General features: G+C 36.8%; 2 protein-coding genes across 5 annotated transcripts; both read right to left on the bottom strand.

Moving 5' to 3' along the window:
* Positions 1–4,648: 4,648 nt before the first annotated feature.
* npm1b (nucleophosmin 1b) lies at positions 4,649–23,039 on the bottom strand. Of its 2 annotated transcripts, none has more exons than XM_030145469.1 (11): positions 22,966–23,039; positions 22,579–22,661; positions 21,458–21,577; positions 21,087–21,180; positions 20,666–20,757; positions 20,531–20,586; positions 20,335–20,407; positions 15,107–15,205; positions 9,282–9,377; positions 9,116–9,190; positions 4,649–7,472 (listed from the first exon to the last, which is right to left on the bottom strand). In XM_030145469.1, exons 1-11 carry the CDS (start codon positions 23,033–23,035, stop codon positions 7,419–7,421), a joined length of 912 nt encoding a protein of 303 aa, XP_030001329.1. In that variant the 5' UTR covers positions 23,036–23,039; the 3' UTR covers positions 4,649–7,418. The 2 variants fall into 2 exon arrangements, with proteins under 2 accessions (XP_030001329.1, XP_030001328.1); XM_030145468.1 differs by having other exon boundaries at positions 20,528–20,586.
* Positions 23,040–30,518: 7,479 nt separating this feature from the next.
* Positions 30,519–42,811, bottom strand: tlx2 (T cell leukemia homeobox 2). 3 transcript variants are annotated; one of them, XM_030144705.1, is made up of 5 exons: positions 41,634–42,811; positions 34,589–34,804; positions 33,597–33,834; positions 31,167–31,347; positions 30,519–30,660 (listed from the first exon to the last, which is right to left on the bottom strand). In XM_030144705.1, exons 1-5 carry the CDS (start codon positions 42,142–42,144, stop codon positions 30,649–30,651), a joined length of 1,158 nt encoding a protein of 385 aa, XP_030000565.1. In that variant the 5' UTR covers positions 42,145–42,811; the 3' UTR covers positions 30,519–30,648. The 3 variants fall into 3 exon arrangements, with proteins under 3 accessions (XP_030000565.1, XP_030000564.1, XP_030000567.1); XM_030144704.1 differs by having other exon boundaries at positions 30,519–31,347; XM_030144707.1 differs by lacking the exon at positions 34,589–34,804 and having other exon boundaries at positions 30,519–31,347.
* Positions 42,812–72,089: the final 29,278 nt, after the last annotated feature.

Genomic DNA, 72,089 nt, shown 5'->3' on the forward strand with positions numbered 1-72,089 from the left:
CCCATAAAGACCAAACCGCCACCAGAGGCCAAACGCATCTACTGGTTTAAAATGTTTTATACCTGTTGATCAATTAATCCTATCAAACTGTATTTCACACCAATTATTTACATGTATTGTCATCTTTTCATGGTCGTCAGATATAACCCATTTGGACGTTCAGAGGCTCTGTAGTGAACATGGAAACACCGTCATCTTCTACAACGTTGATTCACCAATAAAACCTGTATAGTTTGATCAATGCTGGTGGATGGACACACTTGGTTTACGTTCAATTATTGATATCTTTGCTGAAAAAGTAAGTTTTTCTTCAGTGTTCTCGGTTTCTGATATAGTAACCCTCAACGTTAATCTGAGCTTTCATGGACATCTAAATGATTAGTAAATCCAATATAGGGAAACACCTGATTTTTACTGAAAAACACAAAAAATATAGAGGATAATAATAACAATAATAAACAGTGAAAAATCACTTAAAAATGGTTAAATAGTGAGAAAAATTTATTTGGAAACTGCCACAAAAGTAGCACTGGGCCTTTATGGGTTAAGGTAAAAACCCAGAGTGGTCACCTACAGGATGTGAGACCCCATCTATCCATCCACAGGTAAGAGGGGCTCAGTGAAAGTTTTGATGAAAATGAAGTGATATGGCCATCAATATCAATCCCAGACCACAGTGTCCACCACCATTATCTCGACAGTTGTCAGGAGTATCTTCTGGCCTCCAGAATCAGCTGTTCTACAGTGGCCCAACACCTAAGACACATTGTTGGTTTTTCCTTTAATTTGTCACCCGCCCGTATGTCTGTGTGTGTGCCCTTAGATTCGGTGTGTGTGTCTGTGTCAATACCTCCAGGCTGGTTCAGTCAAACCCTGGACTGGAATTCAAGTCAACCACAAAGGGGGGATTTCCACGTGCCTCTCAGTCGTCTTGTTTGGAACATAAAATTGTGCGTCATTGCATGGCTGCATCCGCTAGTGCGCCTCACTTCCTTGTGGCCACAGGGCAAAAACTCCTTTGACTTTTCAGCTGGCAGTGAAGTAATGCCTGACTCACACTTCAGGTAAGGCTTAATCAATTTATATCATTATAGAGGCTTGTTTTGAAGTTAACGCTTTGCTTTCAGTGCCACCCAGTGGTGGCAGCCATAACAAATGGTCATTACATACACTATTAGAAGAAATAAATGACATTATTGATAAGGATATTAATGAAGAAACAGCATTCCTTCTTTTTCCTTCTTCTGGCTCCACATGGTGTCATTCTGTGAACATAGTCTATGTTAATTTAAAACTGAGCATCAACAAATGTCAATGTCCAACCCAAACAATTAACACTATTTTCAGTTAACTGTGCTGAAGTTTGGTTTTTAGACATCAGTGTTGATTCAGGTGAGATTTGAGGTCAACATTGTGAAAGAATTTGCATTTAAATATGTAGAAAAACTCAAAATACACTGTCCCACCAAAAAATGTCCCTTACCTGGATTTATACAGATATAGAGCATAAAGATTGGACATAATTCATCAGGCTCAAACTATTGAGTGGTTCAGAATCATGAGACATCATTTCACACATGGGTTGGACGCCACAGAGTCCAGACCTGAACCTAAACATAACGCAGCGGTTCAACTCTGCATCCTCAATACATTTGGGCGAAAAAATAATAGAGCTGTGGATGAAATAAATGCAACAGTTAATGCATCCTGTAATCACAGCAAAAGTCAGTCCACGAAAATGTTGCACATACGCCTCTTTTTTTGTGGCCAGACTGCGTAAAAGCATGTTCTGTGTCTACTACTGTTTCTACTGTCTAAACAGACTTCAACAAAACATTAAATCCAGTCACTTTTTAAGCACAGTCAAAACTGTACTTATGAAATGTATGGATAAAACTCTTACCTTTTCAGATTTGGCTTCTTAACCATTAGGCAAGGCAAGGCAAGGCAAGTTTATTTGTATAGCACATTTCAGCAACAAGGCAATTCAAGGTGCTTCACACAGGACATTGAAATAAAAGAAACAAAAAGAAACACATTTAAAACATTATAAAAGAAACACATAAAAGGTGATTAAAAACAGCGAGTAAGAAAACAACACATAAAATCAAAATAAAATAAAATAAAATAAAATAAAAATAAAAACACACACATATTAAAGTAAAAGTTGCAGTGCAGAGTTTCAAAGAGAATATAAAATTTAAAAAGTCAAAAGCCTTTTAGTCAAAGGCAGCAGTGAACAGGTGAGTCTTTAACCTGGACTTAAAAGAACTCAGACTCTCAGCAGACCTGATATTGTCTGGTAGATTGTTCCAGATATACGGAGCATAGAAACTGAACGCTGATTCTCCATGTTTAGTTATGACTTTCGGAACACAGAGCAGACCTGCACCAGATGACCTGAGTGGTCTGGATGGTTCATACTGGACTAGAAGGTCTCTGATGTATTTTGGGCCTAAACCATTCAGTGCTTTATATGCTAGTAAGAGAATTTTGAAGTCTATTCTCTGAGAGACAGGGAGCCAGTGTAGAGACCTCAGAACTGGGCTAATGTGGTCCACTCTCTTGGTCTTAGTGAGGACTCGAGCAGCAGCATTCTGGATCAGTTGCAGTTGTTGAATAGACTTTTTAGGCAGACCAGAGAAGATACTGTTACAGTAGTCAACTCGACTAAAGATGAAGGCATGGACAAGTTTTTCAAGGTCTTGCTGCGACATCAGTCCTTTAATCCTAGAAATGTTCTTGAGGTGATAGTAAGCTGACTTTGTAATTGTTTGTATGTGGTTTTTAAAATTCAGGTCTGAATCCATGACAACACCCAAATTCCTGGCCTGGTCTGAAGTTTTTAACTGAAGTGACTGGAGCTGCATGCTGATTTTAAGACGTTCCTCCTTGGGTCCAAAAATGACTACCTCAGTTTTTTCTCTGTTTAACTGAAGAAAGTTATGGCCCATCCATTCAGATATTTGCTCCATGCATTTACCGAGTGCTTGTATGGGGCTATGGTCACCTGGGGACATTGAAATGTAGAGCTGTGTGTCATCTGCATAGTTATGGTAATCTATTTTGTTTTTTTCTATGATCTGAGCCAGTGGAAGCATGTAGATGTTGAACAGAAGGGGCCCCAGGATGGAGCCTTGGGGGACTCCACATGTAATTTTGGTCTGCTCAGATTTAAAGTTACCTATTGACACAAAATAATCCCTGCCCTTTAAGTAGGATGCAAACCAATCAAGAACTGTGCCAGATAGTCCCACCCAATTTTCCAGTCGGTCAAGTAATATATCATGGTCGACTGTGTCGAATGCAGCACTAAGGTCCAGTAACACTAAAACTGAAGATCTGCCATGATCTGTGTTTAAGCGAATGTCATTAAATACTTTGAGCAGAGCTCTCTCAGTGCTGTGATGCGGTCATTAAAAACCAAAGCTTCTGGCAACTAAAAGCATCTACTGATCTGAATGTTTTAATAACTTTAGTACCACTAATCACATCAATACATGTAAATAATTCAGGTAAAATGCAGTTTCTCATCTTTTCACGGTCATCAGATATGACCCATTTGGACGTTTAGAGGCTCCATTGTGAATGCGGAAACACCATCATCTTCTGCAACACTCATTAATGTAGTTTGACAAATGACAGGAGTTGTAGACACTTGTTTTTATGTTCAGTTAATTACATTTCACTGAAAATATCACGTTTTCTTCAGTTCCCTCTTGAATTTACTTGGACACCAACATGATCAATCAGTTGAACATAAGAAAATACCAGATTTTCGCTAAAAAAAAAAAAAGGGAAAATGCACACAATAATATTATAGTAAATGGTGATTAATAACTTAGGAAAGGTTAAATGTTGACAAAAATTCATTTCGAAGTCACCACAAAAGTAGTTTAAGTCTTTAAGGCAATGTTTTTCAACCTTGGGGTCAGAACCCCATGTGGGGTCGGCTGGAATTCAAATAGGGTTACCTGAAATTTCTAGTACTTGATAAAAAATTAAGAAAAGCTAATAAAAAATATATGGTGAGTTGACAGAGACAATCCCAATACATAGAAGACATGACAAACTCTGAAGCACTGTGGTTCTGTTTATCTTTCAAATGTTCATTGTGGTCGGTTTCAGATGCTGCAGCTCTTTCATAATTCATAGTTTGAGTTCTTGTTTGTTCAGTATTAATTGTCAGCCTTGTAAATATAAGTTGGACTGACTGTACATATCCTGATCAAGGAAAATAAAATTCTCCCTTTGTGCAGTAATCTACACCTGGTTTTTCTGCCTCTGTCCATAATAATATATATTATATAGACTAAATGTTGTCTAAAATTAATGTTTATTTGCAACATAGTGTAGCAAACTATTACATGATCAAAAACAAATTAATTTTAACAAAAAAAAAAGTCTCAGTTCTGGGGTCGCCAGAAATTTGTGATGTTAAAATGGGGTCACAAGCCAAAAGAGGTAGGGAACCACTGCTTTAAGGGTTAACAGTCTAGGGAAAAACTGTCATATTTACTCATTATTCATTTTTGCTAGTAGCACTGCATGCATTTACATACGACTGAAAATCCTGATAATAAAGGTATCAATGTTACTAACGATAATTCTGCTTTCATTTGGAGACAACACCACCAGAATTTAAGACTTTAAACCAGCTGGCATTGACTTTATTAATGTAAATATTACAGGATGGTAAATGAAAAAGGATGGATAAGTTCATCTTAAGTCACACATGAAAATCCAATCATCTGCAGTCATGCATAAAGCAAATAATAACTTGATTGAATTAATGTTTTCTTGAAACACATTAGCCACCATTAACTGATTCAGACAATACAGTGTTTAACGGTTTCCTTTGTATTAACACATGAGCCTCGCTTCCTGTAAATTCAATACTTTGATTATGAAATTGTTAAAAATGACAGAAAAGGCATTATTGGATCAGTGAGTGAATACAGTACAATTTATACATCCATTTTAACAACTTCACTCTGATACAATGGGAAATCTTTGCAATTTCTGAAAGTAAAAACAGGATCAGATTAGAAACAAAGCTCATGAGTAAAGATAAAAAACAGCCCGTCCGCTCAGACAGTTGGGATCAGAACAGGTCGTAATGGCTTTAAATGGAACGCATTCAGGTTCTGCTTTAAAGGAATCAGTAGAAAGTACTTGACAGAGAAGACGTAAAACTAAACATTAACAACAGCAGGTTTTAAACACATTCAAACAGAATTCACACTAATCATAAAACAGTATAATGGAAAAAGCAAAAAGCAACACGGTCACATTTTCGATTAAAATAACAGATTTAAGCTGCAAAACCAGCTTTTAGCGAAGGGCGGATTAACAAAAGGTACTGTTCAGCTGCCATAACTGCAAATACTACATACCAAGGGAGCTATTTACAAAGGTAGTGTATTAAGATCAACTCGCATGGAAGCCAAATATAAACCTGTCTCTCCTATTAAGCAACCAAGTGGGCATTAGAGATATTTCATTTGTAATTTTCAGAAATTGGTTTAATTATCATGGCTACTACATTGGCTCAAATTAGCACGAGTAGCAAGGTTAACAGCCAAGACACAGACACCAGAAAAACTAAAAGACGCTATTTGATTGGTTAAAAACGCCATCCGACTGCTAACATTTGGCTCATAAAGGCATTATACGGGATCATAAACACATTAGGACTGCAGAGAGAGCGCACGCTTATGTTTATCGGAGCACTGATATGCTGATTTAAGAGTGCAAACAATTATGGGTTTCAGTACTTTATGGGGTATCTGGAAAGGTGACATCATGTTACTCTGATGTAATTTTCTAATGTATCCTTATTATTATGCTGTAATAAATAACATCTTTTGTGTAAATCATAGGCTTGTGATCTGGTTTCAGTGCATCATAAAAGGGTTAAACGCACTGCTGGAGCTTGTAAACAACCTATTTTTTTTAATTCCCTATGTAATGTATATTACTTTAAAGACAAGTAACACACGTCGGGACATCTGGGGTGGTTTTATTAGAACTCATAATACTAATAAAGTTTTGTGTACTGCATTAAAGCATTTTGCTACAGATGATTTTTGGCTGTAATTGCTGTAATAAATGCTCTCTCTGTTCATAATGGATATATTAATGGGACTGATATGAATTTACTTAAACCCACGTGTACTGGCTCTAGTTAGCAGATCCGATATATTTGCCTTTTTTTTCTTGTTTATATACGCTATTCTAAACTAAACTACATTTGTATTAAAAGCATAAAAACACGGAGAATACCACAGCTCTCACCCAGAAATGTCAACACGAGGCAAAACCGTTTCTGGAAAACCAACTTAACTTTTTTTGAAGTAGCCATATCATTTACTTCTCAGCTTCATCACATTAACAAACAATAAAGTAATGGTGTTTTTGTTGTGGAGCAAGTTGTAAAAAACATAGCTATGTTAAGCTGCTGAAGCTGGTATCATCAAACTTCCAAAAACAGTTTAAAACAATGTAATTATGACGCACATTACCAGGACATACTCCTTGTACAACCTCTAAACTTGTTTCTGTAAAACTGCTTTGTGACACCAGACAGAACCCAAATTACCAGGTTATCGATGGAAAATGATCACACGCTGCCTCCCAGTATCAGCTGTAAAGTTCCAAAAAGTAGAGCAATTCTGACGGTTGAAATTCACACAAAAATGTGAGCTTGATTCTTATCGGTTTACTGTAGAGATGTTTAAAGGCACATTCTGCAATATCTCCTATTGCATTGTTGTCAGAGAATCTTTCGTCAAGCTCTGTCAGTGGCAACCTAATGCAGAGCTTCACAACCAGGAAGTCCAATTCTATTAAAAGTAACAGCAGCAGCAGTTTGACCTGCAAGGAGGACTGAATCTGCACCATGTACTAAAGAGGAAAGAAGCACTGTGTGTAATTTGACAAGTAAACCACATCATGTTCCATAGGTCTTTGTCAAATTTGTTCCTTTAAATATGAAGAGGACAAGAAAAAAACATACAGCAATGACAAAACTGTTTATAGTTGCAATTAATACTTTAACTGTAGCTGTCAAGTATACAGTAAGTATTAGTTTAGATAAAAAAAAAGGGTGGGTGCCAGGTTTAAAAGATGAGAAGCTGTAACTATGGTTTCATTCTGCCGGTGTAGATCGTTCCCATGGCGTTGAACCTGTAGTCACCAATAATGAGTTGTTCTGCAGATAAAATACATAATAACTCTACAAAGTCCTACTGAGATGACACCTGAATTTATGGGTTCATGGCTTTACCTAATCTTATCACTCTGTTCTTCTGTATGCAACGCCGACAGGACAAGGGTGAGGTGTAGGAAACTTTGCCGACTGTGCCTTTAAACATCAAGAAGAATGCAAAACATACAAATGATTCAATAAACAAAGGTTACTTCTTCTCAGTCTTCAGTGTCTGTACATAACTCCACAGGTCCTTGACCACCTGAGGAAGGTAAGTAGTAACAGAAAAAGAAAAAGACAGAAAGAAAAAGAGAGAGAGAGGGAGAGAGAGAAACTGTAAATCATCCAAATGAAGTGCTATACAGCATGAGACACATGACTCAGTTTCTCTACTACATGCTTTTGTGCATCTCGCCTGTGGGAACGTTGAGTTTAGATGAGACTGCTGGGGAACGACACGGGGTTGGGCGGGGGCAGCAGTACATACCAGAGTATATGACTAGGTGCTCCAGGTCTGACAGATCTCAGCTTTGGCTGATGAAACTAAAGCACTTCCACAGATGTTTCTACACACTGGGATCAACAAGTGCTCCCCAACCCAACCCCACCCCCGCTCCTTTTCTTGTCCACCCAGTTCTCATTTTGTTCTGAGGCACTTTCGTCAACTGTACAGTTAACACCAAAGTGTGGACTGGACACTGCAGTTCGATCACACCTTGTTTACACGTTTTCATATAACTGCTAGAAACTGAAGCAAACTTCTGATATGTTGCAAAAAAGTTGCATTTCCATCAGCTGGTTTTGATCAATAAACTGTGTAGTACCTTCAGAAAGTGGCGTTGGAGGCTATGTAATGTATGATAGCAATAAACAGAGAACATCCTGTGATTCTGTTTCCTGTTTTCATCACAGATGAGACATCAGAATAATTTGCTGTCCTCATCAGTCGATGTTACCTGTTTTTAACCACCTGCCATGTGTTCATGTTTTATGAAAATGTATCAGAAAATGCTGATCGGTCATATCTATTTCAGTTGTCACACCTTGAATAATAACCTGGACTTTTAATGAGTTTGAGCGTGAGAAACTTGCGTATGTTGCGTTACCCCGTGTTCAGTGGCTCAGTTTTTGACTCAATATACTCGTAATGTTAAATTCAGTAGTTTATAATTTCTAATAAAGTCAAAAATTGTTCATTTCTGACAGTTGATATTTGCCCCTGGGGTTTATATGCACTGTTTAATTAGTTTGTTTGCTGCATGAAGATTTCTACTATATTATTAAGTAGAAATCTACTATCAGTTAATGACTGTTTAATAAAGCAATTTTCCAGATACAGAAAATGCAGGAAATATCGGATACATTTCGTGCAATTTGTCCATTTAGTTTATGGGGATAACAGTGGTTTTGGTGGATTCATTCATTTTCTGCATAACAAAGTACAGGAGTTGTTGTTTTTCCACTGAAATGACAAGCAGCATTAGAAAAGATTTAAGTGCTGCATTTTGGGAAAACCCTCTTTTGGGTTGGTAAAAGGCCTTGAATGTGAAAGAGACTGGTACCATCCACATACCACCAGTCCCTTCATTAGGGATACAAAAGACACACTCTGTAGTAAATCACTGAGAAAGAGTTCGCCTTGACAGGTGTACTCCCATTCCATCTCGAAAAAGAGCCCGCTGACACAAAATGAATGTAATTTAAAAAGAGCACACTGTGCTGGAGAGACGTTTGAGGCTTACTGGACACTGTGAGGTATGAGGACAGTGGAAGGAACAATAATGCATTCCTAGGTATCTATCATGGTAAAAAGCTCTTAAAGCCAAAAGTAAAGATTGATGAAAACACACACCCATTGCTACTAATACGCAGAATATTTCCATATATCTTAAAATGATGACTTACTTTTTTATCTGAGATTTTAAATGAACTCCTGACAAAATTCTCGAACTTCTGCTCTGTCTTCGGTAGGTTTCTTCCCTGATGAAAAAGACCGTTCAATCATGAGCTTAACCATGCGTCAGACATTCAATTAAGAGCGGTAATTTGCAAAAGAGGATGACAGTCTTACCTCTTTGGCTGCCGTTGACAACTTGTTCTTAATGTCGGTCAGAGAGGGAGATTTCGATGGCCCAGCCTGGGGTTTGTCTTTCCCTGGGGCAGGTGCCTTTATAAAAATAAATCAGCTAGATAAGAAACACTGATTGATATGTCAAATCGCAGAGATTTACATTTATAGATAACATGATAAGTGTATGTTCTGTCACAATATTTCTCTTTTTATTCACAACTACAACACTGCAAGGTTGTTATCCAAGCTTTAACTTGGTTATGATTTCTGGAACACCACATTGCTAATTGCTCTAGAAAGAGAAATTCTGGCACATCATCGACTTCCAAAGCAATACTGACATCAGGACAAAACTATATCGCACTGATGATGCAGCTGCTCCACACATTATGTTTAACTGATATTTATGTACAATGAAGCTTCCCAGGAAAGAAGGTCTTGTTTTGTAAAATGTATAAAGAGTCACGACAACGACCAAAGGAGATCCAATTCGAGAACTGACAAAAGAGTTAAGTCCGCCCTGTCTCCTCTCATCATCATCCAAAAACACCTGAACTCTATAGCAAATTGCTGATATTTGTTCTCCTTTACAGTATCAGCCTGGCTCATCAGAAAACCAAACATAACACAGGGTGCTTGCTTTTTATCCAAATAACAATTCCAGACTTTTTTAAAGCTTTTACTTTTTCCCCCCAAGACCTTGACTTTATGTACTTCTATACTTGTGTGCCTACTTTTTTGGTTGACATTGTACCTGCAGTGTGTCATAGAAAAGTACCTTTTCATAAATGTATGAATGAATGAATGCATAATTCACAGTAAATTATGTTTTACTGACAGAAAGGTTTTCAAAACATAAAAATCACAAAAGTGCATAGATATCACATAAACAAGTTCACTAGAATCATTCCAGTACTGACCGGTTATTGAAATCCAATCAAGCTTTTTTAAATATATTTTATAAGTGCTATAAGTCATATTTCCTCCCACTCTTTTTTGAATATGCAAATTACGTCATATTTAATTTGTATGGATATATACATTTTTCATGTTTTCTCACAATTTGTTTCATTTCTAAAGACTAAAGTAGGATTACTTTGTTTTGTTGCATATTTGAAATTAACTAATACGCTTTCCCCATGTATCTATTATCCTACAACATTATGTGCCTTCGAGCATACTCTAAAATTCGACTATGAGGGAAACTTTTTTCCATGCTTTATTAAGACTTTCACACAAAATTCCGGACTTTTCCAGGTCTGGAAAACAGCGTTTCAAAATTACTTACTTTTTAAGACTTTCAAGACCTGCGCAAGCATCCTGAAATACTGTATTACGCCTTTCATCAAGTTATTAGGCAAGTTGTATTTAATGTTATGTTGCGGTCAGCACAGACTACTAATGTGGCACACTTTTTAATTTAGCAGAACCAGTACAGGTTCCTACTGCAGACTGGACAAAACAAACAAAACAGGAAATCAACTCAACTCTGCTAAATAAAATTACTTTGAATAATGTAGGTATAAAGCATAAAAACTACAGTCATGACTACCTCATTTAAATAATGCCGATAATGAGTTTTATTATGATGCTGATAAAGACCACGAGCCAAAATACGCTGGTCTAATGTTAATGAAGTATGAAGTTGCTCTATATAGTAAAGTGCTGCTGGAGTTTTGGTCTGCCACCAGATTTCATGAGTTCATGCGCTGACCAACTGGCCAGTCTGGGCTTCAGTCCGATTGTGACCCATTTAGTCTGGACCTGTGTTTACAAACTTGGCATGAGTAACCAGCTGGAAGAAGATTAAAGCAGAAGAAAAGACAACAAATTCTACCATAATTACACCATTTTTTCTTTTCTTTTTTTTTTTTTTTTTTTTTTTTTACAAATACATCAGGTACAAATTATGTTTTTATTGTTTCCAAGCAGAAGAGGGCAAATGCCAACTCCCCTATGTGCAGAAGAGTTTTTCTGTCCAGTTTTCCATTAATGACACAAAGGGAAGAAAAAGTCAAAGAGCAGGCAATGTTTTTGTACTTCTTTTTTGATACAGGCTACATCAACAAGTCCGTCAGATATTCCAACTTCCACAAATATGATGCCATTTTCAACACCAGAACTTGTGTTTCTGTGAAAAACACCGGAGCATGAATGCTGCAGTAGTGAGTCCAGCTCTGAGCAGCTGAGGTCCCAGAGGGTCCCAATGAGGAGGCATCTCAATTTGACACAACTACACACTAGCCAAATGCTGTGACTGCGCATTACACAAGCCACTGAGCTTGTCCCTACATGTAAAGCCAGTGTGGAATCCATTGAAATTGCAGGGTTTCATTGATAGCTAGAGACACATTTGAAAGAAGAGAGAAGCTTCTCTTAAAACAGCAACTGAAAAAGTTAGTTAAGTTGTACAGTGACTGTTGTGTGTTTGATCGACTAGTTTTTGTGGTTGAAAACACTACTGTTTTGCTCAACAGCGCAGTGGTTAAAGTGATCCGTTTTATATGTAAAAACATAGTAGACATGCATTATATAATGAAACCATGTGATGTGAACAATGTATCACCATTACTACATGACTCGGGATTCACAAAAAAAAAGTATGCACATTATTTATACAGATTTCTAGGTATTGTGCTACAGACCCCAAATATTAAATAGCTTTGTCAACTGAATAAATGCATTTAATACCTTTTTAAATATGTTTTATCGAAAAAAAAAAAAAAAAAAAAGGAATGAATACCAAAGTAATACAACAGCACACTGATGTAAATATGTTAACTATACAAATGTTAGAGAAAGGTAGATATCTTGAAAATTTAAAAAACTGAAAGCAATTTAATTCAATAAATATAAATTATCATTGAAACTCAAGTATGAGTTCTGACTTCCATTCTTTCTCTGTAGTGTTTTGAGGTTTCAACGTAAGGATTCACATTAACAAAAAAATTTTAGGTGCCTGTAAATGAACTTATTTTACATATTAGCTGCATTTTACATGCATTAGGCCATACATGTAAAAATTACAGACAGACAATTTAATTAGGTTGGGCAATTAATGGGCACCGATAGCATGTTTTAGAAACTATCAATATTAGTACAAAGTGACTCTGACAGTAATAAACAGAAGTGTGAATCTTCACTTGTCTCATGAGTTGATTCAATACCAATTTATTCTTATTCACTCCTGTCTGGACTGTTTTACAGTTGGTCTGATGTTCAGCCCCACATTTATAGATTAATTACTCCGATGTGCAATAATTCACAGTTATTTAGTCATGTATTTTTTACTTTGACTTTGATACTGATGATTAATAATTCACCTTTTCGACTCTAAACTGTTGTTACTGCGTTGGCCTTTAAAAATCCATTATGGATGATGATACTTTATCCATCATCACTACAGCCCGTTTTATCCCACCAACCTGCTGATAGTGATAGGCTTCCGCTCTCTGAATGAACTCCCTGCACTTGCAAAAACAGATTAAAAGCAAAGTTCCATGTATACAGGCCTGTAGTATCCAGCCAAGAAATCAAGTTGCTCTAATCCTCAACCCTGACTTCCAGTAAACAGGTTTCACGTGTACATTACATGTAAGAAATATGGTGCATGATAACCTACAGATGGCAAGAAAAAGCAATCAAGAAATGTTACAGCTTAACACCTCAAACCCCTTTGGCAATGTTTTACAAACCCCAGAAAGCCTGAAATAGTTAAAACTGGGCAGTTCAGTCTAAAGAAAATAATCACATGTCCCTGTCCCCAAGAAATCTGCATTTTATGGCAAACATCAAAAGGTATAAAAAGAAGAAAACCTTAAGTGCACATACCACACTTAAAAAAAGGAACATATGCTGCTGGCTCCCTGCCAGACAAATGCACTACGTATTTATTATTTACTGGCAGCTCTCTACTTCCAAAGGACAGCTGTGGACCTGAAGCAGCTGATAAACACAAAGAAAGCAAGCTTTTTCATCTGGGCCAGACACTGATTACAGATGCCATGAGACATGGAACTTAATCACAAGCACGCTATCATTTGATGCAGCCTCGTCTTCAATCCACAGCAAACACATGGTTGTGACACCTTTGCTCATCGAGTCTGGCCATGGATGGTGATCGTTATTGTGTTGGAATGAAAGCTTTAGGGGTAAAAAAGTCAGATCAGGGAACTGTCATTCTAATGTAATGAATTGTATATGCAATTAAAGGAATCTGGTTTTCAGACAAGTGTTGTTTTTTTTTTAAGTATTTAGAGTTATGGTCAGAAAAATCCCAACATTCAAAGAAAAATAATTATATATGCAAACATGAACCAGATAGACAGGTACCTGCTTCAACACATGTAAATCAGTCACTAAAACAATGACTCACACCCTTTTGTGACAACCTGACTGAAGTGGTTAACAAGTTTACGACTATGACGTGTGCCAGAAGGCATCAACTTCTCCAAACCCATCAATCAACAGACACCAGCTGCAACATAAAGTTACTTCAGATCAGCACAACTCAAGTTAGTTAGTTCTCATGTCAAGCCTGTTATGCAAGAAGGTGCAGTTACATGCTGGGCTATGAGAGGTGAGAACTGCGGTACTGGCAGCAGATCTGACAAGCCAATCTAATGACCAGTCACCTGCATTTAGGAAAGAAAAAACAGACATCCACGCCCGCTTCCTCGCTCCTCAGGGGCATCTGGAAGCACAAGCTGCACCAGACATCAAACACTAGTAATGAGAGCAATTGGGAGAAGGTGTGTCCAGGAAGTGAGGGGTGTGAAGAGGTTGTCAAGAGGGAACAGTTGTTGTGTAGAAGTAAAGAGGGAATGGGGGCAGTCGAAGTTCCACAGGACAGAAAGTTAAACTGGTGGGATGTTTCAGCAGTCACTGTCGGCTAATCCCTGGAGCATTTTGAGAGCCACTGTGTTATGTCTGGACAATAGTCACGCAGAACTGGCAACACTCTCCCACACAACATGAAAACAGGCCCTGAGGGATTCGCTTTCTGCCCTCAGAAGAAAAGTAATCCACTGGCTTAGTGTTTAACATGAAAAAAAATCACAGAGCTTTCCATCAAGATGTCAATGAAAATGAATACTGCTTTGTGCACCTGTGAGTACAGATGCACTTATCCATACTGACTTTCTGTCGAAGTCATTTTATCAGGGTGCCAAACTTGCAAATAATCTTGCCAGTTTGTAATTGCTAATGTGTAGCTGTGCCAAAGGGTGTTGGGATGCACCAAAGGTGGCTGCAACTCAAGAAAGTGGGATTAGGCCACAGGGTCACAGGTTTAAACCCTGCCCCAGGAGACCTGTTTAGAGGTCAGGTGTGTTTGTTTAAAGAAAGGCAGAGTTCACGCTTTGGGGTTTTCAATGGTGGTTGTTCAAGACATTCCAAGGAAGAAATTAACTATCACGCTGAACTAATTGCAATGTGCATTTATCACATTCCTTGGTGATGGAAAGACACAGCACACTTTTTCTTTTTTCGCTTTTAAGTATGTGATCATTAATGCAAATAATCCTTTTTGCAGATAACAGGTTTGTTCTCATGCTCACATTTATGCAAAAACTTTGCACAAGAATTTTGGCTTCTCTTATAATGTAAGCTCCCATCACATTCACAGTTTATGTAAAACTGCTTTATGAGGAGATCGTTAAACCACTAATATAAACAGAAAATTTGAATGAAGAACTGCCCGACTAACACCTTTTACTCCTCAGTCTGTCTCATTTTCCATTAATTTTCCAAATAAAGTTCAAATTAGTCTTTCTTATCCACTCTTACACACCATTCCACTAAAAAGTAATACAGATTTTACCTACCTTAAACTGAGCTTTCCCCGCTGATCCAGCTAATTTTCCTGCTGGGCCGTTCTGTTTCACTGGGGTCTTGTTGAGTTTTTTAGCTGAAGACTCTGGACTCTGTGGAAGTAAAGGAAAAAAAGCACAATTCATAAATAAGGTAATGAAAATACAGTATAACATAAGATATCAGATGTTGTATAGTTGTAAAAAAAGAAAAAAAAAAACTTCTTAAATCTATCATCTGTGTTAAAAAAATAGCATGGATAACGGTAAACATCAAAGTATCTACAAGCGTCGATATAAACCAGTTGCTTATTCAAATATTTACCAAATTTTGAATGATGTACTTGCTGGTACACTGTAAAATTAGAGCCAAACGAAATGCAGTAAAGTCAAAATGTGAATATTTTGGCAGATTAATGCAAAATGAGTCATGGTCTCTCCAGGAAGGATCATTATTACATTTAATTTTTACTGAAAAAAACAATGATGATAGTGCATGATCCCTTATGCTTGAACAACATGAGCCGCAGTCCATAACATCTTCCCACTGACTGGATAATAGACTCACCCATATTCCGCATTTGATAATATTTCAACTAATTGTTCAGGGCTACCTAAACTTGATATTTCCCTTTTGACCAGTTGTTCTCTAAACTGGAGGCCTTCCGTCAGGTTTCCACTGCTCTCATCTGTGTAATTAGCCTGTAAGAGCCAAGACAAGTACCTGCATTTCCTTAGCACCAAGCCTTAACTCACAATCACTGGTATTCACTTTGGAATGGGCGAGAGATGTAATTGCATGTGTTGACATAACTGCTACAAGGCAATTACACATACAATTTCCTCAATGCCTGGTAATAGAAGATGATGGAAGGCTGCTCCTGTGAGGTGGCAAAGCATTTCTTTCAATTACAACATTAGTGCGTAACTGACAACACTTGGTCAAGTACACTGATGTCAGTCATGTGTGACTTGTAAAACTCAGTTTAGTATCAGAGTTTGACATTTGAACTTATGTCTGGACAGTAGGTAGACTGGGGTGAGAGAGTATAAACAATTCAGCTTCTCTGTATAAACAATCACAATTCTTGTTTGCAGTATTTCTGTATTTTTTTGTGTGCTTGTTCATATTACACATTAAATGAGACTTCTATCAGTTTTTAGTATGAACTGAAAGCAACCCTGAAGTGACCCGCATGCGCAAAAGAGGTCCTGACATTATACGTGACCATGCAAGCCCGCACTGTATTTACAGAAGTCAGTATGTTTTTCCCACTGCATCTCCTCCTAGGATGCAGAATTGTGACATTTGTCACATTTCAATTATGTAAAGGTTAGATAAATGCAACCTGGCCGATCAAACTGAAGTCGCACTGCAAAATATCAGATTTAGGACCGCATGTGAAAGTGGCCTGTGTCGGATTTGAAAAAAATTGGATTTGTGCTGTTCAAACTGTCTTTAACAGATCGGATACAGGTCACATATGGGCAAAATAAATCTGATTTAGGCCACATTTGCCTGCAGTCTGAACATAGCCGAAGACAAAATGTGGTTTAACTGTGGACAATGTGAATAATATTGCATGTAACAGATGCACAATTCATCAAGATAAGCTCAAACAAGTTAGGTTAAAATTACAGTTACTTCTAATGTCGGTACATGATTGTTCTGTCTCCCACAGGAGTTCAGGCTGACGCTGATCTTCTGCAGGTCATACCATTAATAATATACCTATAGGGTTTGGCCTATATTTGATGTTTCAGGTGTAGATTCATTACACAAAGCTCTGAGATTCTCTCTTTGTTCCACACAGATAGACACAACCTGAAAATTTTGACAACCTTCACATTGGAAAGTGTAAATTCCCAGTTTTGCAACCTAAACACCATTTACATGTGGACAAAAGGCCCAAACATCATGGCCCCCACATCACATAGGGAAAACATTAGCTATGCAAAACAGCTGGATTAGTGTGGCGGGGACATTAGGAACATCAGAGTTTTCCCCAATCTGATCCTTGGGACGGAAATGTGAATACATTTTAGAAGGATTTCTAAACAGATGCTACAGTGCAAAAGCAGCCTTTATATACATGTTTGTACTACAAAGACATTTTTCCAGCATTTCTCGCTCTGAAAATACATTTTTGGTGGACATTCAATAACTAGATTTACATAAATACTATTCTCCACATTAAGATATTCTGATATTTGATACAGGTCATGTAAAAAGCATATTTTGTCTGGATGATGAGAATAAGACATTATTCCAAAAGTATTTTCTTATTAAGACATGTGATATACTGACATTATGCAGGTTTTAGGAGCATTCTGAGGACACATATACAGGCATTCAGTATATGTCTAAGTCTTCAAGTCTCAGTCATTTGTGGTTTTTACCACTGTTTGAGACACAGCCAAGACTGCATGCTCAAAAGAAAAGCCACATTTGTGGTCGGAAGGTGAAGCACACCTATTTTGAACCATTACGCAAGACTTGGATATCAACAGGTATTTGGATGAGCAAATATCACCGAAAACCTTTTCAGGAAGGTGATTTAAGGAATGAAAGAAGTAAGCTGTGTTAACAGGGTCAAACAAGTCTGCTACCAGGAGAAAACTCTGAAAAAAAGTCTATATTGATTCAAAGTAGAAAAACTTACACTAACATTTAGGTTTTCTTACTAAATACACAATTGATGCAAAAAAGTTAAGTTAAAGTAACTGCCAACATTTTTAGGTTATCAGTGTACAGGTAATTGGTCTCAGCCTCATTTTGTTGTTCTCTATGCTTTCATTACAAACAAATGACACGGGACAATTATGGTAAAGTACAAGTGTAAAGAAGATGAAGGTCATGGAGGAAGGGAGGAAGGAGAAGGAATTGAAGGAGAAGACAACAGAATAAATCAACAGGTGACAGAAATGCTCAGCTATCATCTGGCCCTGAGGCAAGAATCGGTGCTCATGTCGCAGGTATGCGCATCTGCCCCGCTTTGATCTTTTGCCTGGCACAGTTTGCACTTGGACAGCGTATTTAAGAAAAGAAAAGAAATCACAGACACCAACATAAAAATTGAGGCAGATACACACATGCACCCACACACTTGCAAGTGATTGTGGTAACACGCAAAGCAAGTGTTCAAAGGAAACGGCCAGGTGCACAGCTGAAATGGCATGAGAGACGATAAAAAGGAGCAATCATATTAACAGTGGGATGACAGAGGGACAAAGATATGCAAGAGCACTGAAAAATGGGGTAAGATGTTTCCCATAACTTTTGAGTGTGTGTGCATGAGAGGAAGAGAGAGAAAAACTATGCTTGTTATTGTTATTGGGTGTTGTTTGTGCAGCAGATATGTATGTATAGTTTTGCATGGATGTGAGTCAGCATGCACCCACATATTTAGGTGTACGTGTCAAACATGCATCAGTGTATCTACAAGTGTTTGTGCATACATGTCATGCATGCGTGTCTGTGTGTAGAACATAACATAGTGCTGTCTTGCTGGAGAGACGGTGAGAATTTAAGCAGATTACAGAGGAGAAATCCGATCATTACACCACACAGACCCTGTGTTTTACTCTCGGAAAACAGGTGGGTGAGCGAGCAAACAGCATTAAAAAAAAGTTCCATGTTTTGTCTCACACAAAAAGGTGGACGGTCAGTGAGTGCAGGAATGGGAAGGGCTTGTTGAAATGAAATACGGCTATTGGACACAATCTGTGACTACAACCAGAAAAGGAAGATAGGAACTTGAAGTAGATCACATACCTCTACCAAGGCCCCGCAGGTCTACAATTTGATCCAAAACTCTATATTGTAATGTTAGAAAAGTGAAAAACAATTCCAGCCTCAATCCCTTTATTATGGACCTGCTCCAATATTATTTCATCCTCAGCCCACACCTTACCTTTCCATCAGGTTTCATGAAAATTGTGCTTGTACACTTTACTTTCTCTCATGACTGACAAACAAGTCAACCAGCCAACAAACAGACATAGGCGCAAACAAAACCTCTTTTGAAGAGGTACTAATAATCATATACAAAACTAGGACAAAGTTCTTGACTACCCTGACATCTGGTGGGCATAAAAGGGACTGGAAACTCTCCAAACATATACAGATCACTGTACAGCTCTGGAAAAAACAATCAGACAAGCACTCCAAATTTCAAGACTTAATCCCCTTTAACAACTTATGGACTCTGATCAAATAGAAGGTGAATGGTCATCGCACAAAGCTGCGCTGCCAGGGATGGCAAAAACCAGCCCAAAGTGATGTGAAAGATTTGTGGTGAAGAGCATGAAAGCTGTGATGGGAATCTGGGTATTCCACAACAAATGCTAATTTATGAAACATTTGTATTGTGTCATTTATCAACAGGGTTCCGACAGGGTTCTGCAAGTTAAATTTAAGACTTAAGACCTTTTTAAGACTACTTAGAACAGAATTTAATGCCTATTTCACGGCCATACTGGCAAAACTTTGTGACACCTTAATTTCCACCGTTCCAAGTAATTTCTAACTGGGGGCTGCAAAGTTAGAGATACCTGGTTCCTAATTTCAGTATAAATTGTCAGGTTTGAATGCGTGGAACTGAGTTGACAAACATTACTTTCTTTGCAATTTGGACATTTAACAGACAAATTTAAACACATTTATGGCAGTTTAAGGAAACATAACTTAAGACCTACATATCAAATTTAATACCTTTTAAAGACTTTTTTAAGACATTAAATGCACAATTGTAAATTCAAGACTTTTAAGACTTTTTAAGACCCTCCTGGGAACCCCATAAAAATGATGTGAACTGCATAATACTTCATCTGAAAAGAAAGTGGGAGGATAGCCATCAGCAGTTGCTGAAACAAACAAGAAAGTTCATTTTACCAATAAATAGTAAAACTGTTCATTTATACAGGTTCATTTTTACCCTCAGCCATCGCCACAGGGTATTGTCATCGGTTCATCGTCCGTCCGTCTGTCCGGATGTCCAAAAACTTTGGTGGGCACTGATAAGTCAGGCCACTGGGTGGCAGCAGCGTGACTGATAAGTCAGGCTGAGGGTTTTCAAGTGCGCATGTTATGTTTTCTGTATATATTGGTACATTTTGACCTAGATGTCCATTCATTTTTATTCTCTACCATATCTTGCAAACATTGTTAGAAGTCTAACTTCTACTTGCATGTAAAATGTTTTTGGACATTTAGAAAAAAAAAGAAGACAGGCCAGGCTTACTTTTTTTAGCTCTTTTTGTAAGTTCTTCGGAGCCTTGGCATCATTGTCATCACTGTCATCATCTTCATCATCACTATAAAAAGAAAGAAAAGTTGTAAGCAGCCTGCATAAAATACTAGAGAAAAAAATTTGTAATACAATTATATTGTTTTTAGGTACCGTACGATAAGACATTAACATAAATGAAACATACTCGTCATCATCCTCGTCGCTGTCTTCTTCATCATCATCAGAATCCATCTTTAGTTTTTTCTACAAGAAAAAAAAAGTGTTTTTATTTTGCAAGGACCACTGCATTTCAAACAAATGAAGAAAAAACAGTGGCAAGTACCTGAGGAGGCTTTTTTCCCAACATCAAGCCTGCAGGACGTTTAACGGGTGAGGTGTTGTTCTCCTCCTCTTCATCCTCTGAATCTTTTACACCTCCAAAGAAAAATTTACATGTAACATAGAACTTCCAAAGTAGATTCAAATCAAAATAATAAATCTTACAATAAAAGCCATTTTGTAAAAGCAGTTATATTCCTCCTCATTAAACTTTTTAGAGGCAGAAACATTAGTAGACTTACAGAAGGTGTACAGATTTTACTTTATTTCCTTTAAGTGTCAAATTGTATAACTGGACTGATTTGACACCCAGTTGTTAATTTTGGGATGAAAATTTGTCATATTACACACGTAAATGTATGTATGCAGTTAAAGTTATCAGTAGTAATAGTTTCCATTTACTAAATTTACATTGTTATACTCACTGACAAAATGTTGTCCACTGATGTGAACTGGTCCGGAGCCTGACTGAAGTCGAAAGGTAACTGGAGGCGTGATCTCAAATCCTCCTAAATTCATCTAAACAACATGAAGTTTGCAGTTACATGACTGAAATAAGTAAAGCTTTGCATCTCTTAAAGATGAAGTGCTTGAATTATATTTCGTAAATGTATTTATTCAAATGGAGGCTCTAAAATATGGATTTAACTGTGAGCCAAATGTATACAGTGTGTAGAAAAACAAAGGTCATTTCGATGTATAATTATTGAAAGTAATTAAAAATGGTAAAAGAGGGAGAAATGCGGTGATACAGTCAAAAGACTTTGCAATTCTGTCACCAATGGTCTTAACTCACAGAGGGCAAAACAGACGGCTTCAGAACAGCCAGTGGCACTTTGGTCGTCTTTCCATCATAGGTGAGACCCTCCACTTCCACCATGTGGAACTTATCCTCAGCCTCAGCTCCTAAACACACCTGGAAGCACAGCACACTCAGAAACATTCCAAATCATGTCCTGGTATCATCAGCAAGATAATGTCTCTCTTATGTCTCTAAAGAGAGAAACAAACAACTCACTGAAAACAAGTGTCATGTTCAAACTATGATGTCTCCTGTAGCTTCACTATTTTTATCTAATCAGGTTTTCTTCATTGTCTCCAGTCAGCGTAAAGATTTCTAAAACACTGATACTGTTTTGATCATGGCAAGCTTTTTGAAAATACAGTTGGTATAATGTAAAACTTTGCTTGTTGCTTTCAATTTCAAAATCATTACTGTGGAATGGCTCACTTCAATTGTTATATCAACAAATTACTTAACTACCAGTAAAATAACAATGAACATTTGATATTAAAAGCCATTAAGTCATCAACAAGGTTTCAGTTTTTCAAAATATTGAGAGAAGGAAAAACTCACACATTTCCTTACAATACAAATATGACAGTGTAGAAATTTTCCAATAAAAGACTTGTAGCCAAAATGTTTTTTAAAACAATTATAAACATAATGTACTTCAAATGTTAAAGTATGAGAACTCATAGTGCACAATGGTTCTTTCCTAAATGTTACACTGTTATATTAGAGTATTATCATGTTATGTTCATTCATGAAAACATGTAAGAGCATTTAATGTTGCAGGTCCTATTAGTGAACCCCATATCAGATATCCTGCACACTATTAGGTAGAATAGTAAGTAATATTCCACAATATTATAGTTAGTACGTTTATATGTAAAAAGAACAAGGAGTAAAAAGTACAATATGTAAAAGGATAAAGTAGTATTGTGTGGAAATATTAAAGAGTATCAAAATTATACTTCAGAACACTACTTGAACAAACTTAAGATTTCACCACTGCATACACCTAGTATTATGTATATTAATTTATAAACACACCGTTAATAATAAGTTTACAAACGCACTGTTGCATCATGTTAAACAGATTTATGTCATGTCAGACCTCATGCTGAACTTACTGCTTTGAGTGACAGCTGCTGCTCCGTATCATCATCGTCTACGTCAACTTTGAACTCCCGTTTGTCGGATTTCAGGGTACAACCTAGGGCAGAAAACGACAATACGCCGTGTATAACTAATGTTGTTTATGTAGCATTGTTTCTAGCATACAACAGTAAATCCTACAGTTCCAGACACGGGGTTCGCTCTCGGTGTGTGTGGATGTCACTCCGCTAGCTAACAATAGAGCTGAATTGGCGCGAGAGGGAGCTTGCAGATTAGCCTTCTATTTAGCTCCCTTCCCCTGGCTAAAATATTGGAAGTTGCTATGTGTGCATGATTGCATGGCAATAAAGCTGGTTGTGCAAACTAATGCTTCTAAGTTTTGTCAGAATAAACGAGCTCACCAAACAAGTACATTTGTGGTCTGCTCATATCTGAGATATCGTCCTCCATCTTTGAAGTAGGCGGTTGCATTTCCGTCAACTTCTTTGACGGGCATTTGAGGAGCCAATGATGAAGCAGAAGTGGTTGACGGGAAATCGACACATGAGCCAACGGAAATGAAGAAAATGCGGGGCATGTACAACCGGATGTTCTGTTGAGTGTACACTAGATGGAGGTGTCGGAATATAAATAATAATATAGACTGCGTTAAACTATTACAAATCCTTTCAATATAACCTCAATAAACGTTTAACGGTTATAAATATTGCCCAGGGTGCCCAACATAGATAGTGCATAAATATTGTTATGAGGAGCAATAGTAATATTAGGTAATATTTCCATCCCAGTTTCCTGTCAATATTAAAAGCAGTAGGGTAAATGTTTTACTATCCATAAATGGTATGAGTAGCTTGTTATTCTTATTAATATGTCTCTCAAATAAGCATTACAGCTTTTAAATTAACATGGGATACTTTCCCTTAGGTCTATAATGTAATGGGTTGTTTGGACTAAATAAAATAGGCATTTGGCCGATGATATTAAAAGTCTAGCCCTGGGGGCAGCTGCCACATCTGAAACAGGAGAAATTAACTGATACTTTCCAAACTCACTGCTCTGCTCACCACGTTCCTCCTCCTGGTGTTTATTTCATCCATGGCCATATATTCTCTGTTTTACTTAATCACTTACATTTATTTTACTGTAATGTTTTGTAAGCTTTATTGTGCAACCTGACACCTTTAATTCCTTGATATATTGAGACAGTTTATTAAGAAAATTGTGAACATTTTTTGTCTTTTTTTCATAAGAGACAACGTGATTTATGACACATGATTTAACATGATATGATCTTAAGGTGCAGTGACATGTAAAACAAACTGTTTAAAATCCAGTTGGGAAACAGCAGCTGAGTCATTTTTGTGAGATATTTTTCTGTTCATGTAATTATTTGCACAGCAGCAACCCATATCAAGCTAGTACTGAGTCACTAAGCCACAGTACCTGTATTACCCAAAAGGAATGAGCTGTCTTCATGCATGCCTGAAAGCTTTAATGTGTAAAAGACTGCCAGAACATGTCTGCAGATCTGCTCTCATGGCTCATATGAGGTAACTTACATTTGCTTTGCACTACATTGTTGAAGGTGAAACAAATATATTTATTTATTTGACGGGTTTACAATTAATTTACTTTAATTGCTTACTGTTAATTCTAGTGCTTGTACTGTATATATTTTAATTAAGTTAAAATTGAACTCTGACAATTTTTCACTTGTGTGTGAGGAATTGCTGCACACCTACATACAAAAGCATGTGCATGCTTGCTTTCTTGTCACTGCACGTACTCTTTTGACTTATGTAAACATGCATTGGTAACCAAGTGCATATGTGAGTGCATGCAAATGTTTATTTGAAAGTGTGAGAAAACCTGAGAGAATGAAAGTGAGAAAGGAAAACAGTCATTATATTGTGTTTAGTTAGCTCTGACGTCTCTGTCATGTCGTCAGTCTGCCTAGACAGCTTGTCATTCTTTACTTGACTCAGCTGGAACTGAATCGATGCTCCTATTTTGTGGCTACAGCGTTCAGTTGTTTAACAATAATCATGTGATATATGTAAAATAGAAAACACATATATTTATTTTTGCATGTATATTAATTACTCAGATTTTAACAGTATCCTCTCTTTTTGGTGTTTTAATTAATTAATTTTTTTTTTGTATGCAGAGCTGGTACTTATTACCCTATTTATGGGGGAAAAGGCAGAGCCAATTACTTAAAACAGCCCCCACTCATATACATTAAAAGAAACAGGGCATCATAAAGATCATTTCCATCTTGAGACATAATACACTAAAGGACGACAGAGCAAATCTGACTGTTGGCATCCATGTTTTTGATCAATTACCAGGTTTTAACTTAAATGTAATATACAGGGTGGGGAAGCAAAATTTACAATATTTTGAGGCAGGGATTGAAAGACAGTGTATGACCAATTAGTTTATTGAAAGTCATGAGAATTTATTTGCCACAAGAAAATTTACATAATAGAAAATGTTTTTATTCTATGTGTCCTCCTTCTTTCTCAATAACTGCCTTCACACGCTTCCTGAAACTTGCGCAAGTGTTCCTCAAATATTCGGGTGACAACTTCTCCCATTCTTCTTTAATAGTATCTTCCAGACTTTCTCCTAATAGTTTTGCTCATAGTCATTCTCTTCTTTCCATTATAAACAGTCTTTATGGACACTCCAACTATTTTTGAAATCTCCTTTGGTGTGACGAGTGCATTCAGTAAATCACACACTCTTTGACGTTTGCTTTCCTGATTACTCATATGGGCAAAAGTTTCTGAAAAGGTATGGATAATAGTGTTAGGTATGATTATGACATCAATATATGTTTGATTTCAAAACAATTGACGTAGTGCCTGCTGAGAAAAAACAACTAAATGTTCATTGTAAATTTTGCTTCCCCACCCTGTATGTGTCACAGTCAAGGACAAATGACTGTGATGTCAAAGGCTATTCAGTCTTCACTCTATCAACATGAAATATTAGAAACTTCAACTTCATTTGTTTTGTCCCTTAGTTATATTTAATAGATTTTGATTTATTAATTTTCTTGAGAGTTGCTTACACATCAATTAGACTTCAGATCATCATTTATCTCACATGTAAAGTCTTGCATATAAAAATATTACACGGAAATACTAAATTTTTTTGACCAAACATCAGAAGACAAAGTGCATTATAATGGAGACAGAATATTGCGAAAGTAGAGGGCTCTGGAAACAAAAGCAAAACTTCTCCACCATACACAATCAATATTTTCCAATGAATTAGCGCACTGTACATATATCTCAAACTAACAGACCATAGCAGTATTTAAAAGTCAAGAACCATAAAAGCCTTTTGTCAACAAAGCCTGACATGTCATCACATTAGCAATGATCTAATAGACTTTGGCAGTGTGAGCCAGTGGTTGCTTTCCTCTAAAATGTGGCCACAGCAGCTGTTACATCCTGAAAAATGAGATAGGATTGAAATGATTACATCTGTTCAAGAGTTAAAATACATATTTTAATATAGTGTCTGCTAAAAATAACATAAAAGTATCTAGAAATTGCAAAATAAATATACCGTTGGCCATAAAGTTGGATTTTTTTTTCAGCCATAATCCACTTTTTATTCCCATTTATAAACATACACACAGTAACACTATCTATCAAGATTAAATCATATTGTCACAATCATGTCATAAGAAGAGGTAAATAAAAAAAATACTCCAACTTTATGGGCATCAATGTATGATAAAAGAGAACATAATTTATCAAAAGCAGTCTTTTTGTGTTATTTTGAGCAACATAATAGCACATTAAGCTATTATTGGTGGTAAAACACATTATCTGCATGAAGTAAAAAGATTGAACACCTGCTTTTATAACATAACTAAGGGATTTTTCATAATTAAAGATTGTAATCATAAAAATAAGGCCCAGAATGTAGCAGGTGTGATCTAAAATGCATCTGATTTCACTATTATTAACAAAAGCACACACAAAATGACAAATAATCAAGAATGTTTGTTGCAGCCTTCTGAAAAACAAGCCTAGAAAATAAGTCTAGATCTGAAAATCTTGCAAGTAACTGTGACCTTTCTGAGTTTTCAAAGTTCTGACGTGCCTGATTATGACTTAAATGTTTACAGCGTTTCTCAAGAATAGCAACAACTGTCAGGAGCAGACAACGCGTGACACAGAGCGTACGTGGTGAATAGTTTTTTCAGTGGCTCTGTTTAAAACAGACTTCTTGATAGGAAGTCTGATATACCCTGAGCCTCTTGCTCTTGCTCATCTTGTGTGGTGACATTTTATTGGATGAGGACAGGGCTCTACGGTGGCGACAGAGACAGGGTGAGAACAAAAATACAGAGCCATGACAAGGGAGGAGGGAAAAAAAATCTTTAAGCACCTGTAGGAAAGCACAATGCATAGTTTTGAAAACAGTAAGGGGAGGAATTTTTGTAAAATGGGCCAAGTCACGTCTTCAAGGCATCTGAGACAGAGAGATGAAAGCAGCAGGGAGCAGAGGAAATGGGGGTTGAGTAGGCGTCACCTGGAAAACTGCCCGCTATTGACAGGATCCCAACCAGGCAAGACGTCCTAAAAATTGACTTAACACAGTGCGTATGTTTTCAAGAGTAAGAGGGGGTTGTTGGGGGTGGCTGCAGCGTTAGACAGCTGTTTCGAACCAGATCATCTACCTGTTTTAACCCATAAAGACCCAGTGCTACTTTTGTGGCAATTACAGAAATGAATTTTTCTGTCTATTTACCCTTTCTTAAGTGTTTTATAATTATTTATTACAATATTATCCTCTGCATATTGCAATTTAAAACCTGTTTTACTTTTTTAAGTTCCATAACAGTTCATTGAGCATGTTTGTGGTTTTTATTTTAGATTCAGATTTGATGATTTTGATAATTTTTTTAACCCATAAAGACCCAGTGCTACTTTTGTGGCTGTTCTAAAATATTTTTTTCTCTAAATTTAACTTTTCTTCAGTGATTTATCAGCTTTTATTATTATATCATCATCTGTATTTTGTAGTTTTTCAGTGAAAATCACATATTTTCCTATATTTAATTCATAATTAATTAATTCATAAAAGCTCAGATTAAAGTTGAGGGTTATTATATCAGAAACAGAGAAAAATGAAGCAAAAGTGACTTTTTCAGCAAATCTATCGTCAACTGAACATAAACCATGTTTCCATCCACTGTCTTTGATCCAACTCCATGAGTTTTACTGGTGAATCAATGTTGTAGAAGATGACAGTGTTTCCATGTTCACTACGGAGCCTCTGAACGTCCAATTGGGTCATAACTGATGAACATGAAAAGAGGAAAAACTATATTTTACACCAATTATTTACATGTATTGATAAGATTAGTGGATCGGTAGTTCTTAAATATTTTAGATCAGTGGATGATTTTGGTCACCAGTGGCTGTTTGGGTCTTTATGGGTTAAATGAATGATTTGTAGGCTTGAACAGGCAGATGTCATGGACATCCCAACAAAAGGTCGACAATGTTTATCCTGGAACTTGCAAAACTACTGTCGTATAAGACGTGCGATAAGTATTTGTCAGCAGCAGGCACAGCCAAGATTAACAAGAGGCTGACTTATTCTCACAGTCCAGTGAAATCCAGTGATTTCCTGTCAACGAGAGGAGGCGGGGCACAGAATAGTCTGATTCCTGTGGCGTTCGTGGTGTTGAAGGCTCATTTACGAGCAGGGAACCTGAATGATGTGTTTACTGTGATTCTAGATATATAGGCTGTTTTTGTTATGACTCGAGTGATAAGCATTTGTATGATGGAGAGTCTGTGGCGATAACGGATGTTTATGGCTGTCTGGTGTCTAGGTGGCCACGATTCACATACAATACAATGGATGTTAAAACTAAAAGTGGCTTTAAAAATGTACAAATGAATAGCTTTTAATGTCATTTAGGATTACATGTTTACACTGTGTGTACATTTTCCTTAAACATTTGTTAGCATCTGTGGCTTTTAAGGCTCATTTTACTGAACTCAAAAAAAAACAAAAAAAAAAAAAAAACACCTTAGACAGAGCAAAACATCACATTATACTCAAAATATAAAATTAGGATGATCTCAGTGATTTGGCACTCCAGGTAGGAGATTTCTGTTTTGTTAGCCTCATAGCATTATTGACTAAGTCATACATTATATGGACAAAAGTATTGGGACACAATTTCAGGTGTTTCTTTCCAAACAGGGGTCTGGGCTACAAAACAGTAATGACAAATATAATATAGTTTTGTTTTGGTTAGTTTTGCTTAAATCATTATCTTGGCTTCCAAAATGCCCCAGAGATAGTTTTTACTTAATTCGCCTCCACATTGATTGCGTTTTGTTTTTTTAATCCATGACTATGATATTAAATATTCTACTTCTAAATTTCTAAAATATTCTTCGTGCTCTGACTGTGAATAATAATTTTCTAACACAACTAACCATCTATTTCTTCACATCTCCCATTAAACTTAAAAAGGAAATACTGATGTTTATAAAATATATGGACAAAAACATTGGAATACATCATATCTACAGCTTTAAGATTTCCTGTTCTTGCTGATTTGAGATATAAACATCAATATTAATCATCAATATGATATTTATCACAATTTAACCTCCTGAGACCCAGGAAATGTCAGCGAACTACAAGCTTTTTTTGTTTTTATTAAATAAGTGCCTACATTGGAAACATCATAATGTAACAGTTTTTTCAGATGCAGTTTTTAAAATTTTTATGGAATGTCCTTTGTGGTGGACAATTTTATTTTCTTTCTTTCTTTTTTTTTATGTGTAAAGTTGTGAAACTCTTGTCCACAAATGTGGACAGAAAACCCATAGCTGGGTCTTTGGAAGTTAAACTATATTATGACATTTGACTCCTGTTAGAAAAGAAACACTTGAATCCAACATGTCCCAATACTTTTGTCTATATAGTGTATGACTTAGGCAATTATGCTATAAAGCTAACGATTTACGATGGATGTGTCAGGAATTGAGAAGAAGAGCATCACACAACACTAATACAAAAACAACAGATCACAGCAAAACAGTGGAAACCAAATGAGTCTAATCCTGTTATTGTGAATAAATGGCAACAAAAACAGAAATTCAGCCTTTATAACAGCCCTGGACATTTTCTAACGGTAAGAACATAAAGACTAGGGACACCTTTTTCCTGCCACAGCTGTTAAACAAATCTTCCGTTACGACGCTCCAACGAAAATCCAAACAAAAAACAGACCTCTGCATTTCATGTGTTCACTTGGCAGCGGCACAACTTGTACTTTGTGTCGTATCCTCATTCTAATTTGAGTTGGCATCAGTTTTCAAACCTTTATTTATCCAGGGAGGCTTTTGCTGAGCATGCTCGCTGTTTTTCACCAACACTCTGCTTCACATTCACACATGGGAGCTGTAGTCATCAGTTTTTATGGATAAAAAAAGGTATTGCACTGTCCTTCTGATACAATTCAATAGTATCTTACCTTTGGGTGGCTTGAAACTTTAATGTGTAATCAATCTAAATCCCATGAGGCTATCTATCTCTCAAAAGCATAAGGTATTATTGCATGGTTTTCTTAATGGTTAAAAATGACATGCAAAGAGGCACTGTGTGAAAGAATCCAATGAGACAAAAAGAGACAAGAAAAACAGAGAAGTTTGTCATCTTTTCAAAAAGTCACAATATTATTTAATATAAAACACCTTTAAATTGAACATAATGAGGAATCCGTGATCAGGAGTTCCACCAATCGTCTACCACTTGAAAGCTGCGTCCGGCGAGGAGCTCCGCCTCTACAGCAGCTGACTCCAGTGGTACGTCCAAGTGCACACAGAAAAGGCTTGAAACATGCATTTACTATATTGTACAAAGTCAAAAGCGAAAAACAGATGGTCTTTTTTTGCCGTTACTGGCATTAAGTCTCTATTGCCTCCTGAGGGTTCCAGAGGCAAAAGGGGGACAGTCTTGATAGTTGGGCATGTACAGAGGTGTCCATTTGTTTCCTGGCACTTTGGGATAAAGTGCCCTCCTCTCTTTTAGACCGACAGCTGAAGGGAAAGCGGAAACTTTGTGTAAGGCAGGAAAATTACTCAACATAGTTTAGATATTTCAGATAACAGTGACAGGCTTGCTTATATTTTGACAATCTGCAAAGTCAATGTCAGTGCGGCTCCTGTGCAGTTAAGTCGGCATACAGTGCTCTGTAGGTCTTGGCAGTAACAGATAGCTGTCTCACTCTACAAATGCTCCCCCAACATGTTGCTGGTAACGATCAATGAGGAAGCAAAATGTCCATTCATTTTTTTTTTTATTCCAAAGATAGCATCATTTTCCTGTGTCTATGACAATCCCATAATGGTGCTGCGTTTTTTAACAGACACGTCAGAAATAGACTGAAGAGATTCCTCCCTTTTGTCCATACACACTGATGACACTTTGATAAACACATTTCATTCCCAGCTCCGTCCCTCCCTCTGTCTCTCTCCCTCCCCCTTTTCTTTTTCACTCACACACACAATCACACTACAGATGCCACAGAGGTGACGGAGGTCACCTTATTGTCTTCTGCCCAGGGCTGCAGGTTCTGCAGAGCGTAGAGGGAGGAGTTGTGCAGGCAGAGTGGGTCTGGCTGCAGAGGCTGGCTCAACGTCTTCTGGAAAGCTTCCTGCTGAAGCTGCAGCATCAGCCGGTTGGCCTGCTGCCTCTCGGCCTCTCTCTCCTCAGCCGTCTGTCTCCTGCATGAATGGAGGAGACAGAAGAAGGAACACACGAGGATTTGAATGTGTATTTATAAAAAAATATATACAGTTTCAAACAATGCAACGTGTTACAGTGTTGGTAATCCATGCTAGTTTTCAGTATTTTCTCTTACTTTCTCATATATATTGAGGTAAAACACATCTTGCATTATTATTTCTTAAAAAGACATGATATAAAAGACATAGATCTCAGCCTTGTGTTCAGGATTAAAGGTCACAAAAAAAAAATGAGATGTTAAGTAATTTGCAGGAAAAGAACGCACAAAAAGTTATTTCAGCACAAAATGTTCTCTGAAGGCCTCTTGTACATTAAAACACTTCTGAAGGATTTCAATAAATGAAGCAACAAATGTATTTATGAATGAATAAATAATACATAAACAAAATGGATGGATGGGGGATGAAAAACGAACAAAAACAACTCAAATATTCACCCATAACACCCACACGTCTCCAAATCATGCGTATTTACTGTGTGTTTATTCAACACCTGTGTCAGTTAGTTGGGCCTCGGGCTGGAGGACAGCTGATCAACATGACTGACAGGTGTTGGCGTGGAAACGTGACTAAATGAGGGGGCAGAACACAAAATCCAAAGCCCCGAGGTGAAAAGTTACATCTTTTTTTGTTTCTCCTCAACACTACATATGTTTCCACTAACATACATCCTGTGTAGTGGGTTGGTAGTTGTCAATATTAACGTTTTTTTGTTAAAATCAGCACAGAAATAATTTTTTTTGAACACTTGATGATACATCCTTTGGACTTCTAATATTTATGCTTGAGAATATGCAGAGTGGACGTCATTAGAGCATTTTCTCCGGAGTCTGTGCACTAATTTTAGCAAAGAATCGGAGTCTTTCTTAGCAACAAAGACAATATGAAAAATAATTTATCACACTGATTTGAAGCCATTGGGGTGTTAATGTAATAACTTAAAATAAATGTGCAATTAATGTCAAAAATCACCAACCAAGTACGAATGGCAGGAATGAATCACAGGCGGAAACACACCTCTAAAACACTCTTTCATGCACACCAACCTCCATCCATTAGCCACACATTATTGTTAACAGCATTATCATAATCTGATTCTCTGGCTGTTGATTTGATCATCCTCTTGTTACTAGCGTAGTCGTCACGCAAAGACATCCCTCATGCTCATCCTATCAGGTGCACACTATAGGGAAATGGCATAAATCTCAGCAAAACTAGAATATCAGAAAAACGAGTTAAGCCCATTCCCTTGTTACTCAGCATATGCACCCTGTTTATTTCAAGCAAATGCATTTTTATTGCATCTTTTTATTATTTCCTCTGAATGCATCTTGTTTATTTATGTTTCAGTGCTATTGCTGCGATAGCGTATGCTAACATATATCCAGCTTTACGATCATTCCACATATACACATTTTACACATATACACACCTCTAGTTTCTATGTAAAAGGAATCAAAAGAATAAACTTTAATATTATGTTTACTTAACCCATTGGAGCTAATAGAGCCACTTTTTCACAGCCCAAAAGGACACTTTCAATGTCTTACACATGGATTAAATTATTAAAAACTAATTTTAAGAATCTTTAGGATCATTTACACATTAAAACCCTAAAAGGTAATTTAGCTCTTTGTAATTTGCTTATGAAATATGTGTCCTGTTCCTTTAACTAAGGGCAGGGCATCATAATTTGATTTCCTACTCATTTACTTCCAAATGGCTATAAACAACATTCAGAATGAAGTGAAGGAGTGTTTTTTTTTTTCAATGTACGGACTTGGCAGTCAATTCCTCCTGTGAGTGTTTCAGTATTGCTTCGGACAGCAAGTTTCTAAAAGGCCTTTCAGGAGGCTCGAGTAATTGTGCTTGGTCAAGTGAACTAGCCTCCGATGGCAGCTAAGCTAAGCAAAATAGGTGTTGTGTTGCACGATGCCTTTAATGCTTAAGCTGCGGGGCATTTTAGTTGTGTTTAAAGTAAAACACCAGTAAGCATTTTGGATCCAAGAGCAAAACACAGACACATTCGATGATGTTGATTTATCGCTACAGGAAAATGGTGGGAGTGGTTCTTCTGAGTACAGATTCTGCTGCTATAATGACAAACTGCCTTAGAAAAACACATCAAATTGCAACAAATTACATGTAAAAGAGACCTTCAAAATCATGTACTGTGGTATAGATGATATAAAGATGCAAAACGACACTCCTGTAGCTTGTGATCTTACCGCCATTTTGTTCGCCTATTCTGAAACCAGGTCTTGACTTGTGCATCTGTCATCTTCAAGGCCTTGGCCAAGGTGGCGCGCTCTGCCGACGCCAGATACTTTTGCCGGTGAAAACGTTTCTCCAGCTCACAGATCTGTACCCGACTGAAGGAGGTACGAGGCTTTTTCCTCTTGGGCGGCGTCCGATTCTGGTACGGGTGGCCGATGCGACGGGTCACTGAGAAGGGTGAGAGGGCGGCTGAAATGGGAAGGAAAGGACGAAAAAGATGATTTATCTGACTTTGTTTAGTGAAAAGCATTGCAGTGTTTTAAAAAAAGTAGAAACTATTTGTTGCAGGGCTTGGCTTTAAGGGGTTGAGATAAATGTCTGTTGTACCACATTTCCATTTCTGGAAATAGAAATATGCAGAAACACTGGAATGATCTGTGTTTCTGAATCACAGACTTATTTCCCTCGAGATTTGGTTCGTGTATCCCTGTTTTATAAACAGAAGTTGGTGTTCCAGACCTTAGTTAGATAAAATAATTGTCTATTTTGTCTTAACTCTGGAAAAACCCGTGTGTTTGGGGAGTGAAGGCCCAGAAGCTGCCAATTGATGAAGAAAAATGTAATTACCAGAACAATTCCCCTGCCAGATTTAGAAAACCAAGCATTACACTGCTTCATACAGGGATGAAGTCCAAAGAAAAGTAATGGAGGAACAATTGAAAGCAGAGATATGGAGTTATAGCTCCAATAACAATTAAAAATAACATATTGCTTGTGAATTGAATCTTGGGATTAAACTGACTTAAAGATAAATGCAAATCAAGACTTAAAATCATTTTTGTTTATTTGTTGTTCTTTTTTTATTGATTGATTTTTTTTATTTTTTTTTTCCAAAAATGACTTTTCGTTTGTGCTTCAGTTTTATGAATCAAATGCTTCAGTTGTGGAACATTGGGGTGGGTGGGGATGGGGAGGTACATTGTAGGGGGAGGGGGTGACTCACCTGGGCAAGCCCCCTTTGGGAAAGGATAGTCTGCTAGAAGGCCATTGCCGTCTCGCAGGTGAGCGAGCTCGGGGTAATAGCATTTGGCTAATGTCTCCACAGTGCTCCAGACTGGGACCCTGCCGATGTCTCCCTTGGGGAGAGGACAGAGGGACCCGGCGGTGGCCCCTGGCCCCCCAGTGGCCTCTCCTGCTTGGCTCTCCTCTGCCTGCTCCCCTAAAGGAAAGGGAGACACAGTGAGGTCCCACATCTGGAGCACGGCAGCAGCCGCCGGGCGGGCACCAACGCATAGCAGATAATCACATGAAGGAGGCCTGAATGATGAACAGAGTCTACTTTAACATCGTTTACCACTAGTGTCTCAAGTTAGCATTTGGAAAGGGTTTGGTACAAAATAGGATAACTGCCATTTAGAAAAACTGAGTGACAAATAACAGAGTTACAAACATGAATCAGACCTGTACTGTTCAGAAAATCAGTGTCGTCTCCTGTTTTTATGAATTTATACAATTAAAACCCTGTCATTAATCTGTTTCACCACATGTCAAACCACATCAGAGGCTTTTCTTTTCTTTAAATGTATATGTTGCACTATAATTCATATTAACATATACATTTTTCATGGCCTGTGATTCAGTGTTTTCTTTTATACCATGTTCCCAATATTTTTTTTTAAAATCCATCTCCTGTGTTAGAAATGTGCATAAAATAATCTTCACATGGTTTTGAAAACACATTTGCTTCTATTGCTTGTATTTTATGCCTGTACCAGTTCAAGGAGCTACATAACACTTTATGTTATATATATATATATATATATATATATATATATATATATATATATATATATATATATATATATATATATATATATATATATATGCACTGATTAATGGCAATTCACCTGAAAAAAACTGAAATGAATTAGTGTTTTCCTATTTTGTTTGCACATTTTATGTTTGTTTTTTCCTATTAGAAAATCCATATTAAAAGACATGAAGTAGCTACTCCACCAGATAAAGCAGTCATGCAAAAGTACATTATCACATTAGTATTATACATAATTACACATACATTCAATCATAATCTTAAGAATCAGTCACTGTTTTTCCAATCACTTGTACTTTACAGGTATTGAAAGCTATGTTGTATAAATAGATTTCTACTTTAGGGGAAAAAAAAAACGATAAATGTTGTTGCGTGTTATTTTAAAAATAGCTTCATCACTAATGTTGTAAAAAAAAAAAAAAAAAATGCTAATTGCACACTGTGAGCCTTTCTTTCTTCTGTGCCTTGTGGTTCTCTTTCACATATCATTGTATCTGGGTATTAATAACAACTTATCTTCTGCATCATAAAATATCTATGAATCCTGTCTATTTTGTCAGCCTTGGGTAAACAGAAGATCAATAAATGTAATGAGATCGTTTTTGGCCATAGATCCACTCCCCAGCCACATTCTCATTTTGAAGCCAAATGGAAATCAACAACAGAAAAAAAACACCGGATTCCGTCATCTTTTCTCTGCCTCTGTGTGTTTCTGTGTCATTCCTCCCCAGTATGCTGTTTTGCCTGCTGTCTTACAGGGTGTTTATTTGTTTTTGTTTTGTCAGAAAGCTCACCAGGAGCCAAAATGAATATGAAAACATCTGCATAGGTGTCCCCCGAGGGCGACGTGCTGCCGCAGCTCTCACAGTTCTTAGCGACCTGAAAATTCATTTGCCACGCAGACAATTTGGATGGAAAATGGAACACGAAGCTATTATACGCTCTGCAGTTATTTCCAGTGAGCCGCCGACATCCCCCTGATGGTGCTGAACACAAGTGGCAAATTGAGGAGTACATGAGCAAATGATCTGTGAAGTTGAGATGAATAGCTTCAGTGTGTGGGTCACATAAAGTTAACATTACCTGAGTGCTCATTATAAACCCAGCTTTTCAGTTTAAAATGAAAACTGGCTGCCTTTTATTATCTGTCATACTGGAATTACAGTGACCATAGCTTTCTTTCCTCTCTTCTCATTATTATTATTTTTTTTTATATCTCTGATAGTAATTTGCATTTATTATTATCATCAGGTTTAAGACTGTGTGTTGCATCGATGCTCAATAATAATAAAAACGTTAATTGTATGCCTTTAATGCTCCCTCGGGGACTTGCATCTGTGGTATTTAATCATGACTTTATAGTGACAATAATCCCACACTATTTCTTTAATATTCCTATGAGCTTTTATTGTGTAATGTAAAGCCTCTGTGGCTCTTAACGTGACATTATCTGAGTTCACATGTTCTCAAATCCCTTGTTATTTCCACTCAGCGTCTTGCAGTGACTTATAATGTATATTAGCGGAAAAAATTATTAGACCACCCTTATTTTCTTCCATTTCTTGTTCATTTTAATGCCTGGTGCAACTAAAGGTACATTTGTTTGGACAAATATAATGATAACAACAAAAATAGCTCATAATAGTTTAATTTCAGATCTGATATCTAGCACTTTTCCATAGTTTTCTTGATAAAAACCAAAATCACTTCAGTTCTTACATCAGTAGCTATGGCATTGTACTGACAAAAACAGTGCTTTTAGATATTCCATGTTTTCTTTTCTGTCTGTTTTAGTCACGCGTTACACACAGGAGTTAATACTTGATTGCATAACCATTGTTTTTGTGGACTTTTGATGCTCAAATATTTTTTTCCATGACTGTATATATTTAAACACAGGTTAGAAAGTTCATTTTCAGTCGGTTTCTGTCATACATGGTTGGGTACTGAGAGAAAAGCACGCCTGTTGTAGCTCCCAACAGCAGGTCTGGCTAAATAATACTGCATTAGATGGCTATTTCAGGCCATCTGTGGGCTAAGTAATGGACCAGGCACTCATGAGCACGTTCAGAGGCAACAAAAGTAGAACACAACATGCAGCATGAACCCTCTGGACCCGCAAACTGCAGGAGAACTGGGCCTCGCAGCGTGCAAAATGCTGATAAATATATGATACAGTGATGCTATGGATACTGCATCAGTCACATTTAATGTTTTGACTGACGGTGCGAGACCTTTCAGGAATCAGATGTTCTCAGATTTATCAGTGGCTATTATTACTTGTACTGTAAGTTAAAAATAGGACAGCATATACAGTAATGTTGGAGCTTCTCCCAGAAAACACAAGTGGATTTTTTTGCTAAATTAAAAACTATTAATGAAAATAACACCGTGGTAATACATTACAAATCTGTTTATACACATTAATGCATTATAATAACCAATTCTTTAAATATTAGTGCTTTTTTCCCGCAGCTTATTACATATTTATTGTTCTATAGTGGGTTTAAAATGACCTGTCCCTGTAGAATTATATAAAAGAACAAATAAAATATGAAAAATCTACAATTCATTATGCAGTTAAGTGTATATGGATGTTATATTAATGCAAACAGTCTGGATCCAATGACACTAAAAAGAAACTGCGTTAAATAATTCATATTTTAGATGCTCCAGCCTATGGAAAAAAAGTAGATTTTATTAGTTTTACTGTGAGAAGACTGAAGATTAAAAACACTTAAACATTTAATGCATCTGCACAAAGTCAGAACCATTAACATAAACACTCAACCATATAGTATTTATATTTATTTCTATTTATTATAGCTTATTTAAAGGGGAAAAAAACCCTGATATTTCTAGAAAAACTGCAAAAACATTCTGACATTCTTCCACCTTCTTCTGTAAAATGAAAAAGAAAATAGGAGAGAATACTAAATCTACAGGCTGGGTAATACAATTTAGCATAAGCATATCAAAAAATAAAATGCTGCCGTTGAGAACATGTTTCCCATAATAAAACCACTTATACTTAATAACACTTCTCGGTGACAGCGCCTCCCTTCCCCACTGCGGATATTACCTTTGTAGCAATCTAATAAATATATCCGTGAAGGATTCTAAAGGGGGATATTGAAATATAACATGAACATATATTGCTATTTATTACACTGTAAGGGACAAAAGGCAGGGCCACTGTGTTCTGTCACACCGGGAAAAAGGGCAACAGGAAAAACAGAAGGACGTCAGCGAGTTCAATAAATTCACATCTTTAAGTTTTAATGCCATTAAACGGTAAAAACAGAGATTTAGCAGGTAGAAATTGGTTAATTCTATTTTTATTGGCGCTACGTGGCCTATATATGGTGAAGCCGATAATAGCTCTGTTTATTTTAAGGATAATGCATTATTATTATTATTATTATTATTATTATTATTATTATTATTACAGGGATAAAAATATGTGGTTGTGTGTGAGTTTGTACTTGTCGTTTTTAATTTATTTGAGCTGTTTTATCTATTTTTATTAATTGATTTTATTTTTTTTTTAATTTAATATTACTATATTCTATTCTATTCTATTCTATTGCTCAATTTGTGCCCATTCATAATATTAATTTCTAATAACTAATATATTCTAATGTTCCGTCTTCTGTATATGATGGATTTGTTTTTCTAGGTTATTTTTCATGCTTTCCAAATCAATCCCTACAATTGAGTAGGAAAAAAAAAAAATTGATTACTACTACAACTAAATAATAATAATAATAATAATAATAATAGAAATTGTTATTAGGCTTACTAATGAAAAATGACTGTTTTTTTTTTTCCGATTCCGCTCAGTGCTGCAGCTTCCTTCCTTCCTCCGTTGGATAAAACGATAGAAATTAAATCCAGTAAAATCCATCGACTTCTTTCCCATAATTCCTCAGTAAAAAGGCCCTACAGATGGCTCCTGTTGATCCTTAAAGCCTACAGTTCTATAAACAAGTCTTATTTTTAGAGATGCATTAAGTGATGCTCTTAACAAAACCTTAACTTTGCATCAGTCTGATACAAAAGTAAGATTTATTATAGGCTGACTTGTATTTAGGCCATGAGGACGCATGCCATGGTGAAAAATGAGAATAATCTATGGTGCAATTAAAACAGGTTTCCTTTACATCCTTTCAAAAAAACAAACAAAACAAAAAAAAAGGCTCCGATGGCTGCCAAAATTACAAGCCCTTGGCAAATTGTTTTGTTTGGTTGTCCAAATCTGCACGGAGCCGTTTTCTGCTCCGGTTTCAACTTGGAAAAAAAAAACAAGAAAGGGAGAAGAAACTGAAACATTCACAGCAGTACACTCTGGCCATCAGGACAGATGATATTCTGTTTGATTTACGGCCTTTTATAGGAAGCAGAGCAGGCCAAATGTGGATAGTGTGTGCGCCTTGGTGTGTGTTTGTGTTACTGTTACTGCTGCTGCTCTTTGCCTGATCAATAAACTGGAAAGATATAAGCTGCGAAATAATTACAGCGACACAAAGCTGAGAGAAATTAAACGAGAGGCCCTCGGTGACTATGAGTAAAATTGATAAGCCTATTTACACTGTATCTTTTTGCAGTTGACATATCGTCCCCCAGTATTTAATAATTAATCAGGTAGAAAGAACGGAATGGTGAATATTTAATGCGTGGAGGGGGTGGAGGGCGCGCAAATCCATGATGTTCTTCATTTTCATCTTCATAACGATGAGGTCATGTGAAAAAGGCAGTGGAAGCACCCCCTTTAAATATACAAAACAAAAAAATACAACATAATGCTTCACTTTTTTTGGAATGCATGAACTAAAACTGTGCATTGCAATAGGTAAAAAAAATCTAATTTGGTCACACTATTATTTTTATTTATTTTTTAAATTATTATTCTGCTGTAATTCGATTACTATTGATTAATTTTTACCTTTAAAATCAATCCCCCAGATCTGCACTTGCACTAAACGCCGATTTCGGTTTCACATTTGCAGACGCGTAAAGAATGCTGGATGCATTATAGTGGATGAGGAGCTCTGACAATTCACACTGGATTGTGCAACTCACATTAAGGCGCTGCAAACAAGCATGCAATGAAAATAGAAGGCATGACGTGTATTATTAGATTTTTTTTTTTTTTTAATGGGAATTCATGAATTCTTTTTTACAGATTTGTTTTATTTGGCCTTTAAGTTGCTAAAATGTGAAGTGAAAGCAACAAAATGTGTTAAAAATAAAAATAACCTCTAATATATTTTTTTATATAGAGCACATTATCACATTGACTTAAAAGCTCATACATATTTTTATAGTTAAAATGCACATGAATTGAGGAAGATTTTAGTAAATGAGAAACTATTATTGCTAAATAAAAGAAATTAATGTAAATAGAATAGAATAGAATAAAAAATGTTAAGACATAGTTTTTAAATTGTGAACGTAAATAATAATAATAATAATAATAATAATAATAATAATAATAATAATAATAATAATAACAATAATTTTAGCTGCTACTGTTGCATGGGCTTGGTTTAAACAGTGCCATTTATTATTATTATTGTGACTCATCTTCCTGCTTCGTCAATTGGTTCTTAGAAAGAAAAAAAATCATTCATCCTCGTGAAAAAAAAAAAAAAAAAACGAGGGACGTCGTTATCCGTTATCCGCTGTAAATGGAGAGTGATGGTCCAATACTGATTCATCAGCATGTCCATGTCAATTTCTCCACTCATTTATCAGACTATCCTTCCAGCATAATAAAAGTGACTGTGTGTGCATACGATTCGTTACAGATTACAACCTATGGATGAAATCAGGTGCACTCCAGCCATTAGTCCTGGTTTATCATCGTTCTGGGCCTGGTTTAAACCCAAATGTCAAGGGGGGATCAAATCGTAGGTACCTGTATCTGAAAGGCCACAGTGAAATATCCACAAATAGGAGAGAGGCTCGTGTGCGTAATGGTCTGTTTTTATATATATATAGTGTTTGGGTTTAAAATAAGACCTGACACGTGATGGACGCAGTCTAATAGCTGGAACTCAGATGAATTCATTTAGATTTTGTGTTCTATATAAAACATTTTGCACTTTTATGAAGTTATTAAATGTGGTAAACTCAACCTTGTGGCCTACGTGTGTTTTCGTGGAAAACGTCAGCATAACAGGTGTTGCAAGAGGACGAGGAAACTCTTTTTTACCTGTTAATCTGTCCTTGGCAAACCTCCTACTGCTCTCCATCCACGGGAAGGTGAAGTTCGCCGCATTCCCCATTCCCATCCCGGGCACCGACGGAATACCGGGACCGATGCCCGCCGGATGCGTCGACGGGGGCGGATGAGGCGCGGCGGCGGGTGGCGGCGGAGGCGGCATGGGTCTGTGCGCCGGCACCCGGATCACTCCACCGGCGCCCGCAGAGTTCACATTAACGTTCATGTTCATGTTCATACTGACGTTCATATTCATGTTGACGTTGTAGGATCCGGCCAGACCCGCCGCCGCCGCCATGGAGCAGGCCGGGTTGTAGACGCTGTTGTACCCGTTACTGTACACGTTGGAGGCCAGCGCGTAATCCGGGTCGCCGGTCCGGTTGGGCAGCATGCAGCCGCTGGATTGATCCGAGCTGTTCAGGATCTGGTCGATCCCGAAGCTGATGGGTTCATGCTGCTGCTGGTGCGTCTGGTTCACCTCCTCGATCCCGGTGTGCTCCATAGTTTTGCGGGTTTTTGGAGGGTGTGTTTGTCAGTATATTTTATCGGTGCACAGATGTATTTTGGTCATATAGTAAATGACGACTTGGGAAATGAAATGTTTGTAGGATTCACTACTGGAGATTCGTTTACAAGCATCGACACAGGCCCGGTCTACTCCCTGGAAACCAATAACGCGTCCGGTGCTATCCAAAATCTTGCCATTATTTTTGTCCAACAGTGAGATCGGGTGTTCCCTAAATTAAATGCCTATCCGTCGGGCTAGGGAAAAGCGTATCCATCGTTAACACAACCTTCCTTCCCATTGAACTAAACAAAAGACAGTCTAACAACAAGAAAAATAACCGAATGGCCCAAATGGTTATCCTGAGTACTTACAGACAAAAATCCGTGGGTCTCTCTTTTTTTTTTTGGTGGAGGAGACAGTTCTCTGGAGAGGCTGGATGCGCTTTGTTTGCCTACTCTGGAAGAGACGATCCATACGCGGAGGGCATGACAGGATGCCTAATCTCGTCGCATCAAAATAAAGCAATTGGCAAAACAAAAAACAAGCCACAAAAAGAGGCGAAAGGGAAGCGTTGACCTCGCAAGCGCGGATATTAATTGGAGGTGAGAGCGAAAGACGGCTCTGTTGTGTTGAATGGTGAAGTGCGTTTCAGCAGGTGAGACAACCCTCTGCGTAAAAGCTGCCATTCGGTCATCCAGCCAAACCTCCCTCCTTCCCTCCCTCCCCTCCCCTCCCCTCCCCTCCCCTCCCCTCCCTCCTCCTCTAGCTCTTACCACCCTCCCTTCTCGTCGGTAGGACAGTTGTTTTGCTCCCGTCTCTTAAAGAAGCCGCAGCTTTTAGTTTTTGTTTTTTTCTGCAGCTTTTCTGGGTTTAAACGGGAGGATTTTTGCGCGTTTTACTGATGCTCAAGGCCCGAGTCGAGCGGTTTTGGTGTATTTTGTCTCAGACACATGAAAACACACTGATAAAAATGCAAGGATTTAATATTCGCGTAAATAGTTGGTGTGTTTATAAAGTTGATGACCTTTTTTTTTTTAATCAGTAGATTTCACTATAAACACATATTTGAAAATACGTTAATCAATATTAATTTCGTTTTTGTTCAAGGTATATTTCACCTGGAGGGAATATTTTATTTATTTTCTTGGCGGTGGTTTGGGTTTTATGATAAATTTGTGGGAGGTTTGACTTAAAACTGATGCTTTGCGTGCATTTTTACGCATTAAATCCCAATAATAGTCTTTTAGTTTGTTTGTTTTAACAGTAATAATAATAAAGTAATGTTATGGGTGCATGTTCAGGCCTCTTTTTTTTGCCCTCAATATTTTATTATGAAACCCCATCCCACCTGAGAGGGATCCTGCTGTTGAACCAAATCGTCTTCTTGTAGCTTTACGCAAAACTGCAATCAACCCAAATACACCCAAAGACCCCATACAAGTCAACGGTACCAATTTGTGAGTACCATCAACATTCAGCTGCACATATTCGGTGTATGGTTGGATCAGTACACTGTGTCCTGAAGGACACAACAACTACTGGAACAGATTTATGTCTGAGCTGGACTCCAGCAATAATCTGTTGCACTGTTGCGCGCAATGAAACCATAAATCCACTATTGACTGGACGTGGAGAGGCTTGATTTAAAGGCAATGAAAGGCCTGGGTTTGTAAAAGACATCAGCAAAAAGTAGAGAAATGCAAATGTGAGAGGATAAGATGGTGTGTGTGAGGAAGAAGAACGAAATTCCACAAATGAGGAGAAGATTTGTGGATTACAGTACAAACGTATAGATAGATAGATAGATAGATAGATAGATAGATAGATAGATAGATAGATAGATAGATAGATAGATAGATAGATAGATAGATAGATAGATAGATAGATAAGGCTAAAGACGTTCATTTTGTCTTCTGTTTATGTAAAGCAGGTAACATCTAAAAACTATTCCTTGTCTGAACAAAAGAAAATACTTTATTTATGTATTTATGTATTTATTTATTTATTCAGACAGACAGACAGACAGACAGACAGACAGACAGACAGACAGACAGACAGACAGACAGACAGACAGACAGACAGACAGACAGACAGACAGATAGATAGATAGATAGATAGATAGATAGATAGATAGATAGATAGATAGATAGATAGATAGATAGATAGATAGATAGATAGATAGATAGATAGATGTGAATCGTAGCGTTGCTGATTTGCACAAATTATTTAACCTTTCCTCGCCCGAAGCTATGACGCGGATCGCCAGGGTCTCAATTCAATAAAAATGAAAAATGGCTCATAATAAAACCGCGACACGGGGTAAAACGAATTTAATATATCACCGTTTTATTACGCACTTATTTCACTTTCCGTGCGAATAAAGATATCTCTCAACTGCACAAGGTGGCTAGAGGGAAGCATAAAAATCAATTGTGTGAATTCAAGGCCATATCAATAACGGTGCGGGGACGAGATCAGCGCGAGTGTAGCTGCTATTAGGCCTGTTTATATTTGCGCGTTACAATAAAATGAATAGGGATGAGAGGATGCGCTGAGCCTCTGATCGGCTTACTGACAAGGTAATTGGCCGTTTATGCAAAACCAGGAAGATCTATGGCCAGGAAGGCGGAAACTAATGTTTGAAAGCCTCTTTGGGGTAACACATCTCTCCCTGCTGGTGATGTCAGCAGCACAGATGAGGGATGTTTGTGCGTCAACGAACCAAACACTTTATATAATACGACCTGGTGCTTCCCAAATCACCAAGTATGTATGACACCAGCAACTTGGACAGAATTAGTCCAGGACACTGAGCTGCTGTTTGGGGTTTTTACCTTTTTGTATCAGAGCTGCCACTGCAAAGCATTTTCCTGTTGAATCAGTGTCTTCAGCTTAACGTGTCTAATGCGTAATGATCAGACTGGGACAATAATGGAAATAATGGATGGGTTGAACACACAGGGTGATGTGTCCTCACGTGGATGTATAATTTGGTGCCTCTTTCATTCCTCTCACTTTAATACTTTGATGCATACGCCATCGTTATATTTCAAATTATGATTTTTTTTAGTGAATGAATGCACTTTTACGCGCGTAAAAGCAACGATTTTGGCCCTGAGGCTCAATTTACGCTTTGATATCATACATTACGCGCACATAATTGTCACATTGTTGTGTCCTTATTTCTATTTGATTTGGTGTTCTAATTTTTTTTTTTTTTGCATGATTTGGGTTTTGACGCGTAAAATGTAAGTGTTTGAGATTTAAGCTGAAAAAACGCCATGATTAAGGATAAAAATGCTCCTTATTGTTCACAGGTTGAATATATGTCATTTTTAATGCGACACCTTTCTGTGTCAGCGTGTTCTTATTCATGTGAGGCGTATGTTACTTTTATAGACTGGAATACAACTGCAAATCTTTAATTATAACTAACATTACTGAATCTGTGCCTGACAACCTCAGCTACCCAACATGACACTACAATTATATGTGTTTTTTTTAAAATGTTTATTATATATATATATATATATATATATATATATATATATATATATATATATATATATATTTTTTTTTTTTTTTTTTTTCATGCAAACTGATGTAAGAAGTAAAGATTTTAAGCATTCTTTCAAGTGCAGTGTTTGTCATCATATGGATATTTTTTTTATCTCTAATATCACAGCATACATATAGTGTCAAATTACTCTTTTTATTACAAAATAAATGATTGTTTTTCATACTGGGATGCTTCTGCGCATGTGTTCTGCACATGCTTGTTGATTGTGTATTTTACGTGAGCGAATGGACACCTTGAATTCCCCCCAAGGGTATGAATAAAGTATCTTCTATTCTCAATTCTGCAAAGATAAAACTTTATATAAGGACGTAATGAGATTATTGTGGATGAACAGCTCGTGCTTCCTGTTTTACACTTGGGTCAAGTAATTAATTCCATACAAAATAAATGAATGCATTTTATTTTCATTGCCATATACGTGGTATTTCAGAGGATGAAAAAAAAAAATCCTTTGCATTAAACTGTGTTTTGATTTGATGCTTATGTGTATATATTCTGCAAAGATAAAACACTGTACCTGGACATGTGATTGTTCTGTATGAACAGCTCATGCCTCCAGTTACACATTTGATATCAATTAGTTATGTTTATACAAAATATATGAATGCATGTCACTCATTTTCATTGCTATATATATATGTGCTATTTAAGAGATAAAATGAATATCCTTTGCACCAAAATGTAGTGATGCTTCTGTGCATGTATTCTGCAAAGGTAAAACAAAGATTATTCTGTATGAACAGCTCGTGCTTCCAGTTACACATTTAATGTCAACTAATTGTTTATGCAAAATATATAAATGCATGTGACTTATTTTCATTGCTATAGACGTGCTATTTAGGAGATAAAATGAATATCCTTTACACCAAAATGCAGTGATGCTTCTGTGCATGTATTCTGCAAATATAGAACAAAGATTATTCTGTATGAACAGCTCGTGCTTCCTGTTACACATTTAATGTCAACTAATTATGTTTATGCAAAATGTGTAAATGCATGTCACTCATTTTCATTGCTATGGACGTGCTATTTAGGAGATAAAATGAATATCCTTTACACCAAAATGCAGTGATGCTTCTGTGCATGTATTCTGCAAAAATAGAGCAAAGATTATTCTGTATGAACAGCTCGTGCTTCCTGTTTTATTGCCCTAAATGCTTGTTGGAGAATCTTCATTTGCTCTTTGCTTTATTCTTACACATCTGTCTATCTGCTGCTGCTTCTGCTGCAGTGACCCACTTTCCCACGAGCGTCATTAAAACTTTATCTAATAAGCTATGGCTCTGAAACAGAGGGGGATGTAAGTTATGATTTTTTAAATAAAGATCCCTGACTTATTATGGGCTGCCACTATAAAAAGCAGTTATAAAATAGGCCAATAGGAGGTCCACCTTTAGGTTTTAGACGCAAAAGTGACATAATGCAGTGCAGGATTGTAATCAGCAATTTTACTAATGCAATAAAAGCACATTGCCAATTAAGGAAACCCCCCCTTAACCCCCACTTTCTCTCCCTCTCTCTCTCTCTCTCTCAATATGAAAACCCCTCGCTGGCTTTGCCCAAAGGCGTTGTCTATGGTTGCCGGCTGTGCGTGATGAATCGTTATCTCCAGGCCATGTTGCTCGTCTGGGTAATAAAGTACCAGCAAAGCGGAGACAAAAGGAATTTGTCACACTTGCCTCCCCAACGTATTAGTGCCCTGCCGGCCGGTTTGGCTTTATTTGGGGATGAGGAAGGAGGGGGGGGGGGGGTGGACCTGGTGCCTCCATGCAAAATTAAAATGAACAAAACAACAATCAGAGGTAAAAACAGGACATCAGGTCTGTGATGGAGTCAGTGGGAGCTGGATGGCTCATATGTTCCTGAAATTAACCCATAAAGACCTGATTTTGTGGCAGCTCCCAAATGAATTTTTCTCTATTTTTAACCTTTCTTAAGAGATTTTCCCCCATTTACTCCCATATTATCTTCTGTATTTTGCATTTTTTGAGTGAAGATCAGGTATTTTCCTGCATTTAACCCTTTCATGCATAGTGGTCACTACAGTGGACAGTTATTCTCCAGCTGTTCTCTTGTATTTTCATGGATTTTGTCGTTTTAGTTCCATATCAGCCAACACAGTGGACGCTTATGCACCATCCCATACACTGCAATTCATACCATTACTGTAACTTTGCTGTTCTAGATGAATGTGATCTGCTCTAACATGTTTGAGTGTGTAAAAAAAAAAAAAAAAAAAAAAAAAGGTAATTGTGATTAGACTGTAATATCAGGGTTTTTTTGTTTTTTTTTGTTTTTTTTTGTTTTTAATTTTTGGGTTTTTTTGCATATCATCTCCATGAAGTGAGTAACACTTAGTGTTAGAGCATGTTAAAATGTGGGAAAACATCAGATTTAGCAGCATTGAAAATGTTTTTATTTCATAGTTTTCACACAGTATATCAATAAATTCATGTTTCTTTGCTTCTAAAATTAAATGCATGATGTCCAGCTGAGTGGACATTTTTGTAACTCCATGAAAAATAAGTTAATAAAAAAATTCAATCACTTTTTTTTTCCACGCCTAAAGAGGAATAAAAATACTCAGGAAAAAAAAATCTTGATTATGGTTTCTCATAATTCATGCATGAAAGGGTTAATGTACTGATTATGTAGATGTTCACTGAAGGTCAGATTAAAGTTGTATTTAGCATTTATCTATTTACTCACAGGACAGTGTGTATTGGCATTAGTTACAATGAACAAGATGCATGCACCAGATTTGGCAGAGAAGCTAATTTCCATCTGTTGTTCTGGACAAACGAGTAACATAACAAACATCACTTAGATTACAAAGTCATAATATACTGGAAGAAAACCGTTAAACATGACAGATATAAAAGAGTCTGCTCAGATTGAACGGCTTCAGCCAAATACATAAGTTGAGGGTTATTATATCAAAAATGGAAAAAACTGAAGAAAAATATATTTTTTCTGCAAAATATATTGTTATCTGAACGTAAAATAAGCGTCTCCATCCACTGTCATTGATCAAAATCCATGGGTTTTACTGGTGAATCAATGTTGTAGAAGATGATGGTGTTTCCATGTTCACTATGGAGCTTCTAAACGTCCAAATGGGTCATATCTGATGAGCATGAAAAGATGAATAACTGTATTTTACACCAATTATGTACATGTATTGACAGGATTAGTGGATCAACAACACTGAACATTTTAAATCAGTGAATGATTTTGGTCGTTACGGGTTAAAGCACTAGAGCAAACATGGAAACCACATCATAAATACTAGACCTTCTGGACTGGGCCTCTACCTGTTTACACCAACAGGATGTGGGTTCAAGAACTACACTGTTGGCCGTAAAGTTGGAGTAAAAACATTTTTTACCTGTTTGCATTTAATGATTGTGACAATGTGATTTATTCTTGATAAATAAAGTGTATCTGGGACTCAGTATGTAACCATTGGACCTGGTTTAAGGTAATTACTGATGTGTAGAAATAAGAATAAAAAGAGGAATGTGTCTGAAAATAACATTACTTATGGGCAACAATATACTACTAATAATAATTTAATCCTAAAGATGTGAGTAAGACAGAAGATAATCAAAATAGGATGCAAGATCTAATGTAATCTAATTTATAAAAATAATAATAGTAATAGTAGTAGTAGTAATAATGATAAAAACAATAACAATAATCATCATCATTGTCATACACCGCTGTAACTATGGTTGCTGATGTAATTAGATGCTAATTATTTTGTGATATTTTGTTCAGATATTCAATGGAAGCACGTCATATTCATTAATCCTTGTATTTGTCTCCTTCAGGTCTATTTGTTGACACAAGGTTTTAACTATTAGGCCTGAAAAAATATTAACTGAATCCAAACTTCCTTTTAATTTATGCTGGCTTTTTTATGCTGACGGTTGTTTGTGGTGTTTTTTTTTTTTAATTCTGTTCCAAAAAATGGGAAAATGCAAACCAGACAGTAGGAGCGTCTCATAATGGATGTCTAGCTGCTAAGTTGTCTGATAACGGACGCATTTCAATTGACAGCTGAAATGATCCCAGACTTGGGAGGAAAAAATGCCTCTGCAATCAAGGATGGCGGAGATTAGTCTGACGAGGCCTGTCATCCTCCTCCTCCTCCTCCTCCTCCTCCTCCTCTCTGGTTCTACTCATGTTAGGTTGGATTTCAGAGCAGGAGCAGAAACACCCAGAAAAAACAGGGTTCCACGGTTAGAAAGAGGTGACTTTTTTGGTGTTTTTACCTATTTTTGGTGCAAATAACTCAATAAGATAAAATATTTAGTTTCTCTTTCCTGTAGCCTGTTTTGGGCTTTAGTCAGAGTGCACAAAACCTGAACTAAACCTTTTTTTTTTAATTATATGACAATAGGTGCTTTCATTTGTAGCAGAAATATTTGGAAATATACAACAATCTTTGGCATTGTCTGAGTATTTATGTAAATGTGGTTTTTTTTAGTTGAAGTTGAGGTGATTTTCAACCCATGTGTTAAAATCCTCCTCTAAGAACAATGTAGAATCATCAATCAATGATCATTTTTTTTCAGTAACATCCTCCAAAATGTCATATGTGATCATTTCCCATCATGAGTGGAGTCTAAGTGTAAATTCTAAATAACTAAAAAAAAAACTGAGGGACCATTTTATGCAAGATTATAGCCTCATGAACAGAAATAAATGTTCTTTTCTGCAGTTACTATATTCTCAAGTTTATTCTTAAACACTTTTATGACCCAGATGAGGACAAAGATAGAAAAATAGGGGTAGACATGCACCATATTGTGCACAAAAAGTGAAATTTACTGGAAACTAACACAAAGAACTGAAAAAAACTGCAAATTATTCGGATTCTGACTTGCTATGTCATGATTTTCATTTGATATATGCAACTTTTGACCACAGATAATCTAGGAATAAAGGAAGATGTTAGCTGTAGCAACCAACCCAAACAAACAAATATCAGGATAATAAAGAAAACATTAAAAATAACTGAAATATGACATTTTAATATTGAAATTCATCAAAAATAACATAATTTTTGCAGTTAAATTCAGTATAAATAATGCTATTTATGCTACATGTTACTTGGATCCAACCTTGTCTTTTCACTTTCCAATAATTACCTTCAGTATAATATTAATATTAAGCTTATTTACATCATATGAAAGCTTTAATAAATGCATTAGATATAGGATGAAATTATCACATCCCCATTTCTCACAAAAATATCCCCACCAAAATAAACACTGGAGTGAATGAAACCAACAGACTTCCCCTTGTGCTGATGGAGAACAGTGACAGTGAGGACCCTCATAATCCTTTTTCTACAGAGTGTAGATCCGCTGCAGAACACAACCGCTCTTTATTGTGGAACCCTTTTTATTCAGAGTGTAGAATTACATTATTCTGCATTTGGAGGGTTCAGTCCTTGACTCTTCGCCTCCCTCAGGGGAAAACCTGGCGCCTCCTGCCCAGATCAGACGACTCGAAACTGGACGGTGAAGAGGAGGAGGAGGAGGAGGAGGAGGAGGAAGAGAGGAGAGGAGAGGAAAGGAAAGGGGGAGTAAAAACAGTGAAAAAAGAAAGGAGAAACCGCTGAAATGCAGGCTTGGGACTGTGAGGATGGAGGGATGTCATATTGCTGCAAAATGATTGATACAGGGCCCAAAAGATGCACGAAAGGCAGGTACTTTTCCATTAATATGCATTATTATTATTATTATTATTATTATTATTATTATTATATGCAAAAACTATGTATTTTTTTTAATTTTAATTTTTATTTTTGAGCGTAGTGAAAATGACCAAAAAAAAAAAAAAAGTCCAAACCTGAGCCGTCATTTCATTTACTCGACGCCAGATTTCTCGACTCTCTCTTTTCCTCGACTTTTAAATGCAAACCGATTCATTTTCCTCTTCCAAGCTGTTTGCCTCAGATAAACCTATCGATTAGACATCAGTTAGATTCCTAGCTAGGGCTTTATTGAGTAAGTTGGTGAACCTTAAAGTGAATTACAGGAACTGCTCTGCCCCTCCGGTGAACTATTTAGGTGAATCTAATTTACTTTGATAAAGACCATCTATTTTATTTACTCTGAACGCCATTTTCATCGGGGTTTTATTGTTAGACTGTGAGGACTTGGCCAGAGAAGGACTTTGAAGAAGGAAAAACAAAAAAAATATTCGATGGTTTCATTTTATTTCACATTATTATTATTATTAGTAGTAGTAGTAGTAGTAGTAGTAGTAGTAGTAGTATTAGTATTATTATTTGTGTGGTGGTTATTCTATGACAGATGGTAAGTCAATTATGTCTCCAAAGCCAGGCATATTTTTTTTTTTCCAATCAATACTACCAGTACAGTCTATGTATTAATTTTCTTTTCTTTTATTTGCAGGAATCATAACAAAATCAGCTATTTTTTTCCAGAACGTCACAACTGCTGTAAGATGAAAAAAAAAAAAAAGAAATCGGATTTTTTCCCCCAGAATTTACAAAAAACATCCCAGAATCCACCAGCTCTATTCAGGCTTCACGGCTGTCTCTACATTTTTGTTCTTTCACATAAATATATAAAACTACAAAACTGAATTCATAAAGCCGCTTTTTTCTGATTCAACTATTTTTTTTTTTTAATCTGTGCAACTTCTTTAAAACATTGCATACTGCAAATCATCACGATAGCATTTTGAATTAAAAAAAAAAAAAAAAAAAAAAGCATAAAGATGTCACATATTTCTAAAGAGCAAATAAAACCCAAAGTGTCTCTATTGCATATTTATCCTCCTTCTTCATCCTCATCTCCAGCCTAGAATAGATGCTGAGCGTCTCTGAGAGTCTGTTGTACACATGCGTCGTATTTAAGTGTAATTGGCCGTATCATTGGCTTTTGTCTTGTTTACAAAGCGGCCAACAGGAGAGGTAATTTAATTTCCTCCGTGCGCATTGAAGAGCCACCAGCCGCCTGTCAGGCCGAGCTCAACCTCCCCAACCCCGGGCAGCGGCCAGGAGACTGGCCCGGGGCGACGGTGGAGGAGGAGGAGGAGGAGGAGGAGGAGGAGGAGGAGGAGCGAGGGAAGGAGGAAGGGGAGGGCGACATCTGTCTGCAAATAAAACTGTGTATGAATGAAGAATATGAGACAGAAGAACACTGGCTGGATTTTTTTCTGCACATATTTGTTTTTTTTATATAGGTTTAGGTTAGTTTATTTCAGACACAGACATAATACAAAATATATGGAACAACAACAATAATAATAATAATGATAATAATAATAATATTAAAAATAATGACAATAACAACAATAATAATAATAATAATAATAATAATAATAATAAACAATACACAAATAAAAAATCAAACAATAGAAAAATAATAATAATAATGATAAACAACACACACAAAAAAGCAAATAATAGAAAAAAAAGCAAAAAACGAACAACTGTTGTGCCTGAAAGGGAGTAGGAAGAAGCCACTGCTTATCCAGTCCTACCCCCTAATTCCAGTCCTTAAACTGTTAGTGCTAAATCACTTGATATACAACATAAGATTGTGATTATCTATAAACACACCCCTACCAACCTGTACCCCCATATAGTCACATACACTTCTACGTACACACATAGTCACATACACTTCTACATACACACATACAGTCACATACACATTTACATACACACATACAGTCACATACACACATACAGTCACATACACATTTACATACACACATAGTCACATACACTTCTACATACACACATACAGTCACATACACACATACATACAGTCACATACACTTCTACATAAACACATACAGTCACATACACTTCTACATACACACATACAGTCACATACACACACCAGTTTGTTGTCTACCGCTGTACACACACGTCTGCACCCCCATGTTTATATATACACACACCATACAACAGAACAACCTGACTATCCCAACAATGATCATACCCTTCCTTGAGCCAGATATTGTGAAAATAACATTTCTTTGTACATTTTCTTGAATTTTTGAATATTTGGACACTGCTTGAGGTCTACCCCCAACCCATTCCAAAGCTTGACCCCACACACTGATACACACAAACTTTTCCTGGATGTCCTGACTGCTGGGACTTTGAAATTCCCACATCCCCTCAGGTTATAGCCCCCCTCTCTATGGGCAAATAGTTTTTGTATGTTGGCTGGTATTTGATTTTTATTGGCTTTATATAGAAGTTGAGCTGTGTAAAAATTTACCAAATCATTGAGTTTTAATAGTTTTGACTGCAAGAATAATAAATGAGTATGATCCAAATAGCCGACTTTATGTCAGACTCTGACTACATGTTTTTATATATAGGGTAGTAAATGAAGAAACACTGCACATTTACAAGATTTTGCAATTAATCCAAGTGTCTTTGCATTGTTTTCACATATAGTCTTGGACAAAAATTTTATACCACCCCTTGTTTTCTTCAATTTCTTGTTCATTTTAATGGCTGGTACAACTAAAGGTACATTTGGTTGGACAAATATAATAATAACAACAAAAATTGCTCATAATAGTTTAATTTCAGAGCTGATATCTATCCATTTTCCATGGTTTTCTTGATAATAACCAAAATCACTTCAGTTTTTTCATCAATATCTATGGCATTGTACTGACAAAAACAGTGCTTTTAGGCATTCCATGTTTTCTTTTCTGTCTGTTTTAGTCACATGATACACACAGGAGTTAGTACTTGATTGCATAACCATTGTTTCTGATGACTTTTGATGGTCTAATAATTTTTCCAGTGACATTTGTTTTTACATAAGCTACATTATGTGGTAGTAAATGAAGAAACACTGCACATTTACAAGATTTTGCCATTTATCCAAGTGTTCGCATTGTTTTCACATATCTCCATCAACAAATAGGTTTCCCCATTGATTTATTAATTCAATTATAGTTCAATTCAATTTTAGTCTTGCTTCATAGGTGAAGATTTTATTTTCATTGGACAGTACGATAAATGTATTTTCCTTGTTTATATTATTACGTCTCCATTGCCATATAGGTCAAATCACTACTTCATGGATTATTGTTTTGTAAAATCAGGATTTTTGGAACCATTTCTTCCTCTGAGGGTTAAATCACTGCATTATAAAACCGAAGTAATAGTATCATTTTAACATAAATATGATGCATCAGGTACGTTTGCATCAGGAAATATAGCATTACTATAATTTAAACATGGTAAATGGAAAGAATTTATCATTTCATTTGTTTTCTGTGATGATTACAATTTTCATTTACAGCATCAGTGAATTTTTGTTAAACCTCCTGAGTTTTTTTTTTTTTTGTATTAAATATTTTTTATGGGTGAAAAAAGCAAGATGCAACAATTTTTTCAGATCCATTTTTTTAAAAATCTATTTTAATGGAATGCTTTGCAGAGGACAACAGTTTTTTTCATTGTTTTATATATACATTGTTGAGTCTCAGGAGGTTAAAACATCACTTAACCATAAACTACAGAACATCATAACAATAGAACAACAAATACAAATAGTTTTAAATAAAAATTTTGTTTTTTTCCCCCCTATTTTGCACTTAGTAACATCTAAAATCAATCAGTTATTATAAAAGATTCTACACCAAATTCAGGAAAGGTAGAACTTAAGAGAAGAAGAAGCCAAAACAGCCTTTTTTAAAACATTATCACATGTGAAAACCTATAATTTTCCTCTAAACCTTTTTATTTTGAGGAGATAAAGCTGAAAAATACATTACAAATCATTATATTTGAGGGCTGAGACTTCTTTGTCTTTTTTTTTTTTCTCCCATCGAGGTTAAGGTTAAGATCAGGTTAAGTCTATGGATGTTGTGTATATGGCTAATGCTTAGATAAGTCCCTATTAAATGAATGAAAGTCAATGTAGAGTCCCTTAAATGCATGGAAACCTAACTGTTCATGTGTGTAGGAGCTTCGACCGGTGCAGAGACACAGAAACAGAGACAGAGAAAGGGAGATGGCACATTAGGCCTGAGGGTGCATCATTATTAGAGAGCCTGGCTTCTCTCCCTCTCTCTGTATTTCCATTTCCACCTCCCTCTCTCTCTCTCCCTCCCTTTCCTCTCCATCCAATCACAGTAGAGGTTGAAGGACGAACAGAGAACCGTCCGCCGTACACCAGCTTCCACATAGGCCAACACAGCTCCTGCTCTCTAATTATGCCATGATACAATGCAATATTCCTCTGCAAATATTCCCACATAAATTCATTTCACAACCCATTAAAGATACAGCGGGTGAGATCATTTACATCACAGTGTCCCAGTACAATACAGCACGACGCAGGCTTTTACAACGGCGCGAAATGTGCCAAGTCCCCCTGGTTTAACGGCAACCTGGTAGGCATTAACTCAACATAATGTCTCACAAATTAAAGTATTGCTGGGGCTACCACTGTGGCGTCAGATAAATGTGCTCTATTAGGAGGCCCCAAGCTGTGAGCAAAACAATTGATTGCTTGTTTGTGTTTTCATATGGCGTCCACAAACATGCAGAGTGATGGATGGGAGCCCGCCATCTCAAGTTCCTGTCAGTTGATTGCTCTTGGTGTTATCCCCCTCCTCTCTCCGTCCTCTAATAGCAGACTTGGTCAATCTGCACGCCTTCTATTTTCTCTGTTGAGACTGTAGGGATGCTAGGAGGGCGAGGAGGGTCCGAGGAGGCCGATGGGAGCTGAACTCAGGCCAAACGGAACAGAAGTGATCGCACAGACTGCATTTATTTCCACACTACAGGACTTCATGTTCAGGTTCTAATTGATGACGGTGTCAGGTTTTATTTTATTTTTTTCCTGTATGTTGACAGTTTTATTCTATTTCTGCGTTTGATATGTTTCTAAAACCAGTATGAGACGACAGCAATGTTGAAAATGTAGCCACCAGTCAAGTTACAACAGCAGGGAGTGTCATATTTGTTTCGTGCTGAACACAAACTAAAATGATAAAATGGAGGTGTCTTCTTCCATGTGAATAAAGTCGGATTCCATTTAGACTGCTGCACGTTGTCTGGTCTTATTTTCCCATGGTTTAACCCAGGTATGTCCAACTCGTGGCCCAGGGACCAATTGAGGCCTGCTGGATGATATTTTGACATCAAAGTTGAGTGTTATTGTGGCTCGCACTGAGTCCTCAAACGCACCTTTTTGCTGAGTCTTGCCATGCTTTTATTTTATTCATTTTTATTACTTAGTTAGTCTCATGACAGCTTCCGGCTGCATTTATTGTCAACGGTTGTCAAGCTAGCCAACCGCGAAGTACCTGGGGAAGTATCAACATTAGTCGCTTATGCCGCATTTCCACTAGGTGGTACCAGCTCGACTCAACTCAACTCGGCCTTTTTGCCGAAAAAGGACCTGGAATCTGGTACCTGGTACTAGTTTTTTGGTATCACCTCCGCCGAGGTTTCAAGACTGGGGAACCGATACAAAAACACGACGTGTAAACACTGCCGACCTCTGATTGGTCAGAGAGTTGTCTCTGTGACCCGCCGTTTTACAAAAAACAGATGTGGAAGTTGACAGTAAATATAGCGGTAGGTTAATCCACATGACGACAGCCCACAAAACTTCACCATGGTCGGTCAAGGAGATTCAGTCTTTGGTGGCCGAACTCACCCCCATTTGCCATCACCTTGTACCTAAAAATCACATCAAAGATCTTTTGCAATTTTATCAACTTCTATCTCATTTATGCATATAATACTTCAATAGTGCCTTTAATACGTATCCAGCTCCATATAATGACCAAACATGACCTTTGACCTGAACTCATCTGAATATCATGATGGAAAAAACAGCAAAATCATTAGGTTTGACTTTTAACATCTAAAATAATATTCTTCCCTACATTGTAGATTCTATTGCTTGAAATATGTTAAACACACTATATTTATACATCAAATACAACAAGCTTTAGAATCTACAAGGAGGGCAAGATGTTCAATTTGAAGGCGAACTAAGAAGGTTTAAAAATTATACATGACGTGCAGAAGTGAATGGAGCATCCCAACTGATCACCTAAACACGTCTTACATGCAAATGTTTGTTGTTATTATGATCATAAGTATCTATTGCTTTCATAGAAAGAGTTACAAGTATTACAGACATTATCAGGCTAACGGATCCATTTTGGTGATGCTTGATATTGTTTGTTTGTTTGTTTGTTTTGAGTCATGCATCACTGAACATGGTCCAAAATGATTTTCTGGACATAATTTAGCATTTTACTGAGCCAGACACACCTATTTTTAAAATAAATCCATAGTGTACAAAACAGATAGGATACCAGAACATGTCCTTCAAAATTTCAACCTTAGCATATTAGTCTCCTTCCTCTTGCCATAAAACATGTAGCAGCACTTGATAAAAAGTGAACACATACAATAAAACATCTAAGGTCATAAACTGACAAAAATCAGTCATATTCACTATTTACTGCTTCAAAATGTCTATAAAATCCCTCTGAATCACTGTATAGAGTTACAAAAAGCAACATGCTTCTTGACCTCACTGAGGCACAGGATTAGCTCCATATTTAATGTTTGAGGAAATGACCAAAAACAGTCACAAGCACTCATACAATTTATTAAATGTACTGTACAAGAAAAATGCATGTGAGGTGAAAGGAACATGCACATTAGAACATTAGAACATCACTTTTAGAACATTAGACCAACATAAGTGCTGGTCCAGACCCCTGTCCACATCCACATTCTCCCTTTGAATTTTGATTTCTTACATTAGTACCATTACTTCCTGGTACCTAACAAAGCAGGTACAGTCACTGTTCATGCAGAGGTGGACCTTACAGACCCTGTAGACCACATTGGACCTGAGATTACTGACTCACTGTCCTCACTGGAACTGTTGCTGTCAATAGTCACTTTTCCATTGACCCTCAAATTATGTGACAAACTTGCTCATAAAAATATACTTAAAGGATAAACGACAATTTCGCCAAACTCTTGTTTTTCAATTAAAAGTTTTTGCGCTGGCAAGAGGTGGATTTTTTTGGGCGTAGCGCAATTGGTATATCAAGCAAAACTGCAATGGAAAGACTTATTTCTGACACTAGAGTCACATGAATTAAAAAAAAAAAAAGGATGGTGATGGACGTTACAAGCGAAGAAGTTTTAAAAGAAACATGTTGCAGTAGGTGCAGACACACCAAACTGAATCATTTTTTAATTTAGTACAGGATAGAGCGGTAATATATAATAGTACTGAATATATCTGTAAATTCAACACAATATTTACATTTGTTGCCATATTTATGAAATGACTTCTTGTGTCAACTCATGATAATAAACAGACAAATCGCATTTGTGATTTAATGGAAAAACCGACATTAAGGCACTTCTGTTTTTTCAACATTTAGTAAATATCGGTAAAGTTTTGCACATACAGTATGTCCAATGGAAAAGTGACTACTGTGTTGTCATGCATGCGGTGTCACCATGCATGCAAGTTTGGCATGAAAAGCTGATTCTGCAGCTTTTTTACACCAAATTTGATTCTATAGTCAGTATAGATTCAACACATTTATACAAAACAGAAAGAATAAAGAGTCAAGAATCAATGTTTTCATGACAGTAACTCAACAAAAGACAAGATAAGGGATTTTTAATACCTCACAGAATGACCTTTATGAGTAGAATGACAAAAACTGTGCTCTCATATGAATAACACCCCTTTTTTTTTTTTTTTTACTTCATGTTAATTTATTTGCATAGGATCCAGTTCAAAGTGTACAAAACATACTTAACAATACAAAGTGTAATGCAAAAAATAATATTTACATGTACCTACAAGTACAAATACTGAATAAATTGTGCATATTGCCCAAAATTTGCAGAACAATTCCTATACTGATCATGTCTTTCTATATCTGCTTGCAATAAACTGATGTAAACATGAGTGTGATCATTGTTAGAAGCAGCTACTAACAACAGCTCGTAGACAGGAAGCAAAAACCAGACTTCACTGTCAAACTCAGTTGTTTTGCTGGTATAGACATTACCCTTAGCTCCGCCCTGAGAGGTTTTGTGGTGCAACAACAACATCACACTCCTTCACGTTCGCTTCTGAGGAACAATTATCATCCTGACCACATGAGATCACTTGTCTGGAAAACATGAACTTAGACAGTCTTTTGCACTTTCTGAGTATTATATATGGACCGGTGTTTATTTTTCATCTCAGTTTAGTGCATTTTAATACATTATGAATAGCATTTCTGACTGTTTTTCTGAATGTACTATAAAATGATACTTGCCTTGCCTTTCCCAGCCTTTTTTATTCTTTCACAGTGTAATCTAGTTAGGAGTACCTTGCTTGAAAGTGTAATCATCCACTTAAACCATTTGGACTCACCAGCTCTAATATGTGATCTAATTATGCTCCTTTTCCACTGGACTGCTCGTCTTCAAAGCTGGTTTAGTGAAGATAATTTAGTAAGTATATTAAGCAATTGAACCATTGTTACTAACCATAGCAATGGTTTCAAATTAAGTAGTCCATTCGAAAATGATGCATTTTATCAACATGCAATCAAACCGCAACCATAGAATATTAGCTTCAAAATGTAAAAACAGATAAGATCAAGCAGAAGCAAAGATTTCAGACATTGTTGTACATGGTGTTGGATTTTTTTAGTGCATGAAAACTCTCTTTAGATCAGGGGATTCAAACAAGTGGCTTGGGGGCGAAAACCGACCCATCAAAAGGTCCAATCTGGCCCGCAGGATGAATTTACAATGTGCAAAACTTACACTGAAGATGTTAAAAATCAAGGATATCAAACTCATTTTAGTTCAGGTTCCACATACAGACCATGTAAATGGAACTATTGTGCTGTTCTTCTGTCTAAGATTGTTGATATTTGTATTATGTACGTTTGGCTTGTTCGCATATATGTTAAATTTCATTGCATGTTCGGAATAAATCACTAAATCAAAAAAAAAAAAAAAAATGACCTAAAGTAAAATAATAGCGTAACAACCTATAAATAGTGACAACTCCATTTTTCTAGGTTCTAGGTTCAACTGGACTAGTTTTCCTCTATTGAAGCCCAACTAGTCCAGTTGAACCTTGAAGAACTACCAAGATGAACTATAACCTGGGCAAATTAGGAATTAAATGACAAACTGTTCTTATTTTAGTTCCAAACTCCATTTTAACAATATTATGCCTGTTACCAAATAATATAATAATATAATAGGTAATTTAATATTTTTTATTGCACTAAAACAAAGAAAAAAAGTTGTCATTATTTATAGGTTATGACGCTATTACTTTACTGGTCCGGCCCACTTGAGATCCAATTGGGCTGAATGCGGCCCCTGGAAGAAATGAGTTTGACACCTTTGCTTTAGATGCACTAAATGAAGTGTACTGTCTCTGGATCTATGTTAATTTGTAATGTAAAAACTCAGATATACTGATAAATTAATCTCACACATGCATTTGAGTATTATTTGTTACCTTTAATCGTGAAAAATGACATCTCAGAAGCTCAGGATGTGCTTGTCATTCGCTGATTTATTTTTAGTGTCTGAAATATAAAGTGTAAGAGTGAAAACAGAGTGTAAAACAGCATGAGCGCAGCTTTTACATCAGTGTTCCTGGGTTCAGTGCGCTCATTACTGTTATCAGGATGCTGCTGTTGTGTGTCCAGGTGAGAGTGAGCTGGGTCTCAGTGTGGATATCGCTGCATTAATTGATATTTAGCTCGATCCGTCTCATAGGTGCTGATTGCAGGTGCAGCTGCAGAAATGATGAGAATGCCCTCCCATTGCTCCTCAACATTATTCACACCACCACCACCACCACCACCACCACCACCTACCCCTCACAAACCTCGACTGGCGCAATGTGGATAATCCACAGTACCATGCTAAAGTCTAGGGCCATATTTAGCTTAAGGATATAAATATTAACTCACACCTCCTTTTTATTAAGTAGCATGAAAATGCAGGAAATATGGCTAAAGTCAGTATTTCTGTATTTATTGTGACCTTTGTTCCCATCATAAATAACAGAAATAACAGAAAATTAAATCAGCAAATTTTATATTATTTGTAAAAAACAGATCCAGACATGCTAAGTGCAAAGGAAGAAGCCAGATTTTTGACTGTTTCTTTTTAAATACTGTATGTTTAATATGCATTTCCTGTATTACATTATATTTTGATTCAGAAACTGTATGGTCATAATAACAAAAGGCTAATGGTGGCCTAAGACTTTAGCACAGTTCTCAGTTACCTTTTATGTGATCAATTTAAGATACAAAACCACCAAAATTTATAAAACTTATATTTAAGGGACTTTTTGATACTACATGCTAGCTTGAAAGCTGTTTTTCTCTATTTTATATTAGTAACATGATAGTATTTCTTTGTAATAATAGAAAGTAAATACCATCTTTTTTGTCCATTAAAAAGGCTGTTTGATAGATAAACCACATGTAGCAGTGAAGGATGAATAGTAGTAACAGGCTGCAGATTTTCATGCACTAGATGTGGAGTCTCCTGCAGTAAACTGGGTGTTTTATCTTGGGGAGGAGAGCAGCCAAGAGGAGGCCTGGCTGCAACGCCAGCCAAGACAGCTAATTACATTTTCCATCTCGACAAGAATGGAGGATCCCTTCCTATGTTATTAATCATAATGAGGGGAATATAATAAGCTACCATACATCATGCCGTTGACAGTCGTAGTTTGCCATTTGCAAGCCCAAGCATTCTTCTTCTTTTAATGGCCATAAACTGAATTAATGTACACTGAGTTCGATGCCCATAATCAATTGTGGATGAGATTTAAAGCCTTTTAGCCACACCCTCCAGGATTTTTGGATGGATCTCAACAGCGGTACTGTCCAGGAAATTACTGTAGGTGTTTAGGTGTGTTACATGCATTAGTGTGTGTATGTAAAACTGCCTCTTCTAACAAATAGTGTATGCTCATATACAACTACTTAGCATCTAAACACATTCAGAGATGGGATTTTTTAGCTGACATACTGTTGATTTTGTAAGTGTTTTATTTACACATTAAAAGTCACACAAGAAGAAGATGCAAAGACTGTATATCCTGTTACTGATTCAGCTAAACAGACCCACATAGTTTTCTCAATGCTTGGAAAACAGCAATTCAGAAGGTTTATTAACTTAAAACAACACATGCGAACAAAACAAAACCTGGGGATGAAACATCAGAGTCCATGAGTAGACGGGATCAGGATGGTGAAAGTCTAGGTTATGGCTATGAGGTGAAATGGGATGAAAGTCTATGGAGGTATATGAGGCAGTAGCAATGATCCAGCACCACATCTGAACAGAGGAGCCACTTATAAAGGATTCTAATAATGAGATATCTCATTGTTGTGTTTTGGGGTTTTTTTGTAGTTTTGTTTGTTTTGGGGGGTTTTTTCTCTTTCTTCTGCCCAGTTTACTCAGTTCTGGTTGTAGTTATTGTCACCATTATAATTGTCTCCATGGTTGTTGCTGTTTGTATTGTTGATACTTTCTTGTGAGGGTCTTCGCCACCTTCTTCTCTCTTGTTCTCTCCCCTTCTTCTACCCCCCCACCCCCACCCCCACCCCCCATGTCAGGTCCGGCATAGAATGTGGTTCAACAAAACTCATAATAAACACAGTAGAATATCAAAGGGCACTTCATGTACTTTCTGAAGTTACCCTTAGCAAAGCAAATTTGTTCAGCACCAGGAGGAACCAGACTACCATTCTGCTGTTAGGACGCTGGACAACCCAAGTAGGGAAAAAAAAAAAAAAAGTAGTGTGAGATACTCCCTGGTAAAATGTCCAAATAAAAGAGGATACACAAGCAAAGGTGTCAGAAAAATGGGCAATGATGACTGGGAGTACAGTTGGTGTCGGCTGCTGCCTTATCGGTACAGACAGCTGCCTGTCAGCCAGCTGAGCCCATAAAAAAAAATAAGAGAAAAAAAAAAGAAAAAAGAAAAAAATAATAAATTAAAAAAATAAATAAATAAAGGCTTCTAATAGAGATCTGCTCCAGGTGTGGTACCAGCAGGTGAAACTGATAATGAGTCTGAGGGAGGGGTCTGTGGCAACGCAGGAGTGCACCATGACATAGAAAAAGTCAACTCATCATGAGATCAGAAAAACAGGCCTGTTTTCAGCTTTAGGACAATAGATTTATCAGTAAAATCAAAGAAGAATTTTCTCAAGCTATCAAGAACACTTCATCTTACATAACCAGTCTCAGGCTCAGTAAGTCAAAGAGGGAATCATAAGGGGCTGTATGTTCATTCTTATTGGGATGAATCACTTCTTCTGTTTTTATGTGGAAGTGTTGGTCTTCAGAACTGGATCCAAACTGGAATCATTTTAATCTGAATCTGAATTAGCTTTTAAAAAGGGAAAAGTCCTGTCGTCATAAATAACTCACAGTTTTTTGTTCTATCATACTGTTGTCAGTTTGTACATTGTGTACTGCTGTTGCTGTGCTTATATTTATGTTGTTGTGGCAATGTTGCAGTGGCAATGTGATGATCTGTGGCAATAATCTCTGTACTTTAGTTTATCACAAACATGCAAAGTTAACATTTTTGGATGTGGTTGTCACTGAATACAAACCGGACAAAACACTCTGACCTGAAAAGAATTAAAGCTTTAAGACAAAAGTAGAGTAAATAGTACAATTCTAGGAAGAATAAGTACCTTAGATATACATTATAAACACAGTACTTGAGAAAATTTACTTAAATAGATCTGACCATCACACCAAAAGAAATTATTTTATTTTTTTCTTTTCTTTAAGGTATTCCAGTTGAACTAGAATCAGCTCATGTTTTCAGGCCCCTGACATTAAAATCAACTTCAACAAACCACATTAACTACTTTTTTAGATCGTACTTATGCAAACGTAGCAGACAATAGCGTTAAGTCAAAAATTAGCTTTGTATAAAAAAAAAAACGAGTTAGCAGGAGGCTGTATTTCTATTTCCACGCATATACAGTCAGTCAGTTGTTTTCTGCAAAAGTGTGTTTTTGTCATTGATCTGTTGTTGAAGGCGACAGTAAAGGGCAAACAGTGAACCATATTTCTTCTTTTGTTGTCAACCCTGACATTTCTGAATCAACTAGGGGAAGCGATTCTATCACTGTGTTTAATAACAGTAGGAAAAATGAAAAGATCCTGAAGGTAGCTATACCTCCTGAACGGCTATCTGGAGGGAAACAGCACCGCAATGTAATTTATGGTGACTGAGCTCCCAGCCCTCAGGCTTCTCCTTTGAAAGAAAAAAATCTCAAAATCTAACAAATAGGAAATAAAGGTATTTCTCCTCTTAATCCTCCTCACCTCAAGGGTGAGAGACACAGGTTAAGGACTTCACAGCGGTATACAAGCCAGAAAAGGTCCGAGTCAGTCTGGTCAGTATTTCGATAACTTCATCAATCCTGGAAAATGCAATCAGATACAGTCCAACTCTAAGCTGCTGTTGCCCTCTGGGAGGCGGAGAGAGACATTCATTTTGGCGAGGAGGGCACGCAATCTCCCTTTTGTAATTAAGAGTACCCAAATAAACTGTGTGTGTTACCCCTGAAGTGGAACAGTTAGAAAGAAATAAAAGGCTAATGAAGAAATGATTGCGCCTTTACAAGAAGAGGGAAGAACAGGAATCTTAAGGCGGTGAGCTGCTTGTATGTGCTGCTCCAAACCAGCGTTGCTCATTATCCAAATGAGCCCACAACAAACGAGGCTGTGTGCATATAGAGGTACATGTGCATTATTTAAGAGTTCAGGCTCAGGTAGGTAGAAGGACAGACGGTAGTTTGTCAGCAGCTTCGAAAACAACTGTTTCCAAATTGACTTAATGATCCCGGAGCTGACAAATTGCATGTTAAGGTCTGTTTGAAGGGTAGTTCTGTTCATTTTACACATTTATACGACCAGTGGAAACTGTTGCGTAGTTGTAGTTTCCTCCAATCTAACCAGTGTTGTGCAAGTTACTTCCAAACTGTAATTCATTACAGATTACTTGTTACTGTTATTTAAAAGTAATCCCTTACCTTACAATATTACTGTCTCTGAATTGTAATGCATTACATGACTCCTGTATTATTTTTGAGTTATAATATCCCCCCAATACAAGAGATAGGAGAGGCTTGGGATGCATAAATTTGTGCCCTGGCGTACATGTGGATGGATAGCTCAGTAAGTTACGCTACGGTCTACGATGTTCGAATCCCAGCAACAACATTTTACATGTTCAAACAGGGGGCACAGCACCGAGGACGCCAGTGGATAAATCCGCAATTGATGAAGAATTCTAACTAGTCATAGAAGCGCAGAAGCAGTGATGTCAAATAAAGTGCAAATACTTCGTTACCTTACTTAAGAAGAAATTCTGGTTATCTATACTTTACTGGAGTAATTATTTTTCTGTCGAGTTTTCTTCTACTCCATACATTTTCACACAATTATCTGTACTTTCTACTCCTTACATTTTAAAAATAGCCTCGTTATTCCTATTTCATTTATCGTTCAAATAAAAAAAAATTATCTAGATAAATCACAGCATCCAGATAGAGTGAATTTGATTATGGTTGGATGAGACGTATAAACATATACGATTCCGACATCCTATTGGTTTGTACATGATCCATCACACCTGCACATGACACAAATCATGTCACATTCCAGCAAGGACATAGGTAGTGCACTATAGGCCTCTGTGGTGCCGCCTACACTTTTGTCCTCATGCCATTTTTTCCCCCTTACATTTACTTTTATACTTTAAGTAGTTTTGAAACCTGTACTTTTACACTTTTTAAACTTTTAAAAAGCTTGAGTTGCTATTTCAGCTTTTACAGAAGTCTTTTAACCCTTTCATGCATAGTGGTCACGACACTGGACAGTTATTCTACAGCTGTTCTCTTGTGTATTCGTGGGTTTTGTTGTTTTAGTTCCTTATCAGCTGACACAGTGGACACTTATGCATCATTCCATACACTGCAATTCATACCATTACTGTAACTTTGCTGTTCTTGATAAACCTGATCTGCAGAAACATATTTGAGTGTAAAGCAACTGTTATTTGTTAGGCAAAAAGGTTGTTTTTGCATATTATCTCCATGAAGTGAGTAATAACTAGCATTAGAATATGTTAAAATGTGAGAAGACATCAGATTAGCAGCATTAAAATGTTTTATTTCATTGTTTTCATCTCACTTTCTGATATTGGGTTTTAAACACGTTTCTTTACTTCAAAAATTAAATGCATGGACATTATGTAACTCCATGAAAAGAAACAAAAAAAAACTCGATCACATTGTTTTCTTCAGGCCTAAGGAGGAATAAAAACACTCAAGAAAAAAATCTTGAAGGTGGTTGTCATAATTCATGCATGAAAAGGTTAAACCCTAGTATCTATACTTCTACCTGAGTAACGAATGTGAATACTTTTGACACCTCTATAGAAATGTTACCTTACCTTGTCATTGCTGATCACAGGGATCATGCTAACTAGCTTCTTGAAAACAGGGTTAGGATTAGTAATGAGCATATGTTGCCAGTGTACTGTCTTCTGCCGTCTTCATCTATTGGCTTCAACTATGGGGCCATTATTGTAGCAATATTATTTGCAAATGCGTGTGGAGAGTTGAGTGTCCGCATCTCAATCTGTCTGTGTGCAGTCGGATTTGCAAATGTGTAAATGAATCTGTAAATGCGCGATGAGATTTGTGTGTCTGTACAACAATCTGCAAATGTGTAAAACAACTTGTGTGTGTGTAATCAGATTTGAAAAGTCAAAGTATTTTCACTACAAGACCCAGAAATACAGACAAATCATTGGTTACAAGTCAAGCGGCTTCTCGATTGGCTCTCTTTACACACGTGAATTTTGCTACACTTCTGCACTTCTAAAATGAACAGTGAAAGATTTCACTGTTCATTTTAAAGGGGTCATGGAATCCACCTTGTGAAGAAGAAGAAGAAGATTAATCTTCTTCGATTTTTAGTGGCAGTTGGTGAACCTTGCAAGCACAACTCACGTAAACTCACGTCAGGTACAAGAACGAGCAAAGCCGAACGCAGCCGGAATGAGGGAGCCTGTGAGCCTGAGCCCAGGGCAGCTGAGCCCAGGAACGCGAACCCTGGTTTTACAGACAAATCCCGCTGCGCATTTGTGGATCTGTCACGGCAGAAGTGTAGCAAAATTCACGTGTGTAAAGAGAGCCAATCGAGAAGCCGCTTGACTTGTAACCAATGATTTGTCTGTATTTCTGGGTCTTGTAGTGAAAATACTTTGACTTTTCAAAACTGATTACACACACACAAGTTGTTTTACACATTTGCAGATTGTTATACAGACACACAAATCTCATCGCGCATTTACAGATTCATTTACACATTTGCAAATCCGACTGCACACAGACAGATTGAGATGCGGACACTCAACTCTCCACACGCATTTGCAAATAATATTGCTACAATAATGGCCCCATATTCAACAGGAAATAGAACTTTCTTGCTGCATTTTTGATTCCTTAAGGTCTCACGGTCTTGCTGTTTTGTTTAGTTTTTTTCATTTCAGCAATTAAATTATGGGCGAAAAGCGCTATTGAACATGTACCGAGTAAAATATTACTGAAAATTGATTAGTAATGCCTTACACTACTGGGTTACAGTAAAAAGTAATCAATTACTGTAATGCATTACTCCCAACACTGAATCTAACCTATGTGATATAACTATATGATCTCTGTCTGCCCTAAAAAACACAAATTTAAAGACCTCAAAGTCTACTTCAGTGTGTCATTAAGTGTAGGATCGTCCTGTTGTGTGGATCATGGCCTCTCTTTTCTAAATTGCTTCTTGCAGGGTCCTTAGCTTTATAGGAGTGACTCACTTAATCTCTGAAGCACTATTGAAGTTTCACGGTTAGATTTGTGGAAGGCATTTTCTTCACAGGCGAATGAAAGCGTCTTTTATTTTGAGGAGTGTAGAAAGAATGAAAAGTAATATTCCCAGTGTCAGAAAAGGCCCCAGTCGCGCCATTTCATTTTATTTATGTATTTGCTGTTGTGAAATGTCTTTTCTGTTGTGATTTAAGTGACAGCTGCCAAAAATGCATAAAGAATTTCCTAAAGAATAATAAACAAAGCAAATTTTTGATACTCGGGGCTATGTTTGGTTGTGATCTAAGTTTCAACAGCTATATTCCATACAGAACCTCATTTTTAAGATGGTTTTGAGTTGAACGGAATTGCACCTAATTTTCTTTCATCATCTTCATTAGGCGTTTCCTATCATCCACTGATTGGAAAAAGTTACTCACTGATATTATCCTAATGATAAATCCATCTGATACCTGATCCTGTATCTAATTCGCTGTACTCTTAATAATGAAGAAACAAGACCATACCAGCCCTCATTTCAAGATAAACTTCAATTGTTCTTTAAATTGTCTTCAGATCTTTCAGAACTACCCTCCCATTATTTTTCCCATTTTTACATGTTTATTCTGCTCTGTTTGATAAGAAACAAGCTGTGGATGCTCCTCATAAGCATTTAGGCTTGGATGAGGTTGTTGATGCTTTAATAAAGTACCATAACTTACTCTTCTCTTATTCTCTTTTTATTTTTATGTTATATGCATACTCCTTGGACTTAAAATTGTGCATAAACTTGCCATAATCATGATTTCCATATCTATTATGCTATTTATTCCTTAATGATTATATGTGTATATGTTTGCTGCCTGGTCTGATCATGCACAATATTTTGTTTTTGCTTAACCCATAAAGACCCAGTGTTCCTTTTGTGGCAGTTCCCATATGATTTTTTTCCTCTAAATTTAACCTTTTCTGAAATGATTTAAAATTATTTATTGTAATATTACCCTATTACCTGTGGTTTTCATTGTTTTAGTAAAAATCAAGTATTTTCCTATATTTAATTTACTGATCATGTAGATGTTCATAAAAGCTCAGATTAAAGTTGAAGGCTGTTATGTCAGAAACTCAGAAAACTGGAGAAAAAGTGACTTTTTCAGCAAAGATATCATTAAGTGTTTCCATCCACTGTGAGTGTCATTGATCCAACTCCATGTGTTTTACTTTGGAATTTTTGTAATTGCCACAAAAGTAGTACTGGGTCTTTAATAAGCTGACACATAACACTGTACAAATTTTTCTTATTTTAGTTCCCACTTCCAAACTTCAAAATTTTAATAACATCATGCCAAATGTGTAACATTGTGTGTATTGCACATGTTAAATGATAAGTCGAGGCATAACATTGTTCAAATTGCACGGTTTGTTGAAAAATGTCTGTTTTTTCTGGTTATTCACATCTTTTTTGCGAAAGGATAGTTTGTAAATGTAAATATTGTCATAATTTGATGTTTTTATTGCACTAAAACAGAAGAAAAACTTGGAGTTGTCATTATTTATGTCATAATCTTTGACATGTAGGCACAAATGTCATTTTGTACTGTATTGTGATGTAATGTATTGAACTGTTTTGTAACGTATTGCACTGTCTTGCTCTGTACTGTACTTATTCCACTGTATTGCTTTGTATTCACACAGATCACTGTTATTTATTTATTAAATGGGGACTGTGGATGAAAATTAGCACTGATGCTAACTCCAGCATATTTACATGTTTATACTGAAAGGGAAGATGTAAATGTGTTCATTAATGTGCACTGTCTCACCTAAATAAAGATACATACATACATTCATTTATCAGTTGTTATGTTATTATTTTAGTGGTTTGGCCTGCTTGAGACTGAATTGGGCTGAATGTGGCTCCTGAACCAAAATGACTTTGACACCCCTGATTTAATGGAAGGATCGGAACTATTTGCTCAGTAAACTCCAGATGGGAACTTTTTGGTCGAAATATATTTAATTTTTAAGGTGCTATATCAATAAAATAAGCCCCAAAAGTCATGCAAAACCAGTACTTAACACATTTTACTGAATTTTAACAGACCTGAATTCTTTAAAACCACCGTGTACATTTACTCACCAACTCACAAGCTGTGAATCACTTGAACAACTAAGCATCTTTAAGCTTCCCATAATTAAAATGTTTCTCAGTGTTCCTGTTACCCTATATTTCCTTAAGTGTGGGCCTTTTGTTTCATGTTTACTTTTGCTGGCAGATAACTGACGGCAGATCAAGACGCTGAGCTATTTGCGATGAAAGGTTTTGACTGCAGAGATGAAAGTTTGTGAATTCCAAAGCAAAACTACATCTCTGGTTACAAAGCGAGGTCAAACCACTTGTAGCGGCTAGATTTTAGTGGTGATGGTGCCATAGGTGGATGAAAACACACAAGTACAGCAGACATGTCTGCTATTTCAAGATCTCAGCTGTCTTGCCGTGTCTTGCTCATTTAACGATACATGTATTTATTTTTTTTTTGTTTTGGAGGGTAAACCTGTGACGAAATGTTTAGGATGAAATTTGTTAATGGGTCATTTAACAGAATCTTGATCGTCCATGGAAAGTACGGCACATATTTCTGTTGCAGTGGCTTGTTGAGGCCATTGGTGTATCAGCGCTCATCTGAAATGCGATCTTTCACATCTGCGTCTTTCCACCGTGGCCAACTTCTTGGCTACTGTAACTAAGAGGATTGTTTTGTTCCACAGCAGAGCAGCTCCTTCTCTCCTTTGACTGTCCACTCATAAAAGTGTCAGGATTTAAATATCTGGATTAAGAATGAGTGAAGTGGCTGCCATTTTCAACAACTTGTGCAAAACGTCTTCTGGACGACAGCGCAGACTTTCAGCAGGAGGAAAATGCATTAGTCCCAATGGATCAGAGTCCTCCCGAAACCAGATAGCGTGCTTTTATTAAGAAGGACACAAGTTAATTTATGTCAGCGCTTAAAATGAGCCTGTTGCTATTTCCTATGTTAATGATGAAGCAGGTGTTGTGGGGTTTAAACCGCAGACAAACAACTGGCACATTCTCAAGGCTGTGTCGGAATCCAAAAGTGCGATCATTAATAAAGATTATTAACAGTTTGTAAAGTTAATATCACTCAAAGTAATGATGTTTTATTACAAGAAACCCCCAGGATCTTTCCGATATGAACACGAGAACACGCCGGCACAGGTTTTCACTGCTTACAAGAGTTACTTAAGAGCTATACAGAAGGAAACCATACACAACATTACACAGCAGCAGAGTCAGAGAAAGAGCGTGACACTGCTGAACTTTGCGTGGCATGTCTGTGCATGTACGGAGCTTCTGCTAATATTGATGCATTCCCAT

Source organism: Sphaeramia orbicularis, chromosome 10 (genome assembly GCF_902148855.1).
Source record: "Sphaeramia orbicularis chromosome 10, fSphaOr1.1, whole genome shotgun sequence".
Lineage (NCBI taxonomy): Eukaryota > Metazoa > Chordata > Actinopteri > Kurtiformes > Apogonidae > Sphaeramia > Sphaeramia orbicularis.

Bases quoted from the DNA above. Each gene is read 5' to 3' on its own strand.
- npm1b (XM_030145468.1), bottom strand. From the start codon at position 23,035: ATGCAACCGCCTACTTCAAAGATGGAGGACGATATCTCAGATATGAGC. The intron at 20,587-20,665 runs GTACTTGCCACT...TTTTTCTTGTAG, and splicing joins TGGGAAAAAAGCCTCCTCAG to AAAAAACTAAAGATGGATTC. The intron at 20,408-20,527 runs GTATGTTTCATT...TTCTTTTTATAG, and splicing joins AGCGACGAGGATGATGACGA to TGATGATGAAGATGATGACA.
- tlx2 (XM_030144704.1), bottom strand. From the start codon at position 42,144: ATGGAGCACACCGGGATCGAGGAGGTGAACCAGACGCACCAGCAGCAG. The intron at 33,835-34,588 runs GTGAGTCACCCC...TTCCCATTTCAG, and splicing joins CCCAAAGGGGGCTTGCCCAG to CCGCCCTCTCACCCTTCTCA. The intron at 31,348-33,596 runs GTAAGATCACAA...CCATTCATGCAG, and splicing joins AATAGGCGAACAAAATGGCG to GAGACAGACGGCTGAGGAGA.